This window comes from Capricornis sumatraensis, chromosome 13 (genome assembly GCF_032405125.1).
Source record: "Capricornis sumatraensis isolate serow.1 chromosome 13, serow.2, whole genome shotgun sequence".
NCBI lineage: Eukaryota > Metazoa > Chordata > Mammalia > Artiodactyla > Bovidae > Capricornis > Capricornis sumatraensis.
Window position 1 is genome coordinate 6,344,350 of NC_091081.1, and position 72,089 is coordinate 6,416,438.

The window sequence follows — 72,089 nt, forward strand, 5'->3', positions numbered from 1 at the left end:
CTAACTGTTGCTTCCTGACCTGCATATAGGTTTCTCAAGAGGCAGGTCAAGTGGTCTGGTATTCCCATCTCTTGAAGAATTTTCCACACTTTATTGTGATCCACATAGTCAAAGGCTTTGGCATAGTCAAGAAAGCAGAAATAGATGTTTTTCTGGAACTCTCTTGCTTTTTCCATGATCCAGCGGATGTTGGCAATTTGATCTCTGGTTCCTCTGCCTTTTCTAAAACCAGCTTGAACATCTAGAAAGTTGGCTTAAAGCTCAACATTCAGAAAATGAAGATCATGGCATCCGGTCCCATCACTTCATGGGAAATAGATGGGGAAACAGTGGAAACAGTGTCAGACTTTATTTTGGGGGGCTCCAAAATCACTGCAGATGGTGACTGCAGCCATGAAATTAAAAGACGCTTACTCCTTAGAAGAAAAGTTATGACCAACCTAGATAGCATGTTGAAAAGCAGAGACATTACTTTGCCAACGACGGTCTGTCTAGTCAAGGCTATGGTTTTTCTTGTGGTCATGTATGAATGTGAGAGTTGGATTTTGAAGAAAGCTGAGCACCAAAGAATTGATGCTTTTGAACTGTGATGTTGGAGAAGACTCTTGAGAGACCCTTGGACTGCAAGGAGATCCAACCAATCCATTCTGAAGGAGATCAGCCCTGGGTGTTCTTTGGAAGGACTGATGCTAAAGCTGAAACTCCAGTACTTTGGCCACCTCATGTGAAGAGTTGACTCATTGGAAAAGACTCTGATGCTGGGAGGGATTGGGGGCAGGAGGAGAAGGGGACGACCGAGGATGAGATGGCTGGATGGCATCACGGACTCGATGGACGTGAGCCTGAGTGAACTCCAGGAGTTGGTGATGGACAGGGAGGCCTGGCGTGCTGTGATTCATGGGGTCGCAAAGAGTCAGACATGACTGAGCGACTGAACTGAACTGAATGGACATCAAGTTCATTGTCAGTCTCTTGTATCCAACTATACCCTGGAAAACCTAGCTCACCTCAGATTAATTTTCTAAGATTTAAAATAATTGTATGCTCTAAAAAAAAACAATTTAATCCAGTAACATTTTTAGGAAAAACAAAAATAAAACAGTTAATCTCTGGAAATATATCCTCTTAGTGGGGTTTATAGTGGCCAAAAAATATTCATTTATTTCTTTTAATTTTTGACTGTGCTATGTTCTCATTGCTGGTTTTTCTAGCTGCAGTGAGCAGGGCTACTTTCTAGTTGGACTGCAAGAGCTTGTCATTTCTGTGGCTTCTCTTGTTGCATAGCACAGACACTAGGGTACGCAGGCTTCAGTAGTTGTGGCACATGGGCCACATGCATGTGGGATCTTCCTGGACCAGGGACTGAACCCAAGTCCCCTGCATTAGCAAGGAGATTCTTAACCACTGGACACCAGGGATGTCCTAAAATACTTACATTTTTAAGATGCTAAAATGTCCTAAGAAATCTTGATTTACTCTAGGAAATCAGAGCCCCAAAAAATCAAGCAAAAGTTTGTTTTTAGAGTTAGGTAGAGAAAAGTGACAGTATATAATTCCTTTAAAAATGTATGTGAACTCAAAATTAGAAGCTTTATTCTTTCCATTAAACAGGGGGATAAAATGTCAAGGAAAATAATAATTGTAAGAAATTTGGCAAAATAGCTATTATATAATCGTGTTTATTATACTTCACTGGCCAATTCATTGCAATGTGTCACTCTGAGAGGGAACATTTACAATCTCCTACTGCCATCTTATGTAATGTCTTGTCACTGCACGAAAGGAGGAATATACATTAAGCAAAAACAAAAGCACTTTCTGGAAGTTGTTATGTTAACCCAAATTTTCCACATAAAAATAAAATATCTTTTTCCATTCCTCATCTATTTACAAGAGGATTTTTTTTTTAAGTTCAGTCATTTAGTAAATTATTTATCGTTTCTTTTCTATTAGTTTCTTAAACTTTCACTTCTGGTCATATTTATTATCTCATATATAGCTATTGTGATGTAAAATGCTAGGCAGCATTGTATATTATTCAAATGCATGAGGAATGCAAAAGCTGAAAATTAAAAGGTATAAATAAAGCAGAAACAATGAACAGTTCTACTCTTCAAAGCAAGAGAAGTCAACAGATTTTCTTTAACAAGTTTATCCTGAAACCATCCAGGTGAAAAGCCACGAAGTTGATACAGAAGAATTTTAATTTACTGTGTAATTATAAACATATGCCAAACTTCAACCTAAAAATAGCAATGCAAGTAGGCAAAGTGGTATTGTTTTTCTATAAGTTCTGACAATTCCAATCTGACAAATTTTAATACATCACTAGTCAATTACTATTCAGAAGACCATATAACCTAGAGAAATTTAGAAATCTGTCAGTAAGAGTCTCCCCACTCATATTTGACTATCTAACACCAAAATTCCAATTATTTTAGAAATATATCAATTAAAAATGTGTTTATCCACAAGTAACAATAAAAATACCAATTAATTATAGTTTAAGCAACTGAAAGTTTGTCTACCCAAGCAGGATGTATTGCCTTTCATTTTATTTCTGAACAATGTTATCACTTTCTAAAGTTCTTTCTAGATTTCCATTTCACCATTTTTAGAACACTGACCTTCATTCTCATGCTTACAAAATCATTGCTGTAGCTCCAAACAATAAATAAGCATCAAGATTGGAACAAAGTGAAAAAAGAGAGTGCTAAATACATCTATTCTCCATATTCTCATTATTAGTCTTTTGGCCAGAAGTATGTCACCTGGCCATTTCTAGATGCAAGAGAAGTTGGGGTAGTTTTTAGTTCAGCACAGTCACTGTGAACAAAGTTAGCCAGATACAAGGGAGGTATTTGTAGTGGAAAGAAACAAACAATATCCACCACAAGGAATGAAATTAACATTGGCCTACAATTAAGACTTTGAGTCCAGGTGGTGGGTTAAGCTGAAGGTGAAAGCTTCTCTGTCTTTATATGTATTATTAAATACATAATAATACTAGGTTATAGGAAAAAGAAATGAAGCAAGTAAGGGAAATTGTCAAATGCCATAGACAAAGAGAACCAATAATAATGCTTTTGAGCATTTCACAGAGGTAACTGAGATGAATATACCCAGGAGACAGACGTGAAGATGCAAGACTCAATGCATAGGCAAGAGCCAGCACTGACCTGGGAAAGGCCTGGCCAGGAGAACATCTCCCACCAAGGTCAAGATCCACATACATATGGGCAGCGAACCCAGGCCCAGGCCAAACCAGAATCTTCTGTAAGAAAACAGAGCACCTGGCCTGTATTGTGTGCAGATGTACAGCCTAAATTCTCACACAACTCTAAAAATCCCAAGGAGGAGACTAGTAGAAATGGTCTAGATCAGGTAAACCTTGTACTGCACTGTAACAGGCAACCGTAAAACCTCCTCAAAGGAACACTTCCATAACCCAGAGCACACAGAAAATTATTGCTGCAAAAGATGAAGTGGCTGGAAAATAAAAGGAAACACACAAAGAAATGCCCTGAGGGGCACAACAAATGGGAGAAGTCATGCCCAGAGAGCCACTGACAATACAGCAATCTCAAAAGGTCTTTTCCAAAACTGGTCTTTGTCAGACTCTTTCAACTTTAATAAATAAGAACCAGAAACACAATCCATACTAGCTCATAGGAGTTAAGAAAGGGGAACAAGAAAAAGATTGAAGAAACAGAAAACTTGACTTGCCCCTTTCCTCCCATGACCCTAAAATGAGCTTACTTGTCCTTCAGAAAAAAATAAATGAAAGACCTAAAGGACACAGAGTCATTTACAAGAACAAATCAATATAAAACCAACTGAATTTTAGAGAGCTAAGGGATACAAAGCAGAGGTCATACAACTGAAAATTCCAAAGATAAACTCCCTGGTCCTGAAGATCTCCAAAACTTACTCACAAAGATGAATGTACTAGACCCCATGAGGACTTCAGCTAAGGAAAGCAAGGTAGATTTTCAACTAAATTCTGAAAAATCTTTAAGACTGTGGAAGAGATACAAATTACCGGAATACTGCTGACTCATCTTTTTCTATTCACAGGCTTGTTTCCTGTCATAATTTATATTACAAATTTAAATGATTTTTAGAGAAACTGGAAAGATCCAAAAGATGAAAAAATTTGCCCAGTAGATGGGAAATATCAGTATTAGGAGCAAAGATTGAATGGATTTGCCTCATTTCACAGAGAACATACATGAGTGTTTTGTTTAAATTCTTTGAAATTATTTACGGTGTTTCAAGAGGAAATTAGGCTATTGTTCTCAGTGAGGAAAAAATTCTAAATTGTAACAAAAATGATACTAACAAGAAGAATCTATTACTTTCAACAGAATAACCCCTGAAATCAAGCCAGGAACTAACTTCCATTTCTAGACATCTATTAAGAGTTAACCCTAATGGAATGATGGGTGATTTTCATTTTCTTCTCTGTATCTTGCTGGACTGTCAAAGTAGGAATTACCTTTTAAAATAAAACAATATCAAAAAATAAAAATTGAAATGCTAACTAACATAGTTCAGATCCTCAGCTGCCAGAAAAAGAGGGTGAAGATGTACAATCCCTCCAGGTCTTTTATCCTGTAAGGAAAAACTTCTCCCACAAATTAGGTTCTGTATCAATAATGTTTGTTAGACTGTTAATTATCCTAATGCAAAATCTAGGAATATTAATATATTCAATCAGTTCTTCAACATCCCAGTGATAATTATTAAGATTTTAACTGTTTGACCACTTGATGTTTACTTAACTTTAGCAACAGCTATGGATGGTAGTAGAGAAGGTGGGAGTCACAGATTTTCCCTTCAAAATAAAAATATTCAAAAGAAAAAGTGCAATAGAGAAAAGACCACATTGTACTAGCTGTTTCAGAAAAAAAGGAAACTAATTGTTCCACATACTCACCTTCTGGGCTTTTAAGTAATTTCTTTCATATAAAGAAATAAGTATGACAATGAACATACAAGAATATATTCTGAACAATTTGCTTCATTATACAGTAAAACTATAAAAACTGACCAATAAATTTACAAGGGAACATAAATAAAATAACTTTCACAAACAGTAATAAATCACATAAAAACTGAACAAAGTTTAATTATACTAATATAATTAAATAATGATACTTCTTGCTAAGACAGTGACACATACAGGAACACATATACATAACAGTTTTAAGCCTGGTTTCCCAAGAAAAAAGTATCTATACAAATCACTGTTAAATCACCTTTAATTACTTAGTCAATTTAAACCAAATAGGCCTAAAGCCAAACAAGGCTCTCTTAGTTTCCTAGAGCTAGCAATATTTTTAGGAGAAGGCAATCGCACCCCACTCCAGTACTCTTGCCTGGAAAATCCCACGGACGGAGGAGCCTGGAAGGCTGCTGCCCATGATGGTTGCTGAGGGTCGGTCACGACTGAGAGACTTCACTTTCACCTTTCACTTTCATGCATTGGAGAAGGAAATGGCAACCCACTCCAGTGTTCTTGCCTCGAGAATCCCACGGACGGAGGAGCCTGGTGGGCTGCCGTCTATGGGGTCGCACAGAGTCGGACACGACTGAAGCAACTTAGCAGCAGCAGCAGCAGCAGCAGCAATATTTTTATTAAATAAACTGAATTATTCCTCGAATTCTGTTTTGCAGGGTTAGCCTGAACTTTCTAAATTGAGTACTCAGTTCAGAGGACTAGACTGAGAAAACTCTATTTTGATGCCATCCTTTTTCTAAAGGACTTTTTCCTTATAGAATATTTGATGCTCACAGTGTTAAGGGACGCAGATGTAGGAATTCAGAGATGGAATGTTAATAAATACTGAGCAACAAAGAAAACACATCTTAGGAAATCAGGGCCTCTCAACATGGCTACAAATTTGCATCTCCTAAGGAGTCTTTTTTTAAGTACCAGATCAATTAAAGCAGAATCTTTAAAACTTGAGTCCATGATTTAAAAAAAAAAAATCACCAGACAATTCTAATACAGATAAAGAATTTCAAAGCATAGCAATAGATGAAATCAAGCAAACAATATAGTCAGATTGAATGCATTCAAAACAGAGATTTGTATTTTAAACCAAGAGTCAATTCCAAAGGGAATTAAAAACATAAGTGATACTTTCTGTAACTCCAGAATACAAAGGTGATAATTTATAACAGCCATGGCACCAAGAAATTATCTGAGGGACTGATTGCTGAAACACTGAAAGAAAACAAAGCAGAAATCCTCCCTGGTGCTCTTACTCTTCAAGGCCTGTGGGTATAAATATCTAATAAAATCAAGCAGTGAACATATTAAGCTCTTGGTATTTCTGCGCTAGTGAGAATCAGCAGTTTTTTAAAAAGTGCTTCCAGGACTAATACATCTGTTGTTATTTGGGTGTTGTTACCAACCTCAAAGTAAAAAGGCTTGAAATCAACTATATGAGTAATTTTTAAGGCATTCATCCAAATCTGGATCATTTTCATCTAAATCCATTTGCAAATAAGATATTTTTCAGTTTGAAAAATTAGAAAGAGAACTTCAGTGACTTTGAACTTTCACAGAAAGGGTCTTCAACTTTATGATGACCCTCAGAATCACCAAACTCAGAATGGATCAACAGTACAAAATTAAATTTTAACTATTAAGGGTGGAGATATAAAAAATATTTTTCAGATAAACAACAAGGTACAGAGAGTAATTAACACTTGCATACCCATTACCTAGCTTAACTAAAACATCAAAAATACAATTAAAGCCTTCAGCATTCTTCCTCTCCCATTACCTCTCCCATTCCTACCAACCCTCTCAAAATGAATGGGGCTGTCTGAAAATTGTTGCCCATCATTTCCATAAAAGTTTTTATAATTTAGCCATATGTGTATAAATCTCCAAACAACATACATATATGGGTTCTTTTATGTTTAAATTTTATAAAACTAGTATCATAATATATATATACCTTTCTCAGATAAGATAGCTTTTTTATTTGATACTATATTATTGCAAGGTTTATCCATGTTCATGCAAATAATTCCTTTTAACTGCTGTATATTAAACAGCACCACAGTTTGTCCATTGTCACACGACTAACATGCTGAAACATATTCTCATGTATGACTCTTGAATAGCAGAAATTTCTCCAGACAATGCTTCTCAGACTTTAATGTGCAGGTAAATCATTTGAGCATCTAGTTAAAATGCAGGTTCTGATTCAGCAGGTCTGAGACTGGGTCTGATAGTTTATATTGTTAACAAGTTCCCTGGATATGCTATAGGCTGCACTGTTCAGCATGACAGTCACCAGCTATATGTGGTTATTTAAATTTAATTAAAATCATATAAATAAAAGAAGTAGCTCCTCACCTGCACTTAGCATATTTCAAGTACTCAGTAGTTACTGAACAGCGCAGAGGACATTTCCATCATCTCAGAAATCTGGAATATAGAATAGCACTGCTCTGGAATCTTGTCTGATTACCCAAAGTATTGTCTAAGGACCAGGAGGCAGCTCTTCAGAAACACAGAATCTCAGGCTCCATCTGATGAATCCCAACCTGCATTTTAGCAACATTCCTAATTGATTTGTTTCCTTCTTGAAGTCGCAGAAGCACTGTTTTAGGGTGTTTTAGACCTAGAAATGGAATTGAGGGGTTGAAGGGCATGCATGTCTACAACTTCACCCAGCAGGAGCAACTACTGAGCCCACATGCCGCAACTACTGAAGCCTTCACACCTTAGAGCCTGTGCTCTGCAACAAGAGATACGACCATGATGAGAAGCCCGTGCACCGCAACTAGAGAGTAGCCCTCACTCACCACAACTAGAGAAACACCTGCCCAGCAACAGAGGCCCAGCACAGCCAAAAAAAATTTTTTTAATTAGTTTTTTAAAAAACAATTCTTTACTTAGTCTAAATACTACTCCTTTGTTTATTAGATACACTGTATTTATCTTCTTCCAGTCTGTGGCTTCTCTTTCACTTTGCTTATGGTGTCATATGATATAACTAAGTTTTTAATTTGATCAGTATCATCAATCTCCATTCAAGTTACAATGGGAGGACAATCTTCAGTTACCACAGGACAACTAGTTTGGAGTATTCTCTTCCAATGTAAATTATTTCTCCCTTCATCTTAACTCAACTAAGAGTAAGGATTCTAATGATCTATCTTCCACTAATGAAATCTTATCTTTATAAGCAAGCTTGAAGCTTCTATAAGCAACAAAGTAGTCTGACAACTGAATAATACTGAGGGAATCACCTGACCCCTCTTCCATTCACATCCACAAGTATTGGCCAGACTTTGAAACAGAGATTCTAGATCTACTGGAGCTTTTCTATAAGGAGAATTAGAAGGACCTCATTTATTATAGCTAATTTGATCCACAAATGTTTGTTTTATAGTCTTTTTTCCCCTAGATAAGCCAAAATGGCAAAATGTGCTAAGGCAAAAGGAGTTGGGGCTTCCCTGGCAGTCCAGTGGTTGAGAATCCACTTTGCAATGCAGAGGACACCAGTTCAATCCCTGGTCCGGGAAGATTCCACATGCTTCAGAGCAACTAAGCCCCTGTGTCACAACTACTGAGCCATCACTCTAGAGCCCTCAAGACGCAACTACTGAAACCCATGCACCTAGAGCCCGTACTCTGCAACAAGAGAAGCCACCACAATGAAAAACTCTTGCATCACAACTAGAGAGTAGCCCCCACGCTCTAAAAACTAGAGAAAGTCCACGTAGAACACTGAAGATCCAGGACAGCCAAAAATAATTTTTTAAATAAAGAAATAATTTTTGTTAATGAGTTTGCTGTCCTCTATTCATTAAATAATGCAATCCATTAGGGAAAAAATCAGTAAGTAGTAAACAAGCAGAAGTAACACAATTCAGATACATTTTTTTTTTAATTCTGAAACATGTATATGGAAAAGTTACTGTTATAAAGGGGAAAATATGTTCACTATAAAGGGATTCCTCCTATTATTTATAATGACCTACTGATTAAACTTAGAAAAATATCAGATGTCTGGATCAACAATGGGACATCTTTCTATATTTCTAAATATCATTTGCTTATTCTACAAAATATATAAATGTTTTATTTATATATAAATAAAATATATAAAATTATTCTATAAAAGTGAAAAAGGTGGCTTAAAACTCAACATTCACAAAACCAGGATTATGGCATCCAGTTCCATCACTTCATGGCAAATAGATGGGGAAACAATGGAAACCAGTGAGAGACCTCATTTTTGGGCCTCCAAAATCACTGCAGATGGTGATTGCAGACATGAAATTAAAAGAAGCTTGCTCCTTGGAAGAAAAGCTATGACCAACCTAGACAGCATACTAAAAAGAAGAGACATTACTTTGCCAATAAAGGTCCATCTAGCCAAAGCTATGGTTTTTCCAGTAGTCATGTATGGATGTGAGAGTTGGACTATAAAGAAAGCTGAGCGCCAAAGAATTGATGCTTTTGAACTGTGGTATTGGAAAAGACTCTTGAGAGTCCCTTGGACTGCAAGGAGATCCAACCAGTCCATCCTAAAAGAAATCAGACCTGAATATTTATTGGAAGCACTGATGCAGAAGCTGAAACTCCAATACTCTGGCTATATGATGCAAAGAACTAACTCATTGGAAAAGACCCTGATGCTGAAAAGACTGAAAGTAGGAGGAGAAGGGGACAACAGAGGATGAGATGGTTGGATGGCATCACCGACGCAATGTACATGAGTTTGAGCAAGCTCTAGGAGGTGGTGATGAACAGGGAAGCCTGGCATGCTGCAGTCCATGGGGTTGCAAAGAGTCAGACATGACTGAGTGACTGAATTGAACTGAACTGCTTCTATAAAATCGGCTCCAATAGCAACAATAGTATTCATTTATTTCACCCTTCCATTCATTTACTAAAAATATTTATTAACTGTTGTAAGGCATAAGCTAGATTATAAAGCTATGATGACAAATCAAAATGGAAAGTATGTTCTCCAGAATCTCTTAAAAATATTTATCAAGCACTCACTGAATAGTAGGCATAGTGCTAAACTTTCTACATTCACTATCTTATTTTGTCTTCTCAAAAACTCAGCAATAATTCATTAAATGTTTATTGAGCACTCACTCTGTTCCAAAGACTATTCAAAGCACTGAGGAGTCAGTAGTGGGAAAGGTTCCTGCTCTCATGGAACTTTAGAAAAAAGAAGATACACCACAAATACTTTTTCAAAAAGTATATGGTACTGTATACACATATAGTATAAATGGTCTAAAAAAATATTATAGAGTAACGGGATAAAGAGTGCAATCTCAGACTTGGAGAGACTAACCTACCCCAGACACAAGCCCAGGGAGTAGCACTGTTTTGACTTCCATTCCATGCCAACTACTTCATCATCTCTTTATATTTTAGTGTTTACTTGCTTCTACATCTCATTTAGCACTGGACAGGATAAGGCAAAGAGGAGAAGGTGCAGAAAACTCCCCAGTGTGGCTCAGACACCAGATCCACAGAGAAGCAACTTAAGACTATACCACCATCTTTGCCTCTACTCCTCATATCTCCTCCCTACTATTCTAACAAATTTGCCTCACTCTGAGCCTCAAACCAGTTTTTCAGAATTCTGGGTGCTGGTAAGGCAGCAAGATAATAATGATGTCCAGATCAAAACAGAAGTTATGAAGAACAGTGTGATACCACAAAACTATGCATAACTGCCAATAGGAAAAATTAATTAAGAAGAATGTAAAGTTCACTCAGTTACATCCAACTCTTTGCAACCCCATGGACTGTGGCCCACCAGGCTTCTCTGTACATGAAATTTTCCAGGCAAGAATACTGGAGTAGGTAGCCATTCCCTTCTCCAGGGGATATTCCCAGCACTAGCATTGAACCTGGGTCTCCTGCACTGCAAGCAGATTATTTACCAGCTGAGCCAGCAGGGAAGCCCATCTTTAGAGTCTAAACATGAAGACTCCATTAATTTTCTTTGAAGACTCCAATTTTCTTTGGGATACTGAAGAAAATAGCATATTTGAAATGGATATTTTATCTGACAGACATTTAATATTTTAGGTGATATTTTCAAAATAACTATCATTAACTAGGTAGTTCACAGTGTACATCATGGCTTCACATAATAGAATACAGTAATTCATTTATACACAAATATGTAAAATAAATATTATAAAACAGAGAATATAAAAAGTAAAGCTTGTAAGTATCAAAATGAAAGTCTTTTGTGTTTTGTTTTGTTTTGTTTTTTTTGAATTTTTATTTTTACTTTATTTTACTTTACAATACTGTATTGGTTTTGCCATACATTGACATGAATCCGCCACAGGTGTACATGAGCTCCCAAACATGAACCCCCTCCCACCTCCCACCCCACATCATCCCTCCGGATCATCCCCGTGCACCAGCCCCAAGCATCCTGCATCCTGCATCGAACATAGACTGGTGATTCATTTCTTACATGAGTATACATGTTTCAATGCCATTCTCCCAAATCATCCCACCCTCTCCCTCTCCCTCAGAATCCAAAAGTCCGCTCTACACATCTGTGTCTCTTGTGCTATCTTGCATACAGGGTCATCAATACCATCTTTCTAAATTCCACATGTATGTGTTAGTCTACTATATTGGTGTTTTTCTTTCTGGCTTACTTCACTCTGTATAATCGGCTCCAGTTTCATCCATCTCATCAGAACTGATTCAAATGTATTCTTTTTAATAGCTGAGTAATACTCCATTGTGTATATGTACCACACCTTTCTTATCCATTCATCTACTGATGGACATCTAGGTTGTTTCCATGTCCTGGCTATTATAAACAGCGCAGCGATGAACATTGGGGTACATGTGTCTCTTTCTATTCTGGTTTCCTCAGTGTGTATGCCCAGCAGTGGGATTGCTGGGTCATAAGGCAGTTCTATTTGCAATTTTTTAAGGAATCTCCACACTGTTCTCCATAGTGGCTGTACTAGTTTGCATTCCCACCAACAGTGTAAGAGGGTTCCCTTTTCTCCACACCATCTCCAGCATTTATTGCTTGCAGACTTTTGGATTGCAGCCATTCTGACTGGTGGGAAATGGTACCTCATTGTGGTCTTGATTTGCATTTCTCTAATAATGAGTGATGTTGAGCATCTTTTCATGTGTTTGTTAGCCATCCGTATGTCTTCTTTGGAGAAATGTCTATTTAGTTCTTTGGCCCATTTTTTGATTGGGTCGTTTATTTTTCTGGAATTGAGCTGCATAAGCTGCTTGTATATTTTTGAGATTAGTTGTTTGTCAGTTGCTTCATTGGCTATTATTTTCTCCCACTCAGAAGGCTGTCTTTTCACCTTGCTTATAGTTTCCTTTGTTGTGCAGAAGCTTTTAATTTTAATTAGATCCCATTTGTTTATTTTTGGTTTTATTTCCAGTATTCTGGGAGGTGGATCATAGAGGATCCTGCTGTGATTTATGTCAGAGAGTGTTTTGCCTATGTTCTCCTCTAGGAGCTTTATAGTTTTTGGTCTTACGTTTAGATCTTTAATCCACTTTGAGTTTATGTTTGTGTGTGGTTTTAGAAAGTGATCTAGTTTCATTCTTTTACAAGTGGTTGACCAGTTTTCCCAGCACCACTTGTTAAAGAGATTGTCTTTACTCTATTGTATATTCTTGCCTCCTTTGTCAAAGATAAGGTGTCCATATGTGTGTGGATTTATCTCTGGGCTTTCTATTTTGTTCCATTGATCTATATTTCTGTCTTTGTGCCAGTACCATACTGTCTTGATGACTGTGGCTTTGTAGTAGAGCCTGAAGTCAGGCAGGTTGATTCCTCCAGTTCCATTCTTCTTTCTCAAGATTGCTTTGGCTATTCGAGGTTTTTTGTATTTCCATACAAATCTTGAAATTATTTGTTCTAGTTCTGTGAAAAATACCGCTGGTACCTTGATAGGGATTGCATTGAATCTGTAGATTGCTTTGGGTAGTATACTCATTTTCATTATATTCATTCTTCCGATCCATGAACATGGTATATTTCTCCATCTATTAGTGTCCTCTTTGATTTCTTTCATCAGTGTTTTATAGTTTTCTATATATAGGTCTTTAGTTTCTTTAGATAGATATATTCCTAAGTATTTTATTCTTTTCGTTGCAATGGTGAATGGAATTGTTTCCTTAATTTCTTTTTCTACTTTCTCATTATTAGTGTATAGGAAGGCAAGGGATTTCTGTGTGCTGATTTTATATCCTGCAACTTTATGATATTCATTGATTAGCTCTAGTAATTTTCTGGTGGAGTCTTTAGGGTTTTCTATGTAGAGGATCATGTCATCTGCAAACAGTGAGAGTTTTACTTCTTCTTTTCCAATTTGGATTCCTTTTATTTCTTTTTCTGCTCTGATTGCTGTGGCCAAAACTTCCAGAACTATGTAGAATAGTAGCGGTGAAAGTGGGCACCCTTGTCTTGTTCCTGACTATTGAAAGTCTTTTTGAACAAAGAACAGCCTTCGCACCCAAATTTTTGTTTTGAAATTTCATTCCTCACTATAAAGAATTCAGTGAAGGAAAAACTGACCAAAAGTATAGAGTAGGAAATGTATAAGATGAGTCTGGATATTTTGTCATAACAGATAGAAAGGAAATAATCAAAAACTCTGAAAAGGGGGACTAATCAAAAAGGCTCAGAAACCAACCCAAAGAGAGGCACCTACCAGTCAAATATAGAACAATGTAAGCATCAATAAAGATACTGCAGTAGACTAAGAGACATCATGCATTGTGCTTAGGCACTCAGTCGTGTCTGACTCTGTGACCCCCTGGACTGTATAGCACTCCAGGCTTCTCTGTCCATGGGATTCTCCAGGCAAGAATACTGGAGTGTGTAGCCATTCCCTTCTCCAGGGGATCTTTGAAATCCAGGGATCAAACCCAGGCCTCCTGCACTGCAGGCATATTCTTTACCAGCTGAGCTACCAGGGAAGCCCTAAAAGACATCAAATATATTTAAATCATGACTTCATCATGATTTTTAAAAATACTTGGTCACTATTAGAGAAATAAGTGTGGATGAAACTATATAATACCTAGCTTTTTCCTCAAAATAATATGACAAAGGAAGCAGGTGAAGGTAAAAACAAAATAACATTGGCATGAGTTGGTAACTGTTGAAACTGAGTAATGGTACATGGATATATACTATGATACTCTATCTACTTTGATATATGTCTTAAATTTTCCAAAATAATCAGTTAAAAGAATTCCATTTTTACCTTAAAAGTACTTCCAAAATTTCTGAAGTAAAATCTACAGTAAAGAATGCTTGAAAGCAGAAAAAAAAAATAGCATGAATGACAAGAATTCTGGTTACGATGCTATAAGACATAAACCAGAGTTAAATATTTAAATAATCAGAAAGGCAAGGTTATTCAAACCATCAAAATAGGCAGATGCAGACTGAACAATGCAGCAACACTGAGCAGAATTCAAAATAATCAAAACTATATTTTAAAATATTCTTTCTGAAAATTCAGAATTTGTAAATCACTTTGTTACCTAATGGTTTAATGGCTGACTCCAACAAAACTAACATTCTAGTATGCTGCTGCTGCTGCTGTTAAGTTGCTTCAGTCGTGTCTGACTCTGTGCGACCCCATAGACGGCAGCCCACCAGGCTCCACCATCCCTGGGATTCTCCAGGCAAGAACACTGGAGTGGGTTGCCATTTCTTTCTCCAATGCATGAAAGTAAAAAGTGAAAGTGAAGTCGCTCAGTCATGTCAACTCCCAGCGACCCCATGGACTGCAGCCTACCAGGCTCCACCGTCCATGGGATTTTCCGGAGAAGAGTACTGGGGTGGGTTGCCATTGCCTTCTCCAAACATTCTAGTACAGTGAGTGCTAAGTAAAATTACAAAGCAGATGAAGTTTGTCTTCAGTTCTACCTACTACTTCTACTGCCTTCCATTTACCCTTTAAAGATATCCAGGATCTTCTTCCTCTCTTTTTTTTTAAAATTAATTAATTAATTTTAATTGGAGGCTAATTACTTTACAATATTGTAATGGTTTTGCCATACACTGACATGAATCAGCCATGGGTATACATGTGTCCCCCATCCTGAACCCCCTCCCACCTCCCTCCCCATCCCATCCCTCAGGGTTGTCCCAGTGCCCTGTTTCATGCATTATAAAAACCTTCTTTGAGAGACGGATGTAATAAGCACATTCACACCAAACTGTAAATGACTCAAATGATTTACCACTGACTCCTGAGTGCCTATCTCACTCATACACTTAAGTAGCTAAGCAAGCATATATCTTACATTCATAAGAACCACAAGATTATCACTAAGACATAAGACAGTAGATTCACCTGAAAAAAGAAAATCAGGAAAAAATTGGAAAATTTTATTTTACTATAAATTCACCTTTCTTGCACAATGCATAATGCATATTTTAACGATTACATATTAAACAATACAACACTGTGACAGAAGAGGAAGTTTTAATAAGAATATATTACAACTCACTTTTTATATAGCAAACAACTTAATGTAAGAAAAAAACTTGATGTACTAACTTTGATTTTGAAGAGCCGACACTTCTTCAATCCCCCAAGTAAAATCTAAATTAAAGTACTTAACATTCCTAAGCTAAGCGAAGTGAAGTGAAGTGAAGTCACTCAGTCGTGTCCGACTCTTTGCGACCCCATGGACTATAGCCTATGAGGCTTCTCCGTCCATGGGATTTTCCAGGCAAGAGTGCTGGAATGGATTGCCATTTCCTTCTCCAGGAGACTTTCCCGACCCAGGAATCAAACCTGGGTCTCCCACATTGCGGGCAGACGCTTTACCGTGGGAGCCATCAGGGAGCTTCCAGTAAATCAATCAGTGAAAGGTAAACATAATTTACTGATAAATGGCCAATATCTTCCTTCACTCTTTTATTGGTATTTTATTGATAAAAGGGAATCAAATGTGACAACTTAGTTGTACTATGCATACTCTTACTATACAATCCAGTAATGCACTACTTGATATTTACCCAAGGAGTTGAAAACTTAAATCCACACTAAAACCTGTGCAGAGATGTTTACAGTAACTTTTCTGTAATGGCCCAAACTTGAAAGCAACCAAGATGTACTTAAGTTGGTGAATGGACAGATAAACTGTGGTCTATTCAGAGAGAGGAATATAATTAAGCACTAAAATAAAATGAGCTATCAAACCAAAAAAAAAAAAAGAAATCTAAATGGGTATTACTAAGTGAAAGAAGCCAATCTGAATAGGTTTTGTATGATCTCAACTTATATGATATTCTGGAAAAGGCAAATATATGGAGACAGGAAAAAGGTCAGCAATTGAGGGGAGGGAGGGAAGAACAAGACAGAACAAGAGGATTGTACTAGTTGCTTTATTTTTTAAATGAAATACGTGTATACATATGAAATGTAATAAATGTAATATTTTGGAAAGTATTATTAACCACTGGTACTGGAGTTCCATTTAGGAAACTGTCTTCATTTAGAAGGTGAGGCCCTGAGAGTGAGGTGTTGAATGAGACTGCAGTACAAGGAGAGAATATTATCTCCAACTACTTTAATAAGCTTTTCTTTTTTTTATCCTGATGAAAATATCTGTATAACTACCAGGAAAGCCATGTACATTCAAATGTTATAAAAGATGATCTGAGTCTTTCAGCATCAGTGTCCCACTCATAGTGGGTGCTCAATTAGTGCAGAATTCAGATTTCCCCGGTGGCACAGGGGTAAGAACCCACCTGCTAATGCAGGGAACATGGTTCAATTCCTGGTCTGGGAAGATTCCACATGCAGCAGAGCAACAAAGCCTGTGCACCACAACTACTGAAGCCTGCATGCTCTAGGGCTCTCAAGCAACAACTAATGAGCGCCTGTGCCACAACTACTGAAGCCTGCACACCTAGAGCCTACGCTCCACAGCAAGAGAAGCCACAGCAATGAGAAGCCCATGCACCACAACTAGAAAGTAGCTCCTGAATTCCGCAACTAGAGAAAGCCCACATGCAATAATGAAGACCCAGCACAGCCAAAAATACTCAGGTCTCCTGCACTGTAGGCAGATTCTTTACCATCTAAGCCACCAGGGAAGTCCCAAAAATAATAAATAAATTATGGCAGTGTATTGTTGTTACTGTTGTTGTTCAGTCACTAAGTCGCGTCTGACTGTTTGTGATCCTATGAATGGCAGCACACCAGGTTTCCCTGTTCTTCACTATCTCCCAGAGTTTGCTCAAACTCATGCCCATTGAGTTGCTATCTAACCATCTCATCCTCTGTTGCCCCGTTTTCCTCTTGACCTCAATCTTTCCCAGCATCAGGGTCTTTTTCAAAGAGTCAGCTCTTCGCATCAGGTGGTCAAAGTATTGGAGCTTCAGCTTCAGCATCACTCCTTCCAAAGAATATTCAGGGTTGATTTCCTTTAGGATTGACTGGTTTGATCTTGCTGTCCAAGGGACTCTCAAGAGTCTTCTCTAACACCACAGTTCAAAAGCATCAATTCTTCAGTGCTCAGCCTGCTTTATGGTCCAATTCTCACACCTATACATGACTACTGGAAAAACCATAGCTTTGACTATACAGACCTTTGTCAGCAAAGTTATATTTCTGTTTAATATGCTTTCTAGGTTTGTCATAGTTTTTTGTCCAAGGAGCAACCATCTTTTAATTTCATAGCTATACTCACTGACTACAGTGATTTTGAAGCCCAAGAAAATAAAATCTATCACTGTTTCTACTTTTCCCCCATCTATTTGCCATGAAGTGATGGCACCAGATGCCATGATCTTAGTTTCTTGAATGTTGAGTTTTAAGCCAGCTTTAGCAGTGTGTACCTGTCAACAAGTTTTTCTAATAAATATTTAATTCATGAATGAATTAATTACTGAAAGAACACATAATTTCATTTTCCTTGTTTTTTTGGTTTTTGTTAGTCTAGAAGTGAAATTTATATATGTATTGCTTTACAATTTTTTGTCATGCTTTTCTGAAGACACAAATATCACACTATTTTATCAAGTGTTTGATGGAGTGGGGAGCCTGTCAATCTGAATTGGAATATTTGGAGTAATGGAAATCTTATGGTATGAAACCTTTTGAAGAGTTAATGGACTTTTGCTTCAGGAAGGAAAATAAGCACTTGTCCACTTAGCTCGGATCAAGCATTTCAAGAGTAATGTTCATAGAATGTTTGGTGAGAAAAAAAAAAAGAAAACAACAGAACAGAATAGTTCTTACAAAAACTATCTCCCTACAACAAGAAATAAACACAATAAATTAGACTATAAAGTAAGTTAGAGGTGTACATAAGATGCATGCAATGCAGTTTTAGTCCTCAACACTGTCTCTTTGCTTTTCGTTAATAAAATAAGCTTGATATTGAAAGTACTCACTGCTTTGATTTTTAAATATTGTGTTCAGAGAGAAGATCATGCTACAGAAGTACCAAAATATGAAGGCATGGAATAAAAGGTGAATGAGGAATCTGAGATGTAAGTAGGGCAGGTATCTTGGCCAATTTCACAGAGCTAATCAGGAGCAGGGCCAGAAGAAAGAATGCAACAGAACCAAGAATTCCACTCTTTCTTTCCTAGGATCCAAATAATCCAAATAATGTAATACTAGCAGGTCAGCTTTTAGACTTAACCTCAGGAATCTTGTGATTTTGGAAACAAGAATTTTAGTTTGGGACTTAACTGGCAGGCCAACAGTTAAAACTCTACACTTCCACTGCAGGGGGCACAGGCTCAATACCTGTTGGGAAGCTAAGATTCCACATGCTTCACAGTGCAGCCAAAAAGTTAAAAAAAAAAAAAAAAACACGATTTTACTTTGTTCAAAAACAAAAGTCTCCTGCATAATACTGCCTAAAATTTCTTGAATAGGAAACAGAGCCTTTAATTAACAAAGAAGAAAAGATTAAAAGGCCAGAACGAACACATTCATGTGAGTGTTCTCACATACAAATGAAAAATGAAATCTCTTAATAGAGATAAATGACTAGAAATGTACTAGAAGCTGTGTACATGAAGGGTAAGAGTGAGTTCTCTGAAGAAGGAAAGGTTGTTAAAAGGTGACAATGCAGGGACTTCTCAATTTCACCCTACACTAAAATCTGTATAGAATACTGATTAGAAGCGTAAACATGAGTAAGAATTTCACACAAATGATACCTAGACATATGACCAAGGCCAGTCATTTCCTGAGCCTCAGTCTTCTCATTGTTAAAGTAAGGACATCAATATCTATTTTAAATGGTTGTATGGGGATGAAAAGAGTTGGTACATGGAAAGAATCTGGCACAATGCCTGGCATACAATAAACAATTAATACATGTTTGTCATTAATATTAATTTGCATACCTCTTGAGCACATTGACTTATTGGGAGTAAATATGTTCAAGTCTCATTCATTAGTGTTCAGCAAAGACTATGTTTCAGCAGTGGTACTGTAGGCCTTTCAAATTAGATCATAGTGTATTTTGATTCCAATAAAAAATATAGTCCCTCAAAGTAAACCTGGACTTCCCTGATGGCTCAGATGGTAAAGAATCCGCCTGCCAACGCAGAAGACACAAGAGACATGGGTTAAATCCCTGGATTGGGAAGATCCCCTAGAGGAGGAAATGGCAAGCCATTCCAGTAGCAGCTGCAAAGAGTAGGACACGGCTGAGGGACTAACACATAGAAAGTAAGGCTGCCTTATTCCTCTTAAAAATTTGTTTCAGTATCCCTGGAGAAGGAAATGGCAACCCACTCCAGTATTCTTGCCTGGAGAATCCCACGGACAGAGGAGCCTGGCAGGCCACAATCCACAGAATCACAAGAGTCAGACACGACTTATTGACTAAACCACCACCATGAACCACGTGATGTAATGGATGTGTTAATTAATTGGACTGTGGTCATCATTTCACTATACTATATTACATACCTTTAGAAAACTCATATTGTACAACCTGTATGTGTGTGTGCTAAGTCGCTTCAGTCATGTCACTGTTTGCAACCCTATGGACTATAGCCTACCAAGCTCCTCTGTCCGTAGAATTCTCTAGGCAAGAATACTGGAGTGGGTTCTCATACCCTCCTCTGGGGGATGTTCCTGGCCCAGGGATCACACCCATGTCTCTTTAATCCCCTGCATTGCCAGGCAGGTTATTTACCACTAGCACCACCTGGGAAGCCCATGGTACAATCTAAATAAACACAATTTTTATTTGTCAATCATACTTCAATTAAGTTGAAAAAATACTTTTAGATTAAAACTTTCAATCACTAAAAAAAAAAATCTGTTTTATATTGCTAAATTCGACTTTTCTTATCTTTGTACTTTACCCAGATATACTTCTGTTTAACTTTTATGATTACAAAATAAAAAGCATACAAATGAATGCTTTAATTAAATACCTTGGTTTGAGAGCAAATTCAATGTTAAGTCCCTATCAATAACTATTTTAGAGTTCTGTCTGCTGGTCAAATGTACCCATATTTGATATGATATTGGTTAATAAAAAAATTCTTGAGTGGCAAAATCTCTATGAAGAGAAGACACAATTTACATTTTAAACACTTTTTAGCATAACAATTATAGGAATATTTCTAGATATCTGGACCAGCAACATCATATCTTGGGGAACTAGTTTGAAATGTACATTTCAGATCCCACCTAATGCTAATGAATCAGAAATTGAGAAGACCAAGACCAACAATTATGTTTTAATAAGCCTTCCAAGTGATTCTGATGCATGCTGAAATTTGAAAATCACTAGTCTAAACTCTATAGTCAATATGGCTGCATGCTTTAGATACCCCGAGCTGAAGATTCTTAACAGCTCAGAGGCTGCACTTGCAGATGATAGAGGACACAGAATTCTTTTTTTTTTTTCCCCACTGGAGTATAATTGCTTTACAATGCTGTGTTAGTTTCTGCTGTACCACAAAGTGAATCAGCTATATGTATACATATATCTCCTCCCTCTTAAATTTCCCTCCCACTGCCCCCATCTCACTCCTCTAGAGAACCTAGAATTCTTGACCCATGCCCTGTGATTACAAGGGGAAGCTCCCTACTCCACCACCAATTACCAAAAGCCCATGAAGTATAAAAGGGAAGGATGTGGCAAAACTTTAAGTCTTAAAATCTCAGGTCAAAATTAGACACTGGAAAGTCTTGAATTTTAGTCCCTATAGGATGTCCTTGGAAGCATCTTCCCAGGTGGCACAATGGTAAAGAATCCGCCTACCAATGCAGCAGATGCAAAAGACATGAGTTCAATCCCTGGATCAGGAAGATCTCCCAGAATAGGAAATGGCAACCCACTCCAGTATGCTTTCCTGGAAAATCCCACGGACAGAGGAGCGTGGTGGGCTACAGTCCATGGGGTCGCAGAGTCAGATATGACTGAGCAATGAAACAGGCATGCCAGGTAGCCCTAACCAGGGTCAATCCAGCTACAATTAGAGTAAGGAATTCCTTTGTTTGCACCATGTCCTGCAGTGAAACTGAATAATATTGGCCAGTGAGAGCAACAACACAGTGGCCTGCAGGGGAGACTTGACTTGAAAGATCCTTTCAATATTTCAACTCCTTTTTAAGAAAAAAATCAAAAGACTTTAAAGGCTTAAAGCATTTTGATGAATTTAGATTCTGGGCTTCTAAACTATCAGATTGGAAACTGTAGGCCTCAAAGTTATTTCAAAGGATTATCAGTCTGTAGGCACACTAGTGCTTCTCTGGTGGCTCAGTGGTAAAGAATCCACTTGCAATGCAGGAAGCTTGAGTTTGATCCCTGAGTTGGAAAGAGCCCCTGGAGAAGGAAATGGCAACCCGCTCCAGCATTCCTGCCTGGGAAATCCCATGGAGAGAGGAGCCAAGTGGGCTACAGTCCATGGGGCCACAGAAGAGTTGGACACAACCTGGCGACTCAACACCAACCACAAGCACAGTAGGCACTGTAAGTAGACAATAAATAACAAAGCAGTCAACATCCATTCATCACTCAGCCTGTGCCAGAAACTTACATGTGTTCACTCACTCAAGCTTCCCAACAGCCCAATGTGGTGGGTACTTTAACGGAGACTTAGAAAGTAATTTACCCAAGGTCATATGCCTAGCAGGTAATGCTATTGAGAGCAGTCTGATTAGAGAATAAATACTCTTAACACTACCATTTGGGCTCAGAATGGACAAGCTATATCTGAGAAACTGAGTTGCTACACAAGAGAAATTTTTACATAGGGTACTAAGGAACAACAGAAGACAGGATATATTCTAAGAGGCAGAAGAACCAGGCACAATAAATTTGATCAAGTATCAAAGTCTTAGTTTGACAAATTTTTACACATTCTGCATAAGTGTCATTCAATCTGCCCCAGCCTAGCTATCTGCAATCGTGTCTATGGCCTTTGAGAAAGACGACTTTGGTGAAAGCTGAACAGTCAATTTATAAAATCTAGTGAAATTTAGTACTGCTAAGGATATCGCTAATGGAGAGTAACACTAAAAGCAAATGGATGAGGGCATTTTTCTTGGCTTCCCTTTCCCTTCCCTTCCTCCAACCTCGACCTACATGTAAAAGTAGTATATTAAGTATAGCCAGGCTTCTTGGGAACTAGAAACTGGAAAATCCAGAGCATAGATCCTGTGACTTCCCTGGAAGTCCAGTGGTTGAGACTGTGCTTTCACCGCAGGGAGTGCAGGTTTGATCCCTGGTTGGCGAACTAGGATTCCACATGTAGCACAGAGCAGCAGAAAAAATCATAATAAAAGAGCATAGATCCTTCTTGCTGTCTCTCAGGAACTGCCTAGCCACTAATCTTTTTTTTTTCCTGCCGTGGCTGAGTACACTGATTTTGATATCGATTATAAAATTGAGCTTGAACCTCAATTCTAACCCTTACTATCTAAAAGACCATAGACAAACAGTTTAACCTCTTCAGGCTTCTGTTCTTTTATTTATCAAATGGAATAATAATTAGTACTTATTTCAAGTATAATGATATGTTACCCTGTAGACAGAATAAGGATGTACTCATTGTACCAGCAAAGCAGGGTTGTCAAGATGAAATGATAAAACATTTTAATGGGTATGAAAAAGCATCAAAATAGTCATTAAAGAAGTAATTTTTGCAACTAATTGTTATTATTTGAAATTATACTTGGTATGTGCTCACACTAGAGAAGTGATGACAAAGCACCATGATCTTTTCAGTGCTTATTGCAATTGTTAAGTCTCAATAAGGGCTGTGTTCATAAGCATGAATATGAGGGTCAAAACAGACAGAATGTGCTTGAAGCAATGTGTGCCCAGAGTGAACTCTCAGTAAATACTGTTATCACAACTTGCATACTAGCTTTCACTCATACTGCCTGCAGCCTCATAACTTTGACTCATAAAGCCACCTTTAACCTTCCTCTACAAAACTTTTCAACTCAAGTCCACCATAACTGAACACAACATTCTATGTCTTTTAGTTCAAATTCTCAAGGGGAAAAAAAAAAAAAGTGGATTGGACCCAAGCAATCCAGGCTGAAGTAGAGGTTGGTGGAGCAGAGTTGAATTATAGTTATAGACCTCCTAAGCCTCTTTCTTTTATTTTTTTCAACACAGGCTATAATTATAGTCTGAGAAGTCAGTTTTCGCTAGTTTCTGCTGTGGTTAGGAAGCAACCCTCAAATCTTGTTGTTTACAAGAATGATGGTTTATCTCTGGTTAACATCACATCATAAACTGGCTGCAGATTTGACTGTGGTTCTGTCCCACACATAGTTCTAGGAGCCAAGCAGAAGGAACAGCCCCATCCGTGATGAACACTTCTTGTGAAAAAAGAACGATTGACAGGAAGTAACGTTTCTCCTTAGATAATATATATCTACCAATCATGTTCACATTAGCTGAAGAAGAGCACAGGGGCAAGCCAGGGCTGAGAAAGCTAATCCTCCTACAGGAAAAGCTGTGAATAGTTGAGAAAAATAATACAACCTAGCAATATGGAGGATCAAGTCCTTTAAAATATTATCTGTGAAAATCTTGTGAAAACAGTAATATTTAAGTACAAAACTTATTAAGTAACATGCATTTTGGGGAACTGCCACTTTAAAATATTACACTGAGTTCTCTCAAGCCACTGGACAATCCAAAGAAGTTTCTAGTCAGCATGATGGGATAGATACTCATGCTTTTCACACATAAACCAGTTAATATCAAAGTGTTTGAGAGACAACAAAGCTATAAACATATGCATGATGCTAAATTTTAATAGACTGTACATACCTTTCCATACGTGATGTATACATACCTCCTTAAGAGAGCCATTTTTAATTTTTTTAATAAATGAAGAAATTTCATGAACTATTTCCTGCAGCATTAACTTTAAGCACTTGAAGCTTATTAGGATTTTTGGTTTCATTAAAATGTGAATTTAGGAGATTATTATGGTTAAATTAGTTTTAAATACTATGGGGAGCATCAATACTTAGGTGTCATAAAAATTTAGTAATCATATGTCATATACTTCCAGAAGAGTCCAAGGATACTGTAGATGATACTACATAATGAAACTATTCTTTTCCAAATTGACCAATTATTTCATGCTATATGAATAAACATGTTGACTCTAAATTTAAACTTTCAAGGAAGAGTTCAATTACTGTCTTCTCTATAGAAATCAAAGTTTTTCATTATTCTCCCTACTCTGTCTGTCTCTGACTTGTACAGTCAGCTGCTCCTTGGGTCAAGGGGCCATTATGGCTCTAACTTCTAAGAGACCTACAGCAAATCCAGGGTAGGAGTCACACAAAGTAGTGACTGAAGTTTTACAGAGACAAATCAGTATTTTTATCCTACTTCAGTCAAGTATTTATTTGATAACGAAAGTAAATGAAGCTGTCTCTCTGAGAAGTCATATTGTTTTATTTTCTACACATCTTTATTCTTCAGTTAAAGCCAATGATGTAAGATATGAAAAGATTATTTTATGCTAAAATTTTATTACAAGCATTAACTTTTTTGAGTATTATGGATATTCCTTAAAGGCAAGGCAATTTTATCTATCAGGCACTATAACTACAGTGCTTAAGGCCTAAGTTTGTGTGAATGTGTGTGTACTGAGTTGCATCCAACTCTTTGTGACCCCATGCACTGTAGCTCACCAGGCTCCTTTGTCCACTGCATTCTCCAGGCTAGAATGCTGGAATGGGCTGTCATTTCCTCCTTCAGGGGATCTTTCCAATCCAGGGATTGAACTCGCATCTCCTGAGTCTCCTGCATCGCAAGCAGATTATTTTACCGCTGAGCCATTGGGGAAGCCCCAGGCCTAAGTTTACTTAACAAAAAACTTTTTTCTAAACTTTCTTACCCCAAACTTTCTTTTCCCAGCCCCTTCAAACACACACACACATACACACAGAGAGCCAGTTTTAAAAACAAAAAATCCAATTATCTAAAGCAAAAAAGTATAATAATCAGGGATTTTTTTCTTAAGGTCAGAATCATCTAAAACATACTGTGGCCTTAAAAATGTCATTAGTATACAACAAAAGAATGTTTAATTTTAATAAATGTAAATTTCTTGGTAAATCTTCCAAGAATAAAATACTGCAAAATGCAATCTAAGTCACCTAATGAGTCAATTACTAAACAGGTTGACAGCTGCATTCAAGTTAAAAGCCACAGAACATCTCCCCAAACCTATGGCTTTGCTTTTGGATAACACATCTAAACTCTATCTCTCTCCCACCAGAAATAAAACAGCTGAACCCAACCTCTATTTCTAGTTTGTGACCGTGAAGCCACGACTTCTGCATTAACAAATCTAGTCTTCAGTTCTCTACAGCATGGTGGGTAAGGGGTAGCATGGAAATAGCAGTAGAGGAGTGGGATTGCTGGATCAAATAATAGGTCTATTTTTAATTTTTTGAGCAACTCCCCTAATAGTTGTACGCATCTACAGTCCCACCAACAGTGCATTATAATTTTAATATACAGTATGTTTAGAAGATAAATGAGTTCTGAGGATGTACTATACAACATGACTACAGCTTTTAAAAATATATAGTTATGTTAAATATGACCTCTTCCCATTATCATTTAACAATCTGTATTTAACTTTATTTTTTCCTTATATCATCTGATTCATATACATTACTTTCCCCTTGAATTCCCCCCTAATTTGCCTCATATCTAATCTCCTTTCTATGATGGAAGAGAAAAACAAGGTAACTTTTTTATTCTTAAAATCCTATCTTTTCTAACCATCAAATGTTATCTCTGGTTTCTCTAGCATGGTATATTAAATTCATTTTTGGTGCTTTGAATATCAAAGACATTAGTTCCTTTTCATGAAATGACATCTTAACAAAACCATTTTCTTTCAAGCTTGCAACATATTATTTCCTTCCTGGGAGTGACTGCCCATCATCTTTAAAGCAACCATATTATTCAAATACTGTTTACTTTGGTAAATTAAATGTCTTTAAATTAAACTCTGTTTTTTGTTTTATACACCAGAAAGTGATTCCTGTGCTTTCATTAAACAAGGATAGATGGGCATTTCAATATACAGTAGTGGATTTCTAAAGTCTATGTTTTATACAAAAAAAGTTAAATTTCCTTTGAAAACTGAGACTAGGAGTAGTTAACTTTTCCTAAGAAAAATTAATATTTTATTTCTAACTTAGACTTTGAAGATCATTGTGTATCAGGCTCTTATATGGTTTCCCTTAGCACACAGGCTCAAAATGTTAGTTTTTCTATAAAAGTTATAAATATTTTTATTACAAATTTATGAATGTTGAAAATATAATTGTATGAACATTGAGCATCATGTTGAAGAGCCTTCTAATACATACAAAGTACCACAGAAAGTTGAGCTGCAAAGAAGTTTCCTGACTTGTATCTCCAGAGAAATGACACCCCATAAGTAAAGTGTCCATCTCCTGAACCTGGTGATATGAATGTTTGCCCTTCCATGTCTTTTCTCCCAGAACAATAAGAATAATGCTATTCTCCATCTACAAAGAAAATGTAGCACAAAACTTACATAGTTTTTCCTAACTGGTGATAGGCCTTTTCATTTGCCCATTCCTGAGCTCTCTAATGTGGTAGCCATTATACAACTGTGGCTATTGAACACTTGCAATCAGGCTAGTCTAAGTCAAAATATGCTGTTAGCACACTGATTTCAAAGAATCAGCATGAAAAACAGATTCAAAGGATACTCATTACATGTTAAAATGTTAATGTTGGATATATTAGGTTAGATAATTATTATAATTTCACTTGGGTTCTCTTTAAACTTTTTTTAATGCGACTACTGCTGCTGCTGTTGCTGCTGCTGCTGCTGCTGCTGCTGCTAAGTCGCCCCAGTTGTGTCCGACTCTGTGCAACCCCATAGACGGCAGCCCACCAGGCTCCGCCGTCCCTGGGATTCCCCAGGTAAGAACACTGGAGTGGGTTGCCATTTTCTTCTCCAATGCATGAAAGTGAAAAGTGAAAGTGAAGTCACTGAGTCGTGTCCAACTCTCAGCGACCCCATGGACCGCAGCCCACCAGGCTCCCCCGTCCATGGGATTTTCCAGGCAAGAGTACTGGAGTGGGGTGCCATTGCCTAGAAAGTTTAAAATTATGTTTGTGGCTTACACTGTATTTCTATTGAACAGTACTGGTCTGCTCTCTCTCCCCTGGATCCTAAATGGTACATAATTATAGGTATAAAGAATGTGACTTAAGTTAGGGGTATCACATGTTACAATGACAGAAAATAAGATGAACAGGCCAACAAAAGGACTAAATATGTGATGTCAAAATCTATAACTGGCTGTTGACTAGACATACCATGGCAATTGTTTCCCAATATATACAAAGATCGAATCACAACATTGTGTATCTGAAACTAATATAATGTTATATGCCAACTACAACTTAATTTAAAAATCTATAACTAAAAGAATTAATCATTTATACCTCTAAGGAATCTGAGAAGTATCAATCAATCTAACTGTAAGAAGAGCAGCAAGAAGTCAGTCCTGCCAACTCAGATCCTATCGGTCTGATCATTTGGGAGAATCCTGGTACCTGCAGTGCCTGAACGCTCATATGCTTATATCAATACATGTAAAGGATGATGATGACAATAACTATCACTTACTGAACACTTGATTTACATCAGTCACGTAAATAAATATTTCTCATGTAATCTTTATACTAATCCTAAAGGTATATTGGGGGTAAACTAACTGCTGAAACAAACATCCTCCAAGTGTCAGCGACTTACTAAAATAAATGTTATTTCTTGCTTACATCTCATGGGGTGGCAAAGGAGTGGCAGCAGACTCGGTTCCAAGCTTCTTCTGTCTTAAAGTTCTTGTTTCTCTTTGGTCTTTAGGGTCCTTTCCAATCAGTGGATGAAGAAAATGTAAGAAGAGCACACTTGGGGGATTTTTATAGGTCAAGCAGGAAGTGGTGCATTTTATTTCCAACCAGCATTCCACTGCAAGAATTCAGGCCTGGACATACCAGTCTGCAAGAGAGGCCGAAAGTGTTTACTGTGCCCAAGAATAAAAGTAAAACATTAGCAGTCTCTGCAGCAGGTACACATTATTATCTCTGTTTTACAGATGAGGTAACTCAGTCTCAGAAACATTCAAATAAATTCCCTAAAGTCACAGATCTAGGAAAAATTCAACCACAGGTCTGAAGGACCACAAAGCCCATGTTCTTTCTAGGTAACACTGGAGAACTCACCGGGAACTGTCACCATCTCAGTATACTTACTTCAGTGGGAGGATTAAGCAAATGGTCAGGAGCTGACAGAGGACTGAACTGTCTATCCTCTCTTACCATTACAAGAGGGCAACAATGAGAAAACCTGTTTAGACAGTCAAGACTTCACTTTGCATCATTAAAGAATACATCTATATGACAAGAATTGTCAACAAACGAAAAACATAGAACCAATGAGGTGGATTATTTTGACAAAATACCATAGCCAAATACATAAATACCTGTGATATCCCATAATGATTATAGTCTGACAGGATGAGTATGAGAAGACCAAAGAATATTTGTATTTTGAAGGCTAGAAAAATCTCCTATTTATCCAGAAACCAAAACCACTCAGAACACCTGAATAATCAGATTTATTTTGCAGTGCTATTGAATAATTATTCTTGCTTGCATTTGTGAGTCTAAGCTACCCCAAGATTTTGAAGTTTCTTCTGAATTATCAAAGAGAGATTTTATTATATTGCATGCATGCTAAGTCACTTCAGTCGTGTCCAACTCTTTGATACTCTATGAACTGTAGCCCACCAGGCTCCTCTGTCCATGGGATTCTCCAGGCAAGAATACTGGAGTAGGTTGCCATGCCCTCCTCCAGGGGATTTTCCCAACCCAGGGAAAGAACCCACGTCTCCTGTGTCTCCTGCATTGTAGACAGATTCTTTACCGCTGAGCCACCAGGGAAGCCCTTTATTATATTAATCTTATCATTATTATAAAATAATTCATTTGAGGTTGATAATTTATGTAGACTATTTGTAGTAAATCATCCACATTGTTCAAATATTCAGAAACGTTCCATTCCTTCCTATTTCTGAATGAACAAAAACTGACTGCATTTAGGGAAAAGACAGAACATGAAGTGATTAAGAGGAAAGGGGATTATTTTTTTCATAGGCAGATGACTAGTGAGCTGGCTATGAAGTGCAGATAAAATTACAAGCTTTATACAGATAGCAGTACCAATAATTTGGCTATAAATGAGATAGAAATCAAAACACATCAAAAGATTACAGACAAAAAGTGTTAGAACTACATAAGAAACCATGAGGTTCAAAGATTTGAAACTTGAAGTTTATATGAAAGATCATATTGGGATCTAAATTACTCATACATATGATCAAATTTCTTTTAGTGGCCATTGAATTATGCAATTGGTTTGGGTGGAAAAGTCTAGAAGCAAACAGATAGGAAAGTTATTTAAAAGGATAGCAAATGTGATAGTGAAAAAAGAGCCAATGATGTTAGTCATTTGCTATTTTGTTTCTCTGTTTCTGTATTCATCACATCTTAGGATCACTTCTGTATCATGCTAGTCAGTATTCCTGATTCCACTAAATCTTCTGGACATGTTTCTGAGATAATATAATTTGTTTTCTTTTTCAGTTCATTTATCATTCGCAGAAGGTTACTTATCTAACCTTCACCCTCCTTGGGACAATCTTTCACTGTTCTCACAACATACAATATATTCTAAGATTAATGTGATTTTACCATGTTTCTACAAGTCTGGAGCAAAAAAAAAAAAGATTACACGTCTTAACTCTGTACTTATGCGGACATGACTTGAGTTAAAACTTTTTCTCTTTCTGGGTGAATGGCATTTACAGATAAGCAATTTTCCCCTGTGCTTTGCTTAGTACCATGTAAGTTTTATTGCATCAGAGTTTTATTCTATTCCTTACTTCCTTATTCAGAGGTTATCCTCAAAGCCAAAGCTGTCTCAGCTTGAAAAGTGATGCAGGACTGTACAAGACCACTGGAAGTTGTGTGTTTAATACTATGTGTCAAGCAGTGTGCAGCACACTTTCAGATATCCCCATAGTCATCCTGTGAATCTAGTCATCTGATCTGTCAACTGGAACCTTATCCTCTCTTTGAGAAAGGCTCCCACGAGAAATTCCAAAGCTGTACAAGTCTTCTCTGAATTCTCCTCTATTATTCACTATTATCAGTCAAAAGTCTTAGTTTTAGGATAATATAAAACTCAGCCAACCTACTTATGCATTTTAAAAGGCAAGGGAAATTTATGATAAGGACACAGGAATATTGTATAGAGCTCCAGGGTGTAAATGAAGCCAGGTCTAAAAAAATTCTATAAATTGGAACTTCATTTGGAGTCTTAATCTCATCTCTGTTCCTCTCTGAACGCTTTTATTTCCTCTCTCTTTTCCTTCCTTTTCTCTATCCACTGATACATTGACATTGTCTGCTTCTCTACTAGAAACTGCATATGAAAAATGGCAAATCTATCTCTCTCAAGTACATATATGTCGTGGTTCACCACCTGAGTGGCTGAATTTTTAAATTTTTATGTAAATATAGATTTCTATGAATTAAAAAAAAACAAAACTCTAACCAGCCCAGCGTGAAACAAGTTCCTATTCTGGGTCTAATCAAATACAAAGTTAAGAGGTGTGCTATTCAAGATGGTTGCTAGAGGCTCAGCACTGACTCTAGAGAACTAGGTCACTGTGAGCTGAACTTGCCTATTCTGGGTCTAATCAAGTTGTATAAAGTACAAACTCAAGAGATGTGTTATTCAAGATGGTTGCTAGAGGCTCAGCATTGACTCTAAACGAGAAGCACGTCATTGTGAGCTGAACTAATATACATACTGTATCATCCTCATTCATTTTCCTAGTTCTGACTGAAAATCTTTATTAGCTTTGGTTCATCCTCCTCTTTTATTTACTGTATAGTTCTTTTGCCATGAACTATTCCATTTTTCTTTCAAAATTACTCCTTTATCTATCCCAACTCCATTCCTACTAACTTTACCATTTTCCAAAATGACAGTTCAAAAAAAGGATATTTATTGTAAAATTTGGGCTTCCCTGATAGCTCAGTTGGTCAAGAATCTGCCTGCAATGCAGGAGACCCCAGTTCAATTATTGGGTAGGGAAGATCTCCTGGAGAAGGGATAGGTTACCCACTCCAGTATTCTTGGGCTTCCCTGGTGGCTCAGCTGGTAAAGAATCTGCCTGCAATGTGGGAGACCTGGGTTCGATCCCTAGGTTGGGAAGATCCCCTGGAGGAGGGAAAGGTTACTCACTCCAGTATTCTGGCCTGGAAAATTCCATGGACTACTATACATGGGATCACAAATAGCAGCAAGTCCTGTCTGACTCTTTGTGACCCCACAGACTGTAGCCTATTAGGCTCCTCTGTCCATGGAATTCTCCAGGCAAGAGTACTGAAGTGGGTTGCCATTCCCTTCTCCAGGGGATTTCAGAACTGGCCTTCTTATAAGAAGAGAAATACCAGGGATCCTTGTGCACATAAGAAAGGTCACGTGAGGTCATAGTGAGAAGGTTGTCTACAAACCAAGGAGACACCAAACCTTCATCTTGGATTTCTTAGCCTCCAGAGAAAATAAATTTCTAAGCCACCCACTCCACGGTATTTTATTATGGCAGGTATGAATGATCCAAGGTTTACCTCTGTGAAATTATTCATTTTTCTTTCATTTTTTTCTGGTAAGAGCTCACTAAACATTAAGACTATTAGCTTTTTATACAAATATTTTTTCCCAATTTATTTGCCCCTCACCTTTTTGTTTTGTTTTGTTTCACATACTGACATTCTTTTAGTGTAATCAAATTTTTCAGACCTTTCCTTATGGTTGCTGCATTTGAAATCATGCCTAGAAAGTCCTTCTCATTCCTATATTTATATTTACCCACTCTCTCTTCTCTTTTTTTTTTGTCTCATCTGAATTTTATTTTTAGTGCATGTTAAGATACAGATCAATACTTTTTTCACATAGCCAACCAATTATCCCTGTACCATTTTCCCAAGTATTTGAAACTTATTTTTATCATGCCCTAAATATTTATATGCACTTAAAACTCCTATTGCTTTTTACCTATGATGTTCATTCATTCAATGGTTCACCTTGAAGATTATATTTTTCCACATTTATCATTAAACAAAAAGAATTCTCCACAAGATTCAAGAAACATTATTTTTGGTGACAAATTATTTAAAAGCATAGTAGAAAGGTTTTTAAAATTAAAATACTAACATATAATTGCTTTTATCTAACAATAAACATCAAAATAAATATATACAAAACTATCCATGAACCAATGAAGGGGCTGCGGGTTCTGTCTGATTTAGTTGAATCATCTTACTTATCAAAAATAAAAGAATAATGATAGAGAAGAAACTACCTGGGGATTGTCGGTTGGCTTTTTTAGGCTCCTTTCAGAAGAATAGTTGTCTTAAAAAAAAATTATCAAAAAAAAATATTTTTCCTCTGGGACAGAAGGGCTATTTTTATACATCATTACTTATTGGTTGGAAGAAAATCTACTTAATGTGGGCCACTGGGTTAAAGATTGTGATATTCTTCAAGCAAAGGGTAAAGATAAGAACTAAGTAGTGTAAGGTTTTGCCATGTCGATGTTGAATGTGCTTTGATACCACTAGAGTTTGTCTTGTCCTTATTCAAGGCCAGAACCATTCCAGAAATTTTAGAGAAAATTCGAGAGATTTGAAAAGCATGCCAAAGCTTTAGCTATTATCATTATCCATTATGTTCTGCTTTCCATATGGCAGTTACTTTATGATCACATTGCAAACGTGGAACGTATTATCAACACGGCTTTAGAGGCGATGAAACTGAGATTCTAGGAATCATAAACTTCCATGATCAAACTGGTCAAGTTCAATCCAACACAAATTTCTGGCGCTCTACGGTGCCGTGGGGTCCACTGCGCAAGTGGAATAGTAAAGTTAGACAAAAGTAAAGACAAAATTGGGACAATCGGAGACCCACGGCAGATTAAGAATAAAAAGAGCCGTTCCGGCCTCTGAGGAAACTCCCGAGGGATGCACGGCGCGTCGCCGGCCGAGGCAGACGGACGGCGTAGAAAGGGGAGCTCACTGAGAGGGTGGTCGCATAGAAACCTCCCTCAGGTTTGCCAAGGCCACAAAGTGAGCAAGTTAAAAACCACAGCGCCGCGCGCAGCCAACAACTCGTAAAGGAGACGCGGCAAAAGCCTCCGCACAGCGTAGCTCCCGTCCTCCACAGCGGCTCCCGGACCGCCAAGCCCATCCCGATATGCTTTGCGCCGCGCCGCGCCAGCCTTGAGGCTTTGGACCCCTTCGGCCGCCGTCGGCTCTGAGTTGCTACGGACAACCAAGCTGCCATCGCTATGTCGTTGCAACAGACCCCTCAGTCGCGGGTGTTCGTGGAACTGCTTCCCTGGGCTGACCGAGGCCGGGAGAACTATCTGCTCTCGGGTGGAGAGACGCTGCCCGGCCTCCGCCGCCCTCTCTCCTCAGCGCCGGCCCAAACTCCCTCCCGCGAGGTGCATGTCAGCGGCACCGCGGAGGTGTCTGCGAGCCCGGACCGGGCGCAGGTGGTCGTGCGGGTGAGCAGCACCAAGGAGGCGGCGGCCGAGGCCAAGAAGAGCGTTTGCCGCCGCCTGGACTACATCACACAGAGCCTCCGGCAGCAGGGCGTGCAGGTGAGAGCTCCGCCGGCCAGGAGCTGCCAGCCCGACCGCCAAAAGGCGGCGGCGGAGGGTAGGGGCGGGGAGGGTTTTGAGCGTCTAGGACACCTTTGTGTCATCGGCGGCGTGAGGGGCCGCGAGGACCTGGCTGAGTGTATCTCTGGTCCATCCTGCTCAGTTCAGTTCAGTCGCTCAGTCGTGTCCGACTCAGCGGCCCCATGAACTGCGCACGCCAGGCCTCCCTGTCCATCACCAACTCCCGGAGTTTACTCAAACTCGTGTCCATCGAGTCGGTGATGCCATCCAACCATCTCATCCTCTGTCGTCCCCTTCTCCCCTCGTCTTCAATCTTTCCCAGCCTATCCTTCTAGGGGAAAGTAATTATCAGCCGCAGTGACTTGTAAAACAAAAGAATTAAAATTGAGTGGGGTTTTATTTGGTATCACTTGTTGCAGTATTTTGTTTTTAACCTTGAAGTGACGAACTGTTAAGCTTGAAACAATAAGATGTAAATGCTTGCATAAGTAGTGTGCTAGACACGGAATCATTTTTTTGTTTTTATTCTGCACCCCTCCTCCCAGCCTGGGAAAGCTTTACATGAAAGTGATTCTTTGGTATTTTTCGCAAAAAGTAATGTGGGGCTGGGGCGAGATAGGGGGAATATTGTACCCATTTTCGTTTCATAAAGACTCAAAATTTTCTCCAAATTGTTTAGTTTTAGCTTAAAAAAGAAAACTAAGCCAGTGTATTGTACATGCCACATATATGAAATACCTCTTCTTACCAGAGATGTTCCTGAAACAAATCCCTAAATAAATCTTGCCCTAAGCCCACTTAAAAAAAAAAATGAATGAGTCTTATTTAATTCGTGCAATACCCCTGTTAAGCAGGTTTTAATATCCCCACTTTCCAGATTTAAGGAGGTTAAATAATGCTCTGAACACCCAGGGTTATATTTGAACTCCTGTATTCTCAAAACCAAAATCTAGGTTTCTTTCAACTAGCCTAGGCTCCAGATAATTAGAATGAAAGAGGATAAGAAAGCACAGACTTCATAGGCTGTCTCAGATCCCTCATATTACAGAGTAGCCTGAAGGCCAGAGCTGTGATTTGTGTCCCCCCAACACTGAGTTCTTAAAAATGCTCTTGTTAGAAATGACAAACCCTGAAAAAGCAAGTCTTGATTTTAAGGCGAAGTTTTATTTGTACTTATAAACATAGATTGCATTTATAAGCATAGATTTATTTTAAAAGTCATATTGGAAAGATGTCTCTAAATGATTTACAGTTTAGAAGGATCTGCTGCTAATTATAAATTAAGTGAATAAAATGAATTTAATATATAGAAATATATTTTCTCCCCAAAACTGCTGCCAGTGTTGCAGACGTATTTGAATAATATAACTAATTCTTAAGTTTTTGCTTAAAATGTATACGGAGCTCACATGGCTGCAACTTCAAATATGTAAAACAGGATCAATCACTACATCCAACTTAAAGTGATTACATTAAAGACTTAATGTTCAAGACATGCAAAGGTCAGTAATCTCCAGATTATCTCTGCTGATGGAGGAAAGCAGTGGTAAATAATTTGTTCAGTAGAAAGTGCAAATAAAATCATTTATATTACATTTCAGGGTGAATTTAATGAGTCTTCACAAAATCTTTATTCATTTTAAACTTTAAAATCTGTGTTTATAAACACCACTCCCCTGATTAAAAGGCCCCTCATATTCCAAACTCTTTCGCATAATAGATGGAGCTTAATTCTGTCATTTCCTTTCATCTCCTCCCTTCATAGACTGACTTCCCTCTTTTTTCCTTTAAAAACCAGCCCAAGTTCACTTCTTGAGCACTTTTTTCCTATACTATTCCCTGCATACCATACCCCATTCACAACCCTTAATAAAATGTATCACTTTATAATTATTACTCTCCTTATCTCTCCTCCATATTCTAAACCTCTCCAGAGTGGACACCCTGGTGGTGCGTCTGCCTGCAATGTGGGAGACCTGGGTTCGATTCCTGGGTCGGGAAGATTCCCTGGAGAAGGAAATGGCAACCCACTCCAGTATTCTTGCCTGGAAACCCCCATGGACGGAGGAGATTGGTGGGCTAGTCCACGGGTCGCAAAGAGTCGGACACGACTGAGCGACTTCACTTCACTTCTTGCTTTGTATTGATGGGTTATGTTTCGTACTCCTCACATAATGTGTACTTAGAAAGTGGTTTTTAATAAACTATTCAGCTATCATATAGATCATATATAATTTTATGGTTATATGTAGTTTCACCTGTGAAGGCATGACCTCATTTTGAGTGTTTTCATGGAAAAATGTTTTAAAGTTCCAAACAGTATTTACTCATTCAACCATAAAATACTTAAACATTCCTGATCACTGCATTTTAAATAAAACACTTATTAAACATTCCCTGTCATTGTTCCTATTTTTCTGTTATCTTTCCTTTTGAAATTTATGAGAACTTTAAAAATTAAGATTATCAATAACTATCTCTCATATTGCAAAAATTTTCCCAATTTCGTATTTGCCATGTAACCTTGTTTGCAGTATTAAACATTAAAAATTTTAAAGATTTATTTAAATTCTCTTAATAGTACAATTTTTCACGATATTTGAGTCTTCTAGTAAATCACTTAAACTCTTTGAAGTTTTTTCTTCATAAGGAAGGAAAGTTTCTCATAAGGAGATTAAAGCTAAATGATAAGAGTTTTTTAAATCCCTGAATTTGTAATAACTAATGTAATCTGTTTTTATTGTTTTCTTGTTCTGCTTCATATGTTGGTTAAAGTACTACTGTTTTTATTGTTTTTCACTTCAAATAAACATTTCTCCTGGAAAAAAAAAGTTTTCTGACTTTGGTGTAATGCTTATTGGGTCCTTCGCAAGCCTGAGGCTACGTAACTATTAACTAATATTTCCTGGACTTTTTAGGGACCCTGTATAGTACGTTAACTATTTACTACATTTGGAATTTATTTTGGTATAAGGAAAAGGGTTTTGTTTTCTCCTAAATAGGTAAGTTACTGTACTTAAAGCCCTTAAAAATAAAAATTACTGCTTTATTTGATCTTATGGTTGATTCAGTAATAAAACAAATAACTCAATTAAAAAGCACAAAATACCTGAACATATACTTCACCAAAGAATATATACAGATGGCAGGTAAACACATGAAAAGATCCTCCACATTATTTGTCATTAAAGAAATGCAAATTAAAACCACAATTTAATACCATTATGCATGTATTAGATTGACTAAAATCCAATGTCATTGATGATAGCAAATGCTGGCAAAGATGTGGAACAACAGAAATTTTCATTCATTGCTGGTGAGACTGCAAAGTGATATGGCCACTTTGAAAGACAGTCTTAGAGCTTCTTACAAAGTTACACTTACAGGAACCATTAACCCACATGAGAATCAAAGACTTACGTTCACATATAAATTTGTACAAGAATATTTATAGCAGGTTTATTCATAACTCACTAAAACTTTAGAACTTGGAACAGCCAAGATGTTTTCAACAGCGGAATGCATAACTGTTACATCCATGCATTGGAAAATTACTCAGCAATAAAGAGGTACAAGGTATTCACAGAACAACATGGGCAAAGCTTAAATATTATAAGTGAAAAAAACAGATTCAGAAGGTTTACATTCTATGATCCATTCATGTGACATTCTGGAAAGAGAAAACTATAGGGACATAAATCGGTGGACAGGTTGTTTGATGGCAAAGTGGTTAACTATAAAGGAGGTGCACAGAGAAGCTTCTCAAGGGGAAAAATTATTCTGTGTGGTACTGGAGTGGTGAATACATTTGTTGAAACCCATAAAACTGTAAATCACAATAAGGGAACAGTAAGTATGCAAGTTTGAAAAAAAAACAGAGATCAATTCCCGGACAGAACCCAGACTGTGACAAATGAACCTGTAACTCTGTTGCAAATGAATGACATAATTGCACTGAACATGGGGACAGAAGGTGAGCGGAGTATCCTAAGTTTCGGAAAATTATATTTTACTAGAAACTAATGATAAAGATGAAAGATATATAAACTCTGTACTCTAGTTAGTAAATGTTTTTTCCAAGGTTTACAGTTCTGAAACTATATGTATGCTGCTGCTAAGTCGCTTCAGTCGTGTCCGACTTTGTGCGACCCCATAGACGGCAACCCACTAGGCTCCCCTGTTCCTGGGATTCTCCAGGCAAGAATACTGGAGTGGGTTGCCATTAGTAGGCTTGAAAAATAGGTGGTTGGTGGTTGAGGGACTGGAGAGGAAATTACAGATAAGAAAGGAAGGTTAGAATGAACTCTGTGGTTCTTAATTAGAAGCATCAGTATGAACTCGTGTTTAGCTTAGTATATATCAGATGGAGAGATGCAGAAACAATTGTGAATATATGTGTATATGTCACAAAGAGTCGGACAAGACTGAGGGACTGAACTGCACTGATATGTACCATAGTAATAAGAAAATGATAACAGAAAAACCTGAAACTGAGGTATATGGAACTCTATACTATCCTGGCAACTTTTCTGTAGATTTTAAATGTTTCTAAAGTAGAAGTTACTAAAAGGTTACAGAACAGCATGTAGAGTGTAATTTCATTTATAAAAAATTCTATACATAGATCTACCAATTTTTATGTGCATGGATAGATGATTTAATGTTTACTGAAATATTAACATAAGGGGTTTGGAGACTATTCTTTCTCTAGTATTAGATATTCATTAACTAGTGTATATTATTTTTATAAAAACTATAATGTTAAGTGAAACAATAAAAGATACTTTCTTTTCTGCTACCTTTCCTAGAATTATTTCTCTAATTTTTCCTTCAGAAGTCTTATGTATATTTATCAAGTAAAGTGAGGGAAAACTGAAAAAAGACATCTAAGAAAATAGAAGATATGTTTACATGTCATAAAAGAATGCTAAATGACAAATGTTTCAGGTATCAAGTTTCATGTTTTCAACTTTAAGCAATGTAGACAGCATTGGTTTAGTTTATCAATACTGTAATTTTCTACAGTGAATAATTATTTCCATAAGATGGTAATAAATATCACAAAAATGAATTAATATTTTCATTGAAACTGACATCAGAGCTATAATTGGAACTTAAGTTCAGATTTTCAGGTTAAAGCTTTTTAGAATTTTCTAGGTCTATAAATGGCTTGAAATTAGTGTATATCTTAAAATTCATGTGCATCTAAATCCTTTACCAAATAACAATTAAATGATTGAGCAGCAGCATCTTTATTTAGCATATATTTTTAAAGATACAAATATTTATAAAATATAAGTTCTGCCTATCCCCATGAATGGGAGTAAGTCAAGAATTCATTTCACTAAATTTTAAAACTCTTTTGAAACAAAATAAGAAGTTCAACTTTTTTATCAGAATTATATACCCTGTACTTACCCAGAGAGTCAAAAAGCATTAATGTTACTTTTCTAAGAACAGGCTGGCTTAGGTCCAATATTTCTGGAAATGTTTATATCATAATGGTATTGCATCTCTTTTTGCCGAGTACCTTCTGTGTCAAGCATTTTATTCACAACTTTTCATTAAATCCTCAAATCAGTTCAATGTGATCTTGGAGGGAACAGCAGTGAGTGGCAGCTTGAAGCAAGATCTTAGTTTCCTGCCTGGGAATCAAACCTGTGCTGACTGGGTGAAAACCAGGAATCCTAACCACTAGACCACTAGGGCTACTGACTAGAAGCAGAGCCCTGGCCCTTGACCTCTTTGAAAAAAGAATTTTAAGAGACCAAGGTCGTAAAACAGGCAGAGATTATTAGAAGCACCATACGTGTGAAAGAGCACAGAGAAAAGCAGTTTATTTAGGACAGAAGTAAAGCAGAGCTACGCACTCAGAGGAGAGTTAGGGCAACTTTGCTCACGAGGAGCGCTGAAGGTGCGGTTTGAATTGCTTAAATAGGGGCCTTCTTCCAGGTCTTTGTTTTCCTCTAGCCAATTACCTTGCTTATTGCCCATATCTGATCTGACTCGGGGCCCGGTCCAATGTGTGCACGAATCTTTTGGCCAAGATGGATTCCAGCACAAAGGTCTCTGAGGGGTTGGCAAAACATATTTTGGGTTAGCACCCCCTTCTTTTTTGACCCCCTAGGAACTTTTCGGCACATGTACAGTCAGGGAGGTCTCCTTTTCCTGAAGAATGAAAGATGTGGTCATCTTTTTACTCCAGGTGGCTCAGACGGTCTGCCTGCCGTGTGGGAGACCGAGGTTCGATCCCTGGGTTGGGCAGATCCGCTGGAGAAGGAAATGGCAACCCATTCCAGTAATCTTGCCTGGAAAATTCCATGGACTGAGGAGCCTGGTGGGCTACAGTCCATGGGGTCGCAAAGAGTTGGACACGACTGAGCAACTTCACTTTCACTTTCAGGGCTTAGTTCCTCTCTGCTCCTGCCATTATCTTTTTCCCCGAAATATGGGGGAAGGGGAGACAAGCTCCAATCGCTCAGCCTGACAAACTCCAGTGGCTCAGCCTGGGGCCCATCTACCTACTACCTCACATGCAATGTAACACAATTTTGTAAGTGTGGAAACTATGTCTCAAAAAGTTGAGTAACTTGCCCAAAGTTGCATACTATATGTGTTCAGTAAATTAGTATTATTTGTAAACAAACCATAATATTAAATTATAATAAATTATTAAATTATAATAAATTATTAAATTAATTTAATAAATTAAATTATAATATTAAATGTTTAAATTATTAAACATTTTATAAACTCTAACATCCCTACAACATTCAGAATGTTTTATGTACAAATAATGCTTCAGATATATATCACCCTAAGTTCATACTTAACTGAATGTAAAAATTACAAGTGGAATGACAATTATGAAATATCAGCAAATATTTGTAGGTTTCTGAATTTATGTTTTTTTTTTTAGGAAAATTTTAAAGCATTAGGCAAGCCAGTTCTTTTCACATATTTTGTTATTCTGATTTTAATAAGTACAGGTTTATACTTTATGTTTTAGATTAAGTGCATTTAGTAGCCAAACATTCAGTAATCATATTCTTGTACTTTCTGTTTCAGTCAGAAAATGTAACTGTGACAAAGGATTTTAAAAGGCTAGAAAATGCTTATCTCATGGAAGCAGAGGTATGTATTATCTTCACAAATAACTGGAAACAGCATGACTTTGTGGGGACAATTTGCATTTAATTTTATTCTTGAAAGTCAAGTACAGGAAAAATACTTCTCATGGTGTTGATAAAAGATCATTTTCCTCAAAATCATTTTTGGTATTAACATATCTGGGTGAGATTTAAGAGAAATTGTTTTGAAATGGAATAAAACTAGCAAGAGGGAAGTAGCATTTAATTGCCACCTGAACAAAATTTTCATAATGCTATCATGTAGTCAACAGGAAGAAACACTACAGAGGAAAAATTTCTTCTCCTCAGATAAATAGGAAATTAATAGTCATAGCATAAAGGATTGAAAGACTTCAACATTCTTTTGTTTCACAAGACAATTTTATTTTGTGTTAAGATATATTTAAAAATAACTACTCAACCTTTGCACAAATTGAAAAAATTGTGTATTTTTTTACACACAATTAATGAAAACCTAGATAGTATATTCAAAAGCAGAGACATTACTTTGCCGACTAAGGTCCGTCTAGTCAAGGCTATGGTTTTTCCTGTGGTCATGTATGGATGTGAGAGTTGGACTGTGAAGAAGGCTGAATGCCGAAGAATTAATGGTTTTGAACTGTGGTGTTGGAGAAGACTCTTGAGAGTCCCTTGAACTGCAAGGAGATCCAACCAGTCCATTCTGAAGGAGACCAGCCCTGGGATTTCTTTGGAAGGAACGATGCTAAGGCTGAAGCTCCAGTACTTTGGCCACCTCATGCGAAGAGTTGACTCATTGGAAAAGATTCTGATGCTGGGAGGGATTTTGGGCAGGAGGAGAAGGGGACGACAGAGGATGAGATGGCTGGATGGCATCACCAAATCAATGCAGATGAGTTTGAGTGAACTCCAGGAGATGGTGATGGACAGGGAGGCCTGGCGTGCTGTGATTCATGGGGTTACGAAGAGTTGGACATGACTGAGCGACTGAACTGAACTGAATGAAAACATTTAGTTCCTAGAACTGTTGAGCTATTTACTTATCTTCAAAGATTTTATGATCAGGACTTTATGAAGTCAGAGTATGTTATAAGTAGTTACAGCCAGGTTAGAAGACTGCTGTCTCTTTGATTCCAAACTTGGAGTATGTGCTTAGTCACACCGCTTTCTTGCCACAGGAAACAAACGAGTGGATTAGAATGGACTCTTGTTAATCCAATCAGAGAAACTTTGCCTTTCAGTTTAGTTCAGTTGCTCAGTCGTGTCCGACTCTTTGTGACCCCATGAATCACAGCACGCCAGGCCTCCCTGTCCATCACCATCTCCCGGAGTTCACTCAGACTCATGTCCATCGAGTCAGTGATGTCATCCAGCCATCTCATCCTCGGTCGTCCCCTTCTCCTCCTGCCCCCAATCCCTCCCAGCATCAGAGTCCTTTCCAATGAGTCAACTCTTCGCATGAGGTGGCCAAAGTACTGGAGTTTCAGCTTTAGCATCAGTCCTTCCAGTGAACACCCAGGATTGATCTCCTTTAGGATGGACTGGTTGGATCTCCTTGCAGTCCAAGGGACTCTCAAGAGTCTTCTCCAACACCACAGTTCAAAAGCATCAATTCTTCGGCGTTCAGCCTTCTTCACAGTCCAACTTTCACATCCGTACATGACCACAGGAAAAACCATAGCCTTGACTAGACGGACCTTAGTCGGCAAAGTAATGTCTCTGCTTTTGAATATACTGTCTAGGTTGGTCATAACTTTTCTTCCAAGGAGTAAGTGTCTTTTAATTTCATGGCTGCAATCACCATCTGCAGTGATTTTGGAGCCCACAAAAATAAAGTCTGACACTATTTCCACTGTTTCCCCATCTATTTCCCATGAAGTGATGGGACCAGAGGCAATGATCTTTGTTTTCTGAATATTGAGCTTTAGGCCAACTTTTTCACTCTCCACTTTCACTTTCATCAAGAGGCTTTTTAGTTCCTCTTCACTTTCTGCCATAAGGGTGGTGTCATCTGCATATCTGAGGTTATTGATATTTCTCCGGGCAATCTTGATTCCAGCTTGTGTTTCTTCCAGTCCAGCATTTCTTACGATGTGCTCTGCATATAAGTTAAATAAGCAGGGTGACAAGATACAGCCTTGACATACTCCTTTTCCTATTTGGAACCAGTCTGTTGTTCCATGTCCAGTTCTAATTGCTGCTTCCTGACCTGCATACAGATTTCTCAAGAGGCAGGTCAGGTGGTCTGGTATTCCCATCTCTCAGAATTTTCCACAGTTTCTTGTGATCCACACAGTTAAAGGCTTTGGCATAGTTAATAAAGCAGAAATAGATGTTTTTCTGGAACTCTCTTGCTTTTTCCATGATCCAGCGGATGTTGGCAATTTGATCTCTGGTTCTTCTGCCTTAAGAAATCACCTAGTCCTACCTTCAGGCAGATAATACATTATTTTTCCTAAATTTAACGGTGTGGCTAAGATAGCTTAGGCTCAGACTTTTTAACGATCATATTACAAGAATTAGAATGGAAATTAGAATCCTGGCTTCTTACCTCTTGAGTTAGTAATTATCATAATACACTGTTGTCCCTATATTAACTTGAATAAATTTGTAATTTTTTCACTTAAAATTTAACTATCTGAAGGAATTTTAAAAATACTTTAATGATTTTGGGCTTCCCTGTTGGCTCAGCAATAAAGAATCCACCTGCAATGCAGGAGATGTCATAGGCACCTCACGTTCAATTCCTGGCTCAGGAAGATCCCCTGGAGAAGGAAATGGTGACCCACTCCAGTATTCTTGCCTGGGAAATCCAATGGACAGAGGAGCCTGACAGGCTACAGTCCACGGGGTCGCAGAGAGTCCGGACATGACTTAGTGACTAAACAACAACAATGATGATGATTTTAGGGATCCACCTGGGAAATGTTGAAGTAAAACCTCAGCTTTGCAATTCCTTTATCTGTCTTTCCACTTCTTATGTTGTTTTCTTGTTACAGTTTCAGTGTTGGAGAGATTTTTAAATCCTGGGACACAATAAGCATTCAGTAAAAATCTATTAAAAAGTTATAGGAAAAGTAGTAGAAACAGTCTTCCCTCTCCTTGTCCTCACACGTTTCCATGTGTCATGTGTGTTCCATACATTATCTCATCTAACCTTTTCTCAACTCTTCATTTTTTTGTGAAATATTTTATATGTGGTTTGGTTTTAGTGGTTTTAGTTGCTAAGTCATGTCCAACTCTTGTGACGCCATGGACTGTGGCCTGCTAGGCTCCTCTGTCCATGGGATTTTCCAGGCAAGAATACTGGAGTGTGTTGCCAATTCCTTGTCCAATGTATAAATCATATTTATACTTTATTTATGCATTTAAATCATATTTTTCCTATCTTCTATTTCCCCTATATTCAGCAAAAATATTGTTCAAAATCAAAGGCCAATTACAGACTTTTTCAGAAAGCTGAAAGAATTTATTACCATAGACCTTCAATCCAAGGAATGTTAAACAGAGTTGGGTAGGTGGAAGGAAATGGTACTAGAAAGGAATAGGAATCTACAGAGAGGAATGAAGAACACTGAAAATGGTAACTACATAGGTAGATTTGATATTTTTCTTATATCTCTATAACTCTACACCTATATAAAAATAATTGTTTAAACAAAAAGAGAATGATGAACTTTAGGGATTCTAACATATATAAAACATACAACAGCAATAGCATGAAGGGAGAAATAGAAGTACAATATTTAAAGTTTCTTATGTGTGAAACGGTGTATCTCCTGAAGGTAGACTGAGATAAATTAAACATATATAAACTGTAGACTCTAAAGCAGACACTAAAGTAACAGGTTACAGTAAAGAAACCAATGAAAGATATCAAATAGAATAAAAAATATACTCAATCTCTTCCCAAAAAGGCAGAAAATGGGGAGAGGGGAACAAAGAAAATATGAGATAAATAGAAAATCAATAGCAAGATCAGAAGTTTAAATATAACCATATCAATAATCACATTAAATACAAATAATTTAAGGGGCTTTCCCCATGGCTCAGTAAAGAACCTGCCGGCCAATGCAGGAAACATAAGAGACGCAGGTTCAAGCCCTGGGTCAGGAAGATCCCCTGGAGGAGAGCATGGCAAGCCACTCCAGTAGTCTTGCCTGGAGTATGGATAGAGGAGTCTGGCAGGCTACAGTCCACAGCGTTGCAAAGAGTTGGACACAACTGAAGCAACTTAGCATGCACGCATGCTGATGTATAAGTGAGATGAATGACAGTAATGATACAAGAGATGGGGTGGAATACTTAGGATTATTTTGTTATTATAGTTATACAGCCCATAAAGTGGTATAGTGTTATTTAAAGTGGACTTGGATTCATTGTAAATATGTATTATGTACTTTAGGGAAACCACTAATAAAAGCTTAAAAAATATAACTGTTACGCTAAGAAAGGAGAAAAAAAAGAAACCATGAAATGCTCAATTAAAATCACAAAAGGCAGAAGACAGAACTTAGAAAAGAGAACAAAGGAAACAAATAGAAAACAGTAAAGAATATGGTAGATATTAATCCAGCTATATCAGTAATGCTTTGAACATCAGTGGTCTAAATGCAGCAATTAAAAGACAGATTGTCACAGTGGATCAAAAAACACCATCAAACTATATGTTATCTATGAGAAATCTGTTTTAAATATAAAGACATATATAGATATCCATGGAGAAAAATTAATCATGCTAACACTAATCAAAAGAAAGCAAGAGTCACTATTGTAATTTTAGACAGAGCAGACTTCATAATAGGGAGTTATCAAGGATACAGAAGGGTATTATGTAATGATACAGGGCAGTTTTCCAAGAAACATAACAATCCATGGGGACTTCCCTGGTGGTCCAGTGGTTAAGACTCTGTGCTTCCAGTGCAGGGTTCAGTCCCTGGTCAGGGAACTAAGATCCCACATGCCACACAGTGGCACAGCCAAAAAATAATTACAGTCTTTAATATGCATTCTCCTGAGTGTCAAACTACGTCAGGCAAAAACTAATAGAACCTCTAGGAGAAATAGATGCGTCCACCATCATAGTTGGAGTCTCCAACTTCCTTTATCAAAAAGGGACAGATTCAGGGACTTCCCTGGTGGTCCAGTGGTTAACAGTCTACCTGGCAGTGCAGGGGACATGGGTTCAGTCCCTGGCCAGGGAACTAAGATCCCACAGGCCATGGAGCAACTAAGCCTGTGGGCTGCAAGTAGACAGACTATACACCACACAAAAACTCCCGCATGATGCAGTGAAGACCCTATGTGCAGCAACTAAGACCTGATGCAGCCAAATAAAAAAAAATTTTTTTTAAAAAAAAGGAAAGTCACTTTAAAAAGAAGGGGCAGATTCCACAGGCATAAAATCAGTAAGGACCTAGTTAAATTCAACAATACCATCAATTGACTGGATATAATGGACATCTATGGGGCTTCTCAGGTGGTTCAGTGGTAAAGATCCACCTGCCAAGCAGGAGACATGGGTTCCATCAACCCCTGGGTCAAGAAGATCTCCTGGAGAAGGAAATGGCAACCCACTCCAGTGTTCTTGTCTAGAAAATCCCATGGACAGAGAAGCCATGGGTTCACAAAGAGTCGGACACAACTTAACGACTAAAAAACAACAACAAAATGGAAATCTATAAAATACTTCCCCCAAAACAGAATTCTTCTCAAGCTCTCATGGAACATTCACCAAGATAGCACACATTTGGAATTTGGGTCTTTCAAGAACAAGCCACCCGTTCTTAATACTTGGCTCTGCAGTAAACCTTTCTCTGCTCCTCTTACCCCTAAAATACATTCTAGGCCAAAACTTATACCTTAACAAATTTAAAAGGATAGATAATATAATGTCTGCTCTCTGATCACAATGGAATTAAACTAGAAATCAGTAACAGAAACATAATTGGAAAATCCCCAAATATGTGGAGATTAAACAACATACTTCTAAATGACACATGGATCAATGAAGACATCCCAAGAGAAATTTTAAAATGTTTAGAACTAAATGAAAATGAAAATACAATCTATCAAAAACTATGAGATGCAGCGAAAGCAGGGCTTAGCGAGAAATTTTAGCATTGAATGCATATAGTAAAAAGAAGAAAAATCTGAAATAAATAATCTAAGCTTCTGCCTTTAGAAACTAGAAAAAAGAGCAAATTAATCCAAAGTAAGTATTGAAACCAGACAGAACATCAGTCTTCCGTGGATAACATTTATGATGAAAGGCAACTGTTCTGTATTGTATAAGATGACTCTGTGCTACTCCAGCCTGTGCTTAAGTATCTGTACATTATTGTTTCACATACTTTACATAAAGTATTATATGTTTTACATAAAGTACTTCAGTACCTGCACTTTATTGTTTTACGTATTGAGCTTGTGTAAAGTTTCCTTAGGAAAAAGGTTTAGTTTGCTTCCATAGAATGTTTAAAGACTACAGTTTTCAAGTATTGCTGAATATATAAGAACTGCTTCCACATAGTTAAAGGCAGATGGCATAATGAAATAGATGAGCTTTTGCCTATAGATCTGAAAATAACTATTGGATGAAGAAGCATACCTCACTGACAGCAGTGAAGCATGAAGTAATTACCGCTAATCAGGAAGCTAGCTAATGTCTAAAGAGTCATAAAACATTTATCAGGCTAAGAATTTAGCCAAATAATAAAATTGAAGGGGAAGCCACCCAATTCTGTTTCATAAAAAAGTCCCTGACTGATTTAAAATGAATTTTTAAATGTTCAAGTCAACATTAAACAAATTAAAAAATTCATAAGCAAAGATAAATTCAATAACAAAATTTGGTTATAAGTACCAAGTAGGCCTTTCTTATCTGTTACATACTATAAAATAACCTCACTGTAATCTGTCTTTACTTTTTCTTAATTCACATGTAGAAAAAAATTTGAAATCAGAAATGAAAATAATTTCAACTGTTATTTCATTTACAGGTCTGCATTACATTTACTGAATTCGGAAAAATGCAAAATATCTGTAACTTTCTTGTTGAAAAGCTAGATAGCTCTGTTGTCATCAGCCAACCCCAGTTCTATCATATGCCAGGTTCTATTGATAACCTTCGGTAAGTTAAGCACATCTTTCAATGAATTATCAACTAATTAAACAAAACTGTTCCATCCTACAGTTTGTTGAATGTCTTACTAATGATCTCTGCATTTAATTCCTAAGACGACAAGCCTGTCTTGGTGCTGTAGAAAACGCATGGCGCAAAGCTCAAGAAGTCTGTAACCTTGTTGGCCAAACTCTAGGAAAACCTTTAATAATCAAAGAAGAAGAAACAAAAGAATGGGAAGGCCAAATAGATGATCCCCAGTCATCCAGACTTTCAAATTCATTAACCGTACAACAAAAAATCAAAAGTGCAACAATGCATGCTGCTTCCAAAGTATTTATAACTTTTGAAGTAAAGGGGAGAGAGAAGAAAAAAAAACACATCTGAAATTCTGACCAAAATATATTGCGTTTGTATCTTTTTTTGTCTATTTTTATACTTTTTATGTTTGCTTTTGTCCTAAATATATATATTGTATAGTGTATAATAAAGTGTTTTGCCCCCAAGCCTGTCAATCCTTGAATATAGTTCCACAGAATACTTACATTTACTTTCTGTTTTCGAAAACGTATTACAGGAAATACTCTGGAAACAAATGTATTATATACGCTTGTATACAGACAGTTCATGTAAGTGCATGGTGTAAATAATTTTATATTTCTACTCTGGAAAGAAATGTTGACACAGTTATTAACATGATTCTTAACATGCGTTCTTAGAAAGAACAATGGGCTACTCTGGTAGCTCAGTAAAGAATCCACCTACAATTCGGGAGACCTGGGTTCGATCTCTGGGTTGGGAAGATCCCCTGGAGAAGGGTATGGCAACCCACTCCAGTATTCTTGCCTGGAGAATCCCATGGACAGAGGAGCCTGGTGGGCTTCAGTCCATGGGGTCGCAAAGAGTCAGACACAACTGAGTGACTAACACTTTCACTTTCACACTTGCACAACATTCATTCTTAGAACAATGAGCAATACATAACTTTTGATAAAAGGATAATGATGTATACTAAGAAAATATTCTGATGCCAGAAATAAAGGTAATATATGGACCAGACTGTCTTCACCAGGACTCCTTTGATTATACCAGCTTTCTCCAGTACAAATATAACATAATCCATGTATATAATATAAGATTTCTTGGTAGGTATATTTTTTAAAAAGTAAAAAACAGTTGAAACTAATACTTTATTTAACCTAGCATATCCAAAATATCATTTCAGCATGTAACTATTTTCTAAATAATTAATGGGTATTTTATATTCTTTTTTTTATCATGTTTTCAAAATCTAGTATGTATTTTATATTACAGCACATCTCAATTCATATGCTAAATTTTCATCACAAATACTTAATCTGTATATAATTTTCTTAAAATATAGGCAGAAAAAAAATAGGTTCACATACCCATGTTGTTCCAGACATGCTTAAAGATCTAGTAACTGGATCAAGTGTCAGTTTTTAAATTTTAAAAAAAAAAAACTTTTTAAATTTTAACATTCAGTTCCTTAGTTTCACTAGCCACATTTCAGGGACTTGAAAGCCGTAAGTAGGTAATGGCTACCATGTTGGACAGCACAGAGCCATACACTGAGATGATCCTTTAAGGCTGTCAGCAAGTACGTCACTGCTATTGCAATATACACTGTCTAAAGTGTATCTACAGAAAACAAGTCTGTCATGTTGCACAGGCTTACCATTCCCCATCACACAGCTAGGCCCTTGGGGTGTTTCTTTTTTTCCCTGATATTTCTTGACACTCATATGCCAATATTTCTCTCTTATATTCCAGTATGCAGTTTCCATCCCCACACACTTTCTTAAGTGGCACTAAAAACCACTTCTCCATCTCTTCTGTGGTATCCTTGAAGTGAAGTGAAGTGAAGTCGCTCAGTCATGTCCAACTCTTTGCGATCCCGTGGACTGTAGCCACCAGGCTCCTCCGTCCACGGGATTCTCCAGGCAAGAGTACTGGAGTGGGTTGCCATTTCCTTCCCCAGGGTATCTTCCTGACCCAGGGATCAAACCCAGGTCTCCCTCATCGAAGGCAGACGCTTTAACCTCTGAGCCACCAGGGAGGTGGGAGGGAATGTGGAAGCTAAGAAGAAGAACTTTAGAATCTGACGCTGCTATTTTAAAATCCTGATTTTACCACTTGAGTGTAAGCTTCTTTAGAGTGGAGATCTCTTTCTCGTTCACAACTGCATTCTCAGTCTCAGCATAGTGACAGGGCCAACACAGAGCAGATTCTCAAATATCTGCTGAGCATATAAACTGGTTATGAAAACTAGGCAAGTCACTTTAATTAAGCTTCTCTTTCTTCACCAGTGAAATGAGGCTAATATCTATCCTGCAGTGTTACTATAAGGATTAAAGTTGATAAGTGTAAGACAATAAAGAATAATGCCTAGTACATAACAGTCATTTGGTAAATGGTAGCCACTCTATCAACTGCATTCTTTGATTATTGTCAACCCAAGTAAAATCTGCCTTCTCCAAGTCTTCCATTAAGATGAATATTTAAATAGTCATATTAAAAATAAACATCAGAAAATCACTTTAATGTATGTTGAATTTTTATTTCCAAAAAAAGTTAAGATTATATCTTAGCATTCATTTATCCACTTGAGTAAAAAAGTACAGTTGAGTCTATATCAAGAAAAATTGTTTATACTCAGTAAAATTTAATCACAGGGAGTGATTTTTCTTAGCCATGGCTGCATTATATTTTTGGTTCCATCATATTTGGTAAAGAAGGTTTTCAACTTAGCAAGAAATATCAATACCTAAAAACAAATTTTAAGTTAGCATGCACTTTTAAGGATTCACAGGCATTTTTACAGACATTGCTTCAAAAAAATCCTATAAAATGGGCAGTCTTACAATTGTATAGAGTATGTAAGAGCAGAAATCCTTCAATGATTGGACCGGTTTATGTATGACCTGTACACTTTGAGAGTATCAAGTTTAGTTGTCAGTTAATAGCAATTTTATTAAGGTGGCAGATACTAGAGTCTCACAATGAATTACTTAGGGGATCTATTGCCACAAAGCCTGCTAGAATAACCTATACTGAACTTAATTCTTTACTTCCTTTTAAAGAAAATCTTTCAAGAAAGCAAAAAATTATAATTGCTATTTTCTGAAAGAAAATTTCTAGTTAGAATATTTGAAACAGACCTGATGCTGAAGCTGAAACTACAATACTTTGGCCACCTGATGCGAAGAGCTGACTCATTTGAAAAGACCCTGATGCTGGGGAAGATTGAGGGCAGGAGGAGAAGGGGATGACAGAAGATGAGAAGGATGGCATCACTGACTCGATGGACATGAGTTTGAGTAAGCTCCGGAAGTTGGTGATGGACAGGGAAGCCTGGTGTGCTGCAGTCCATGGGGTCGCAAAAAGTCGGACATGACTGAGTGACTGAACTGAAGTGAAACAGACCCACCCACTATGTTCCAAGCTCCTTCTTAGAAGGAAATACTATTAAAATAAGGTTTCTGAATATGACTGATAAATAGGATTCCATTCAGCTACATACTAAAAATTACATTTTTAAAAATTTAATTGAAGGATAATCGCTTTACAGTACTATGTTGGTTTCTGCCATACATCAACATGAATCAGCCATAGGTATACATATGTCCCCTCCCTCCTGACTCTCCCTCCTACCTCCCTCCCCACCCCACCCCTCAAAGTCATTACAGAGCCCTGGTTGTAGTTCCCCAAGTCATACAGCAATTACCAAGTGACTAAGGTTACATATTTGGTGGTAGCAATTTACCTTACTTTTATCAGTATTCTTATTTGACAGTTAACTTGAGTTCAATGTAAATAAATAAGACCTGCAAAAATATTTTTTAACCTAAGATACTGTACCTCATATTCCATAAGTATTGTTATGTCCTCTTTGGAAATGTAGGTTTAGTATATCCCAATTCTGTCAGACTTGATGAGAATTTGATACTGAGGAATTCTTCTCACTAGCCTAAAAAAAAAAATGAATTATTAGGTCAAAAGTGGGAGTTAACACATTATCTACAGTACAGAATTATTTGGGAGACATATGCTTCATTATCCATTCCCTAAAAACTACATAAATTAGTTTAATCAAAATAACAAGCATTTATTATTTTATTCATATTATATTTGCACCCAAATAGTTTCTGATAGCTGTAATCTGTTGTGGCCTAAATCTCTTAATCATATTCGGTTATGTTAAAAGACTAGAATTCACAGTGGCTAATGCAAGTCCCAAAGAAAGGCAATGCCAAAGAATGCTCAAACTACTGCACAATTGCACTCATCTCACACTCTAGTAAAATAATGCTCAAAATTCTCCAAGCCAGGCTTCAGCAGTACATGAACCGTGAACTTCCAGATGTTCAAACTGGTTTTAGAAAAGGCAGAGGAACCAGAGATCAAATTGCCAACATCCTCTGGATCATGGAAAAAGCAAGAGAGTTCCAGAAAAACATCTATTTCTGCTTTACTGACTATGCCAAAGCCTTTGACTGTGTGGATCACAATAAATTGGAAAATTCTGAAAGAGATGGGAATACCAGACCACCTGACCTGCCTGCCCCTTGAGAAACCTATATGCAGGTCAGGAAGCAACAGTTAGAACTGGACATGGAACAACAGATTGGTTCCAAATAGGAAAAGGAGTACCTCAAGGCTATATATTGTCACCCTGCTTATTTAACTTATATGCAGGGTACATCATGAGAAATGTTGGGCTGGAAAAAGCACAAGCTGGAATCAAGATTGCCGGGAGAAATATCAATAACCTCAGATGTGCAGATGACACCACCCTTATGGCAGAAAGTGAAGAGGAACTAAAAAGCCTCTTGATGAAAGTGAAAGAGGAGAGTGAAAAAGTTGGCCTAAAGCTCAACATTCAGAAAACAAAGATCATGGTATCCGGTCCCATCACTTCATGGCAAATAGATGGGGAAACAATGGAAACGTGTCAGACTTTATTTTTGTGGGCTCCAAAATCACTGCAGATGGTGACTGCAGCCATGAAATTAAAAGACGCTTATTCCTTGGAAGGAAATTTATGACCAACCTAGATAACATATTCAAAAGCACAGACATTACTTTGCCAACAAAGGTCCGTCTGGTCAAGGCTATAGTTTTTCCAGTGGTCATGTATGGATGTGAGAGTTGGACTGTGAAGAAGGCTGAGCACCGAAGAATTGATGCTTTTGAAGTGTGGTGTTGGAGAAGACTCTTGAGAGTCCCTTGGACTGCAAGGAGATCCAACCAGTCCATTCTAAAAGAGATCAGCCCTAGGATTTCTTTGGAAGGAATGATGCTGAAGCTGAAACTCCAGTACTTTGGCCACCTCATGCGAAGAGTTGACTCATTGGAAAAGACTCTGATGCTGGGAGGGATTGGGGCAGGAGGAGAAGGGGACGACAGAGGATGAGATGGCTGGATGGCATCACTGACTCGATGGACGTGAGTTTGAGTGAACTCCGGGAGTTGGTGATGGACAGGGAGGCCTGGCGTGCTGCGATTCATGGGGTCGCAAAGAGTCGGACACGACTGAGCGACTGAACTGAACTGAACTGAATCAAAGTCAAACATTTTTCTCAGGGTGAGATAATAGACACTTTTCAAGAGGGATTATTTGTAGCATTTTATTAAAAGAAGAATATTCTTTTATAACCTGTTAAGGAGCGAGCCGCAGTAGTGTAGCAGTTAGGCAGGCAGGCAGGCTAGGATCTGGAGATCAGGAGTTCGAATCCCAATGGCAGAAAGTGAAGAGGAGCTAAAAAGCCTCTTGATGAAAGTGAAAGAGGAGAGTGAAAAAGTTGGCTTAAAGCTCAACATTCAGAAAACGAAGATCATGGCATCTGGTCCCATCATTTCATGGGAAATAGATAGGGAAACAGTGGAAACAGTGTCAGACTTTATTTTTGGGGCTCCAAAATCACTGCAGATGGTGACTGCAGCCATGAAATTAAAAGACGCTTACTCCTTGGAAGGAAACTTATGACCAACCTAGATAGTATATTCAAAAGCAGAGACATTACTTTGCCGACTAAGGTCCGTCTAGTCAAGGCTATGGTTTTTCCTGTGGTCATGTATGGATGTGAGAGTTGCACTGTGAAGAAGGCTGAGCGCCGAAGAATTGATGCTTTTGAACTGTGGTGTTGGAGAAGACTCTTGAGAGTCCCTTGGACTGCAAGGAGATCCAACCGGTCCATTCTGAAGGAGATCAACCCTGGGATTTCTTTGGAAGGAATGATGCTAAAGCTGAAGCTCCAGTACTTTGGCCACCTCATGCGAAGAGTTGACTCATTGGAAAAGACTCTGATGCTGGGAGGGATTTTGGGCAGGAGGAGAAGGGGACGACAGAGGATGAGATGGCTGTATGGCATCACTGACTCAATGGACATGAGTCTGAGTGAACTCCAGGAGATGGTGATGGACAGGGAGGCCTGGCGTGCTGCGATTCATGGGGTCGCAAAGAGTCGGACACGACTGAGCGACTGAACTGAACTGAACTGAACCTGTTAAGGAATTCCCTGGTTGCTCAGCTGGTAAAGAATCTGCCTGCAATGCAAGAAGACCCTGGTTTGATTCCTGGGTCAGGAAGATCCCCTGGAGAAGGAATAGCCTACCCACTACAGTATATCCTGGCTTCTCTGGTAGCTCAGACAGTAAAGAATCCACATGCAGTGTGGGAGAGCTGGGTTCGACCCCTGAGTTGGGAAGATCCCCTGGAGGAAGGCATGTTGACCTACTCCAGTATTCTGGCCTGGAAATCCCATGGACAGAGAAGCCTGGTAGACTGCAGTCCATGAAGTCCCAAAGAGTCAGATAGGACTGAGCACAGCACAGCACATAACCTACTAAGCAGGAGGGCATTGTGTTTGAGTCACTCTCTGGAGCTCTGGCTTCAACCTCCCAACCAACAAGTATCCCCAGATAGCCATGTCACTTGTGGATGATCACCAGTCCCACCTCAACATGAACAAATGCTAGTTCAGGACTTCAGATGTAAGGTGGTTCTGTTATAACAGTGAAAAGGCAGAAAAGATGAATCAAAAACATATTTGCTACAGAGTTTAAGACCTATCAGGGCTTCATAATGCTTGGTACAATTAATAAGACAAATTAGTGAACCAAAAGCTAACATTAGTTTCCACACTAAGAGATTAAAAGTCTAGGTGGCAGAAGAAAGTACAAATCTACCTGAAACAAGGTAGTGATCCCCAAATTAAAAATAAATCCTCCAAACATCATATTACGATCTGGTGGTGGGGCAGGGGTATGCATATGTGTGTGTCCCCATTTTTTTAACTATAGAGATTCTGTGCCCCTTCCCTTCTACAAATGATTTTAAACCAAAGAGTTAAAAACAAGTAAATAGTTCCAATACTTCACAACATAAAATTTTACACTGATCACATTGAAAGTGAAAGTGAAGTCTCTCAGTCATGTCTGACTCTGTGACCCCATGGACTGTAGCCTACCAAGCCTCTCTGTCCATGGGATTTTCCAGCTAAGAGTACTGGAGAGGGTTGCCATTTCCTTCTCCAGGGGATCTTCCCAACCCAGGGATCAAACCCAGGTTTCCCGCATTGCTGACAGGCACTTCACCATCTGAGCCACCAGGGCAGCCCAATTATTTACATCCTAATTTTTCATCTGTCTCTACTCAAGACTATGAACTCCTCAGAAGTAGGGTTATGTCTTAAACATCTCTTTTCCTAGTACCTGGCTAATAAAAGGCTGAGAGGAGGAAAAACTGTCAGTTATTCTGCTTTATCCCCAAATGAGAAAGATAGTGTTTATAGCAGAGTACCTGAATGTTGGTACACGTGAAAGTGGGGACGGGAAGTGCAGGGCACTGATTCCAGAATCAAATACAAATACGATCTTCTGTAATAGGCTTTGAAAGTTAAATTAACAGTAATGGGAACAAATTCGATTTAAACATGTTTATTAAAAGTTGTAAGTTAACTGAATTTCTTACATGCAGTTTTACAGTGGCTGCAGTCAGAATTTCAAACGCAACTTCCCCTGGCCTTGTCTTATGGCCTGTTTTTTGGTTTGTTTGTTTGTTTTTAAATGTTGTTTTGGGGCTTTTTTTTTTTTTTTTGCTTTAGTTCATTGTTTTTATTTACATACCACCCCCCCACCACCCCCCAGACAAGCAACACTAGCAGAAACGCAAAGATGCCTGTCGGTGACCATCCTGTTCAGTTTTCCTCTGTGGAGGGTCTTCTCAGTGACCAGTGAACACGCGGAGTTCCTTCTGTGTTTGCACATTTTCTCTCTAATAGTCATGCTTTATTTCTCCAAAGTTTAGCTTTCTCAGGAAAGAGGTCTGTGGCTACATTTTGTCATTAAACTGGTCTCCTAAATTGTTTCAGAAACTATATTCATCGTAAGCTTACTGGATCAGCTCTAAGTGGGGACCTTGGCCCTACCCACCTGTCACCACCGAGAGTAATGATAGCTATACTTGGCCACGCATTGCTCACACACAAGCCAGGACAAACTCTCAGGGGAAGTTGCTTTGAAATTCTGGCTGCACCCAATATAAAACTGCATCTAAGAAATTCAGTTAATTTACAACTTCTGATAAACAGATTTATCTTAAATTGAATGTTTCCTTATCATTAATTTTACTTTCAAAACTTCTTCTAGAAGCTTGTATTTGTACTTGATAGCAATAATGAATTTGTACCTCATACAAAAACAATTTTATGCTTTTTTCTTTTACTGAATCAGTCATATTTATTACAATTCCACTTAATATTATTGTAATGATCCAGATAAATCAAGTTTAGCCCCAAGTAATAAAATAGCATCAAAAGAAAATTTTTCTTAGTTTATGCTAAACTAATTATAAGAGGTCTAAAATATTACATTTGTATTAGAGTTAGGAGATGAGGTATAATTAACTTAAAGTTGAAAGTCAGTCAATAAACTACAAAATTATTTTAATACAGCAAATATTTCCCTAGCTCAATACCTGCAAGGAACGCACAGATTTTTTTTCTTCATTGTATCTGTTCCTAAAATGATAAAAATGCAGTAATACAGATTGATGTGTTCTACAGAGAATCTAATTATGAATATATAGCTGAAACCTTTGAAATTTTTATTTGCTAACCACAGAGGTCAGCATATATTTGAGAAAGAACTATATTTGTTTCATTCTGTAGGAATGTTGAGAATTCATAGTACCCCCAAATATTACTACTGTTAAACATTACATTCATTTAAAATATTCAGTTGTTTAGTACTTTGTTAGAGTAAGAAATAGAAAATTGATGATCTCACTAACATTAAACCCAACACTTTAGAAATGTTTCATCTAAAGGATGAAACATTTCATTGTCCAATATGAACTAACGATTTTTCATATTATTTGGTGACAATCCTGGAAACATAACCCTGCAATAAGCACACAACTGAATGACTATGAGAATACCTACAGCTCTGAGATTTAAGAGAGAGTCTAGCTCTTAGGCCTCCTACGACAGCCCTGATGGCAGGAAAAGGAGAAGCCGTAGCAGCATCCATAGGCTCCCCCAGCCACTGCTTCACGTGTTCATTAAGGGAACGTGGGAGTTCCCTTACTCCTTTGTTATTCTTGGAAAGCAACAGGCATGATCAGGGCTGTGACATCACTCCCTCCCAGAAGTATATGTGGAGGCAGTTCTTTCAGTGCTTGCTTTGCAGTTTGCTGTTGGCTACCTGTCAGAGCTTCAAAAGAAAAATGTAAAGTCTGAACATAAGGAATTTTTTCAAGTCATCATCAGGAAAGTACATAGTTGTAATGCTATACTTGCAAGCAATATCATATAAGAAGAAGGGGTAAAAGCTAAATTAAAAGGCTTTGCATTAATAAAACATATAAGAAATCAAGTTCAGGCAATATTTGGGGCTTCCCAGGCGAAAGTAAAAGTGTAAGTTGCATCCAACTGTTTGCAACCCCATGAACGGTATCCCGTCAGGCCACTCTGTCCATGGCATTCTCCAGGCAAGAATACTGGAGAGGGTTGCTATTTCCTTCTCCAGGAGATCTTCAATACCTAGGGATTAAACCTAGCTCTCCTGCACTTCAGACAAATCCTTTACCATCTGAGCCACCAAGGGGCAGTCTTGTAATCAAAATTTTGCTTAGATTTTTTTTTCTTTAAAAAAAAAGAATTCTGAATACTCCCCTTCCTACCTTGTCTCACATACAAATTGATATTTCCTATGAATGCTCTCTCTCTCTAGTCATATATGATCAAAACAAACAGCCCAAAATTGTGCACAAAAGTGCCTTTGACTAAGTTCATGCTATTGCAAATAAGACCAAGGCATCTTTTAATTTCTGCCACTGAGATGAATTATCATGGTTGCTTTGGGAAAAAGTAGATAATTGTTTTAAAAACTGTTTATTATCAAGTCTTAATAACAGTTATATTAGGGGGTTTTTTTGCTACCTGCACCGTAATTCTTTTTTCATACTCTGTCCTAAATATATCCTCCTTTTCAACCATGCCTAAACTAACCTGGGACAAATGTTGAAATAAATGTCAAGTTGCTTAATTATCTTTTAAAGATTTTTAAATTTCTTTTTCATAAAAAAATAAGTCAGCATGAAAATGTCAAAAATAAACTATTTTTATTTTCAAAGTTTTAAATGAATACTGGATAATCTTCTTACATTTGTAGAATCCCTTAAGCCATCTGTTTACTAGATGTCTATTGTCAGTTATATCGCTATGCCCGTAGTTTTTTTCAGAATACTTTTGATCCTTAAGAGGTCTTGATGCTTTTAAATTTCTGGAAGTACACTATTATCTGAAAAATCATATAGTGGTTTAGTCACTAAGTCATATTCAACTCTTATGACCCCATGGACTGTAGCCCACCGGGCTCCTCTGTCCATTGGATTCTCCAGGCAAGAATACTGGAGTGGGTTGCCATTTTTTTCTACAGGGGATCTTCCTGACCTAGGGATCAAACTCAGGTCCCCTGCATTGCAGGCAGATTCTTTACTGACTGAGCCACTGGGGAAGCCATATAAACATTTGTATATACAGATATAGATACATAGACACATAAATTATCAAAATAAAAGGGATGACTCCTGTGCCACTTTCCCACTATGACTAACACTATAGTTTAAAGAAAATGAATCTGCCTCTTCTTTTTAAACAGGAAGTAATTATCCCTATTCTTAGCTCCCTGGCCTTGAAAATATTTATGCAGGAATAACAGCAGACGGTAAACAATCTGCCTGTGATGCAGGAGACCCGGGTTCAATCCCTAGGTCGGGAAGATCCTCTGGAGAAGGAAATGGCTACTCACTCCAGAATTTTTGCCTGGAGAATTCCATGGACAGAGGAGCCTGGTAGGCTACAGTCTGTAGGGTCACAAAGAGTAGGACAAGACTGAGTAACTAACACTTTCACTTTACTTTTTCAACAAGAAATTAATTAGTTTTTAAGTAAATTACTAGAAGCTGGAGAATCTTCTAGATGGTCAGAAAAGACCATTTCTATCTTCCTTTATTTTCTACACTGTATCTTAGTTCAAAATATATTTCAGAAAGTGTATGTACGAACGAAGAATCAGATTAAGCAAAATTTGAAAGATTTATAAATGCCCCCACCTGTCTTCAATAGCCAGTGCTTCATGTGAGCCGTGCATTTTTCACTCTCTGAGATTACCATCTAAAAGACCATTCCAGGACTTCCCTGGGGGCAAAGTAGATAGGAATCGACCAGACATTGCAGGGGAAACAGGTTTAATCCCTGGTTCTGGAAGATTCCACATGCCACATGCAGCTAAGCCTGGGAGCCACAACTACTGCGTCTGCGTGCTGCAACTTCTGAAGCCTGTGTGCCTAAAGCCTGTGCTCCAAAACAAGAGAAGCCCCGCTCACCGCAGCTAGAGAAGCCTACACACAGCAATGAAGACCCTGTGCAAACAAAAAATAAAATGAAATAAAAACAAAACTATTCTGACAGTCAGAAAGCCTTAAAAAGAAATAAAATGATTTTAAAACAACAAATGGCATTATGCACATTCAGTTCAGTTCAGTTCAGTCGCTCAGTCGTGTCCGACTCTTTGCAACCCCATGAATCGCAGCACGCCAGGCTGCCCTGTCCATCACCAACTCCTGGAGTTCACTCAGACTCACGTCCATCAAGTCAGTGATGCCATCCAGCCATCTCATCCTCTGTCGTCCCCTTCTCCTCCTGCCCTCAATCCCTCCCAGCATCAGAGTCTTTTCCAATGAGTCAACTCTTCGCATGAGGTGGCCAAAGCACTGGAGTTTCAGCTTCAGCATCATTCCTTCCAAAGAACACCCAGGGCTTATCTCCTTTAGAATGGACCGGTTGGATCTCCTTGCAGTCCAAGGGACTCTCAAGAGTCTTCTCCAACACCACAGTTCAAAAGCATTGATTCTTTAGCGCTCAGCTTTCTTCACAGTCCAACTCTCACATTCATACATGACCACTGGAAAAACCATAGCCTTGACCAGATGGATCTTTGTTGCTAACTAATGTCTCTGCTTTTGAATATACTATCGAGGTTGGTCATAACTTTTCTTCAAAGGAGTAAGCGTCTTTTAATTTCATGGCTGCAGTCACCATCTGCAGTGATTTTGGAGCCCTAAAAAATAAAGTCTGACACTGTTTCTACTGTTTCCCCATCTATTTCCCATGAAGTGATGGGACTAGATGCCATGATCTTCGTTTTCTGAATGTTGAGCTTTCAGCAATATGTGAACCGTGAACTTCCAGATGTTCAAACTGGTTTTAGAAAAGGCAGAGGAACCAGAGATCAAATTGCCAACATCCTCTGGATCATGGAAAAAGCAAGAGAGTTCCAGAAAAACATCTATTTCTGCTTTCTTGACTATGCCAAAGCCTTTGACTGTGTGGATCACAATAAACTGTTGAAAATTTTGAAAGAGATGGGAATACCAGACCACCTGACCTGCCCCTTGAGAAACCTATACGCAGGTCAGGAAGCAACAGTTAGAACTGGACATGGAACAACAGACTGGTTCCAAATAGGAAAAGGAGTATGCCAAGGCTGTATCTTGTCACCCTGCTTATTTAACTTCTATGCAGAGTACATCATGAGAAATGCTGGGCTGGAAGAAGCACAAGCTGGAATCAAGATTGCCGGGAGAAATATTAATAACCTCAGATATGCAGATGACACCATCCTTTTGGCAGAAAGTGAAGAAGAACTAAAGAGCCTCTTGATGAAAGTGAAAGAGGAGAGTGAAAAAGTTGGCTTAAAGCTCAACATTCAGAAAACGAAGATATGCAGCAAATGATGCTGCTAGTTACCTGTGTCTAGCTATCATCTCTGAGAAAGAAACTTGACTTTTATGCAACCATGTTGAGTTTATAAGTATAAAAGTAAGAGAAAATAGACCTCTTCCATGAAATAAGAGTATTAAAATACACAAACACTCACACACACACACTCCAAATGATGACCAGTAAATTTTTTGTTGTATGAGAAGTAAACGGTCAGAACTTCACATTATTTTATCTTGAGAATGTAATTTTTTAATCAGAAAAGTATAATCTAGCTACATACTATTTTTCTGCATTTTTATTACAGTTTTATTATTGATTAGATCCAATTTCTCTTTTCCACAAAGGATCTTTTTCTCATTTTTTTACATGTTTAAAAGGAATATGCTTCAGGTAAAATTTATCAGTTAAGAAGAACTTTTATGAGCACACTATTTTTTAAAAGTGACATATACTTTATGAGGCAATTAATCACTGCCGGAATACTATGGAGTTTTTCACCCTGTAGGTTCAAAATTGACCTAATAGTAGAAAAGAATTCTGAAGTTTCATATACCAATATTCAGCATTGATATGTGATTTTATAATAATATTTTACTATAGTTCTCTGATGTCCCAAGAGTTCACAAAACTGCAAAAAAAGAAAGAAAGAAAGAAAAAAAAATCCTCAGGATAAAAATCCAGATTTAGCAAGCCCAAAAAACTGATATACAGGGTCTATCTGAAAGAGTAACTCAGTAATTTCTTTTTCCCAAGGGATAAGGAGAGTATACACCAATAAAAAGCTGAAAGTAAACTACCCTGGAATATATGGAATGCTGAATATTCTTTTTTATCCTGAATAACCTGGTTTCTTTTCCATATATATACAGAAATGATACATGAAAGAAAGGGAACAAAAAACAGACTAAGATCATGTTTCCACTACCCTCATAGTCTTGCTTCATTTTCCTTAAGATAAAGCTGAAAAGTAAGTATTTTTCAGAAATGGCTCATCAGGTAAAGAATCTGCCTCCAACACAGGAGATGCAGGTGATGCTGGTTGAATCCCTGGGTTGGGAAGATCCCCTGGAGGAGGAAATAACAACCCACTCCAGTATTTTTGCCTGGAGGATTCCATGAACCTGGCGGGCCACAGTCCATGGGGTTGCAGAGTTGGACATGACTGAAGCGACTGATGCTTCATTGGAAGGACTGATGCCGAAGCTTAAACTCCAATACTTTGGCCACCTCATGCAAAGAGTTGACTCACTGGAAAAGACCCTGATGCTGGGAGAGACTGAGGGCAGGAGAAGGGGACGACAGAGGATGAGATGGCTGGATGGCACCACCAACTCGATGCAGATGAGTTTGAGTGAACTCTGGGAGTTGGTGATGGACAGGGAGGCCTGGCGTGCTGCGATTCACGGGGTCGCAAAGAGTCAGACACGACTGAGCGACTGGACTGAACGGAAGTGACTGAGCATACACATTTGCTTCTTCAGTCTGATCCTGATTAGTTTCTGTCTTGGGCTTCCCTGGTAGCTCAGACAGTAAAGACTCTGCCTGTAATCAGGAGATCTTGGTTCGATCCCTGGGTCAGGAAGATCCCCTGGAGGAGGGAATGGCTACCCACTCCAGTACTCTTACCTGAGGAATTCCATGGACAGAAGAGCCTAGGGGGCTACAGTCCATGGGATCGAAAAGAGTCAGACACAACTATGTGCCTAACACTTTTACTTTCAAGTGACTTTATTTTTTTCTAAAATTGTTTCGAGCCCCCATTTGCCCATCATTGCTCTAGCTAGTTTTAAAAAAGATTTTAAGAAGAGTGCTTGCTTATCTTAAAGTTAATTGCAATTTTAAAGTATCTGAATCTATCAAATATTATTGAAAAACATTGTACTAATCTCAATAAGTAGATATAGTATTATAATTTATTAAGCCACCCTCTTTTGTCCCCCCAAGAAAAATGGGGAGATTTTATTTAAGAACTTCCACTACAAAAGGAGGTGAATACTGATCTTATATAAGTTTTTTTTCAAATATTTATAGAAGGATGACTATCTCATTGTGCTGTTGTTTAGTCATTAAGTTGTGCCCTAGTCTTTTGCAATCCCATGGACTGTAGCCCACCAAGCTCCTCTGTTCCTGGGATTTCCCAGGCAAGAATACTAGAGTGGGCTGCCACTTCCTTCTCCAAGGTATCTTTCGGACCCAGGGATCAAAGCTGTGTCTCCTACATTGGCAGGTGGATTCTTTACCCCTGAGCCACCAAGGAAGCCTATATCACTGTATTAGGGGATTTCTATTCCTGGAGTTTACTTTTTAATATAAATGGTAAAATGCGCACATGCTGTTTAATAGCTTTTATTTGTCAAAAACTTCTAAATTGATTGGGCAACCATCTTCTGCCTCCACAATCCCAAAATATTACTTTAAATAACATGTAAAGTTCTCCTCTGAAGGATGATAACTATTTTTTTTAGGGATGAAAGAAAATAAAAGAATTACAAGACAGTACAACCCTTTGATTCCTCGAAGACTCTAAGCAGAACCACTGCCATACCCGAGTCAGTGGTTTCTAGTGGAGGTCAGCCTATAGTACACTATCTTCAGGAATCTGCAAAGTGAGAAGTCTTCCGAGCTGCCTCTCTATGCAGTATATCAGGCAATATATCTTCAATGTGCAACTGCTTTAGCAAGATTTATATACGAAACAGGGACTCCCAGGTGGCTCAGTGGGTAAAGAATCTGCCTGCAATGCAGGAGACCTGGGTCTGATCCCTGGATCAAGAAGATTCCCTGGAGGAGGACATGGGAATCCACTCCAGTATTCTTGCCTGGAGAATCTCATGGACAGAGGAGCCAGGCGGGCTATAGTCCATGGGGTCTCAAAGAGTCCAACAGGACTGAGCAACTTTCACTTTCTCTTCTGGGTTAGAACAATAACAGGTTCGAAGTTGGCACTGAGAATGTTAATTTTGTATGTGTGTCCAACACACATATTAATAAAATAAAATACTGAGACAGCCTAATTAAATTGGATCTTAAACTGGACCTAATTGAATTGCTGAATTGGGCTATTCTCGGTCTGGTATAAAGGGGATTTTTCTGGTATAAAGAAAGCTGAGCAGCGAAGAATTGATGCTTCTGAACTGTGGTGTTGGAGAAGACTCTTAAGAGTCCCTTGGACTGCAAGGAGATCCAACCAGTCCATCCTAAAGGAGATCAGTCCTGAATATTCACTAGAAGGACTGATGCTGAAGCTGAAACTCCAATACTTTGGCCACCTGATGCGAAGGGCAGGCTCATTTGAAAAGACCCTGATGCTGGGAAAGATTGAAGGCGGAAGGAGAAGGGGACGACAGAGGATGATATGGTTGGATGGCATCACTGACTCAATGGACATGAGTTTGAATAGACTCTGGGAGTTGGTGATGGACAGGGAGGTCTGGTGTACTGCAGTCTATGGGGTTGCAAAGAGTCAGCCATGACTGAGTGATAGAACTGAACTGAACAGTCTGGTATGGCACTTGCCATTGGTTAGCGTAACGTAGGTGCCTACATAACCACTGCAGTGTATGTGTTTGTGTGTATGCTCAGCTGTGTCTGACTGGAATTTTCCAGGCAAGGTTGCCACTTCCTCCTCCAAAGGATCTTCCCGACCAGGGATCAAACCTGTGCCTCTTGCATTTCCTGCAATGGCAGGCAGATTCTTTACCATTAGCAACCACCAGGGAAGCCCCCAGCTGCAGTGTGTACATCTACCAAAAGAACTCTGGCTTTAGACTCGGAGCGGGGCAGAATCCACGCACACTAACTTTTTAAGCCATCATCTGCTGACTCTACATCAACAGTGGTCTGGCTGATCTCTCCTCTTCCTTTCAACTTCTTTGCCGCATCAGGTTTCTTGGTTTACATGCATTGTAGAGCTCAAGGACCACAGAAGGCAACACTGAGCCTGCTTTCTACCTAAACCCGAACTCCTTCTACTTTGATGAGTGGTCGACCAGTCTTTGGCATTAGAGCATGGGAGGAAAGTTACAAAGGATGATAGAGCAAAGGCCAGTTTGGGGATGGGAAAGAAAATATGAAATGAGAAGAGGGAAAAGTGTACATTGAAGAGAAGGAAAATTACTGACTGAAAAAGTGAAATTAGTCAAATGACACACTGGCCTGAAGAGCTGCACATCCCAGCAATGTAGACTTTAAACTGGCTTCTCTCAGCAAATCCACTGTGTGCATGTGTGTATGTTTAGAAAGTACATCAAGGATGCCCTTGAATGACACTTACCTCTTTTTCACTTTCTGATTCCAAACTAAAATGCTGGGCTTCAAAGGCATTTAAAAAAAAAAAGCAAAGGAATTCCACAACTCTAAATCTGAACATCACTAGTGAGTCTATTTCGCTCTCTAGGAAAAGGTCCTTAAAAATTAATAATTTACTTCAGTAACAACAGAAAGTGGTCCAGGGGCTGAGATGAAGTCCAGATGGAAGTGGGGAGCTTACCATTACTTAATTAAGATACAGTAATCAATTATTTAGAGCTTATTTGGATCCTGATTCAAACGAACTATACAAAAATATAGCAGGAGACATTTGAAAATTTAACTACTGACAAGATGCTTGATGCTATTTCTAAGTGTTTGCTCTTTTTCTTAATAGGGTTGTTTAAAATGACATCTTCCTATTGCTGCATGCTGTTTCCAGTAAGAACTCAAGAAAAGGGAAGGAAAAGAATGGGAAGACTTGGGTGAGTCACAAAGGATGGACATGCGGAGTCTGAAATGCAGGCTGAAAAGCCAGGTGCCCAAACTCTGACAATTATCCACAGATACTGAGGACGAGCCTGAGGAGTTTTTCCAAAGAAGGGGTTGCTAAAGAGTCATGAGAGAGAGCTGCTAGTTAGGAGGCAGGGCAGGATCTGTAAGAAGGGATGAGGGCATGCTGGGGGAGCAGAGTGGGGCGGGGGCGCGGAGTGCGTGGGGAGTGCGTGGGGAGGACGCCGAGCGAGGCAGGATTTGTCTGCTTAGGTCAGGTCACAAGAGGATTGAGGGGAGAAAACCGCTTTCTCTCTGCATAAAAACGTAACTCATTATCAAGAATACACTGAAAGTCTGCCACGTACCTACCACATTTCCCGGGGACTATGGGATATTCTAGAAAAAAAACACAACCCCCAGAATTTAGCTCAGGATTCAGCATCAGAATATAATCGCCTGAGTCTGCTGTTCACGGAGTGAGCATGGTAATGACACTTGTCCGGAAAAAAAAAAAAAAAAAACCCACTTCTGATCAACTCAATAGTTACCGTGTGAAGAATCATAAATATACAGACATAAACGGGTTGTGCAACAGCTCTCAGATCCCTAAATAAAGTGGAAAATAGAGCAAAGGAGGAAACGACAGCAACCAAAAGAGAGAATAGTGCAGACGACAAACGACAAACCAAAACTAAACAAACACTTGCCCTCTCCCAGGCTCAAAAAAGAACCATAACATAGACACAAAGCCGCTGCCTTGCCCCCGAATACCTAAACTGACGCGAGGCGGAGCCGAAGGCGAAGGAAGCCGCCCTCGCCCGGATTCCCCATCAATCGAGTTACCCGCGAGCCGTCCAGGAGCGGAGGCCGCGTCCCGGGCTCTCCATCCACGCGCGGCGGCGCGGCCGCTCCCCCGGGAATGCCGGGACCCGGGCCGGCGCAGCGGGCGGGCTTTTCTCCCGGGGACGCTGGGGTCCAGGTTCGCGCACCGGGAGGGCTTCTCGCGGGCTGACATCCGCCCGGCGTCGAGCCACGACCCCCATCCCTAGGCCCTGCTTTGTTGGGTGCAAAGGTCAAGATGGCCTTCGTATCCCCCGTTAGCGTCCTTCACCCTACTAATGCTGACAAAGGCTGAAGATTTTAACCTCTTTTACGACCTTTTTCTCAGGCCTTTTACTCCGTTCCTTTAGCAGCTGCCTGAGATCAGGCCGTGGTCCCCGGTCCTCCCGGTCTCAGAATCGGAGCACCGCAAATCCACGCCGGGATGCAGCGACCCGAGGTCCACGCGACTCTGATCGCCTTCTTCCCAGTGTAGAATCTTTGGGTGGCTCCTGATGGCCGGCAGAGGGGCCATCCCCTTGCCTGGTTTCAAGGCCCCTCAAATTCTGACCCCGGTGCTCTCCCTAATCTCATCCCCTCTCTCCTGGCACGCTCCAAGAGAATTCCACGGACTCCCTTCTCAGTGATGTTCCTCACTCCCGTGGCCTGCCAGGGCTTGTCTGGCTAATTTACTCATCTGTGAGTTTAAAAGCCGCCTCTGATTCATGTTGATGTATGGCAAAACCAATACAATATTGTAAAGTAATTAGCCTCCAATTAAAATAAATAAATTTCAATTAAAAAAAAAGTCTCCTCTGACATCACACCCTCCAGAACGGCCATCCCCGGAGTGGGGTGACCCTCAGGGCCCCTGCGTGTTTCTCTGGGTTGTAGCAAACGTCCCTAACTCCAGCTCCACAGTTAATGGATTTCCCCCACCTCACTCCCAACAGTTTATCACCCAGGCCTTTAAACCCCGCAGAGGACTAAGCAAGTGTTGTGAATTACTTAATACTTACAACCTCCCTGCGAAGTAGCTTCTGTTATCGCCATCTTACATGTGCCGCATAGACTGAGTTTAAGAAATGTGTCTCGCCTCGCATGGCCAGAATGCAGGGCACTCATCCATACTTTTTGAACTTGCACTCTGGGTGAGTCCCGTGTGCAGCTTTGGCTGAGAACCTGTTTAACCTGTGAGGTTTCTTAGGACAAGGGGCCACCTGTGCTTCTGGAGCTGGCCCAGTGACTGAGAAACAGTGGGTGTTTGTGGAGGTTTTATTTGATCTCTACACCAGTCTGGGAGGCAGGCCATTCAGACATCACAGCTATCTTGTTTTCAGATGTGCAAAGGGATCCAGAAAGTTGAGTGACTTTATGGTTCAGAAATGGCAGTGCACGCTGGAAACCAGGAACAACTGACTCCCCCAGCTCTTTTCACCATCGTAGCTTTTTTCTGGGACAGCCTCCAAAAGAAAGATTTCCTTCTGATTCTTCCTGGAAAAGTTTGGTGATAAGAGATTCATTTTCACCTCTGATCAGACTGAGGGTATCTGTAATGCCAGAGTGCATACTTGCATGCTAAGTTGCTTCAGTCGCAGCGGGCCCTTTGAGACCCCCTGGACTGTAGCCCACCTGGCTCCACTCTTCATGGGCTTCTCCACGCAAGAACAATGGAGTGGGTTGCCATGCCCTCCGCCAGGAGATCTTCCCAACCGAGAAATCGAAACCATGTCTTTTGTCTCCTGCATTTTCAGGTGAATTCTTTACCACTGGCACCACGTGGGAAGCCCTAATGTGGACATAGAGTAGGAAAAGGAGGGCAGGTTCTGATATCAAAACAAAACAGGAGTATCCATCCTCCTGAGCAACACTGCCCTTTGGATTTGTATCCTTAAAAGGAAATGCTTCATTTACTGGGGTTCTCTCAAGATCATTCCAGGTCATATGGAATGTTATCCTAGGTGGTTCTGCTAAGCTACCTAGGTGAAAGGTTTTTAAGCATAAGAGTGACATCATCAGAATTTAATTTATTGAACACAAATACACAGCTACACACACTCATCACTGGCAATAGTGCAGGGGATGGATTGTCAAGGGACAAAAGCAAACGCAGGAAATGATGTTCATTAGCAGGTTGGTAATAATAGCAAAGCCTTTGACTGTGTGGATCACAAGAAACTGTGGAAAATTCTGAAAGAGATGGGAATACCAGACCACCTGACCTGCCTCTTGAGAAACCTATATGCAGGTCAGGAAGTAACAGTTAGAACTGGACATGGAACAACAGACTGGTTGCAAATAGGAAAAGAGGTACGTCAAGGCTGTATATTGTTACCCTGCTTATTAAACTTCTATGCAGTGTTCAGTTCAGTTCAGTCGCTCAGTCGTGTCCGACTCTTTGCGACCCCATGAATCACAGCACACCAGGCCTCCCCGTCCATCACCATCTCCCGGAGTTCACTCAGACTCACGTCCATCAAGTCCATGATGCCATCCAGCCATCTCATCCTCGGTCGTCCCCTTCTCCTCCTGCCCACAATCCCTCCCAGCATCAGAGTCTTTTCCAATGAGTCAACTCTTCACATGAGGTGGCCAAAGTACTGGAGTTTCAGCTTTAGCATCATTCCTTCCAAAGAAATCCCAGGGCTAATCTTCAGAATGGACTGGTTGGATCTCCTTGCAGTCCAAGGGACTCTCAAGAGTCTTCTCCAACACCACAGTTCAAACGCATCAATTCTTTGGTGCTCAGCCTCCTTCTTTGGTGTTCAGCTTTCTTCACAGTCCAACTCTCACATCCATACATGACCACAGGAAAAACCATAGCCTTGACTAGACAGACCTTAGTCGGCAAAGTAATCTCTCTGCTTTTGAATATACCATCTAGGTTGGTCATAACTTTCCTTCCAAGGAGTAAGCATCGTTTAATTTCATGGCTGCAATGACAATCTGCAGTGATTTTGGAGCCCCCCAAAATAAAGTCTGACACTGTTTCCATTGTTTCCCCATCTATTTCCCATGAAGTGATGGGACCGGATGCCATGATCTTCGTTTTCTGAATGTTGAGCTTTAAGCCAACTTTTTCACTCTCTTCTTTCTCTTTCATCAAGAGCCTTTTTAGCTCCTCTTCACTTTCTGCCATAAGGGTGGTGTCATCTGCATATCTGAGGTTATTGATATTTCTCCTGGCGATCTTGATTCCAGCTTGTGTTTCTTCCAGTCCAGCGTTTCTCATGATGTACTCTGCATAGCAGTTAAATAAGCAGGGTGACAATATACAGCCTTGACGTACTCCTTTTCCTATTTGGAACCAGTCTGTTGTTCCATGTCCAGTTCTAACTGTTGCTTCCAGACCTGCATACAGATGTCTCAAGAGGCAGGTTAGGTGGTCTGGTATTCCCATCTCTTTCAGAATTTTCCACAGTTTCTTGTGATCCACACAGTCAAAGGCTTTGGCATAGTCAAGAAAGAAGAAATAGATGTTTTTCTGGAGCTCTCTTGCTTTTTCCATGATCCAGCAGATGTTAGCAATTTGATCTCTGGTTCCTCTGCCTTTTCTAAAACCAGCTTCAACATCAGGGAGTTCACGGTTCACGTATTGCTAAAGTCTGGCTTGGAGAATTTTGAGCATTACTTTACTAGCATGTGAGATGAGTGCAATTGTGCAGTAGTTTGAACATTCTTTGGCATTGCCTTTCTTTGGAATTGGAATGAAAACTGACCTTTTCCAGTCCTGTGGCCACTGCTGAGTTTTCCAAATTTGCTGGTATATTGAGTGCAGCACTTTCACAGCATCATCTTTCAAGATTTGAAACAGCTCAACTGGAATTCCATCACCTCCACTAGCTTTGTTCATAGTGATGCTTTCCAAGGCCCACTTGACTTCACTTTCCAGGATGTCTGGCTCTAGATGAGTGATCACACCATCGTGATTATCTGGGTCATGAAGATCTTTTTTGTACAGTTCTTCTGTGTATTGCCACCTCTTCTTAATATCTTCTGCTTCTGTTAGGTCCAGACCATTTCTGTCCTTTATCGAGCCCATCTTTGCATGAAATGTTCCCTTGGTATCTCTAGTTTTCTTGAAGAGATCTCTAGTCTTTCCCATTCTGTTCTTTTCCTCTATTTCTTTGCATTGATCGCTGAAGAAGGCTTTCTTATCTCTTCTTGCTATTCTTTGGAACTCTGCATTCAGATGCTTATATCTTTCCTTTTCTCCTTGGCTTTTTTGCCTCTCTTCTTTTCACAGCTATTTGTAAGGCCTCCCCAGACAGCCATTTGCTTTTTTGCACTTCTTTTCCAGGAGGATGGTCTTGATCCCTGTCTCCTGTACAATGTCACGAACCTCATTCCATAGTTCATCAGGCACTCTATCTGTCAGATCTAGGCCCTTAAATCTATTTCTCACTTCCACTGTATAATCATAAGGGATTTGATTTAGGTCATACCTGAATGGTCTAGTGGTTTTCCCTGCTTTCTTCAATTTCAGTCTGAATTTGGCAATAAGGAGTTCATGATCTGAGCCACAGTCAGCTCCTGGTCTTGTTTTTGTTGACTGTATAGAGCTGCTCCATCTTTGGCTGCATAGAATATAATCAATCTGATTTCAGTGTTGACCATCTGGTGATGTCCATGTTTAGAGTCTTCTCTTGTTGTTGGAAAAGGGTG

At 38.8% G+C, this 72,089-nt stretch overlaps 1 protein-coding gene across 1 annotated transcript; it reads left to right on the top strand.

Moving 5' to 3' along the window:
• Positions 1-33,984: 33,984 nt before the first annotated feature.
• Positions 33,985-48,936, top strand: IRAK1BP1 (interleukin 1 receptor associated kinase 1 binding protein 1). Its single transcript, XM_068985556.1, has 4 exons — positions 33,985-34,299; positions 41,389-41,454; positions 48,428-48,558; positions 48,666-48,936. Exons 1-4 carry the CDS (start codon positions 33,985-33,987, stop codon positions 48,934-48,936), a joined length of 783 nt encoding a protein of 260 aa, XP_068841657.1.
• Positions 48,937-72,089: the final 23,153 nt, after the last annotated feature.

Coding starts and splice junctions, on each gene's coding strand:
- IRAK1BP1 (XM_068985556.1), top strand. CDS start 33,985: ATGTCGTTGCAACAGACCCCTCAGTCGCGGGTGTTCGTGGAACTGCTT. Junction 41,455..48,427: donor CTTATCTCATGGAAGCAGAG/GTATGTATTATC, acceptor TTTCATTTACAG/GTCTGCATTACATTTACTGA. Junction 48,559..48,665: donor GGTTCTATTGATAACCTTCG/GTAAGTTAAGCA, acceptor TTAATTCCTAAG/ACGACAAGCCTGTCTTGGTG.